This window comes from Zingiber officinale, chromosome 10A (assembly GCF_018446385.1).
Source record: "Zingiber officinale cultivar Zhangliang chromosome 10A, Zo_v1.1, whole genome shotgun sequence".
NCBI lineage: Eukaryota > Viridiplantae > Streptophyta > Magnoliopsida > Zingiberales > Zingiberaceae > Zingiber > Zingiber officinale.
In genome coordinates this window covers 40,207,362-40,279,231 of record NC_056004.1, presented here as the reverse complement: position 1 = coordinate 40,279,231, position 71,870 = coordinate 40,207,362, and the positions used below count along the sequence as shown (strand labels likewise).

Here is a 71,870-nt window from a genome sequence, read left to right as displayed (position 1 = left end):
ATGATAAATGTTATAGAAATGAATTTGAGTTCATATGCTTGTATGATTTCATGTAACCTAAATGAGCCTATGCATGTTTCGGCCACCCTTAGTGGGTTGAGGATTTAAACTAAATTATGACTCATTATGTACTTTCCTTTGCCATGATATGAATTAGGAAAAGTTAACTCGTGATCCATGCATGATTATGTTTTCTTTTTCCTTCCATGATATATTTTATTGCTCGTTTAAGTATGCTTATGAACCATGCATGAGAATGATACCTATAATGGCTATGTGCCCAAGACAAGTATGATGGCTATGTGCCCAAGTATGCATGGCTATGTGCCCATTTATGCATACCTTATGAATGACATGAATGACGTGAACATGATATGCAATGAATGACATGAACATGATATGTTATGAATGACATGAACATGATATGCTATGAATGACATGAACTTGATATGCTATGAATGACATGAACGTAATATGCTATGAATGACATGAACATGATATGCTATGAATGACATGAACATGATATGCTATGAATGACATGAATATGATATGCTAAGAATGAAACGGATATGTTATGAAATGATAAAGATATGATATGACATGTATTTTACTTTGAATGGCTTGTACCAAAAGGGTGGGCTCCTTATGCGCCCCTAGGTCGAATTACGGGCCTAGTAAAGGGTGGGCTCCTTACATGCCCCTAGGCCGAGCTACGGGCCTAGTTTCCTAGTAGGTTCAAGACTAGCTACCTTGGGTCTACTTAGGATGCGCGCATTATGTATGTATGTGGTACTAAGCCGGGCCCTTTTCATGTTGAGATTATTTTCAAGTACTATATGATATTGTTTTAAGACATCTCACCCATGACATAAAACATGTTCTGAAAGGCATATTGCACATGACATTACCCATGTTTTAAAGGACATCTTGCATCCATGCTTACGATATGATGTGAAATAATGCTTACAGTTATGCTATGATATGATGCCTTGCTGTTATGAAAAGAAATGTTATGATGTACACTTATACTATGATGTGATGTATACCATGATATGATGATTTCTTATGTTATGATATGATCTATACCATGATATGATGATTTCTTATGCTATGATATGAATTATACCATGATATGATGATTACTTATGCTATGATATGATTTATGCTATGATATGATGTTACTTATACCATGATAAGATTTATGCCATAATATGTTGTTTACTTTATGTTACGATATTATTGAAATTCATGCCATGATATGATATGTTTTTAATTATATGATGATATGAGCGTCATTTATTTCATGATGTATGATATGATGATTTTACATGATATGTTGGTTTTTGTGAGTAAGAAAGGATCTCACTAAGCCTTGAGTACTTACAGATACTTTTCCTTGTACCACAGATAAAGGTAAAGAATGGATAAACTAGAGGAGCAGCAGGAAGGGGCAAGAGATGTGTGATGGTGACTTGGCTAAAGAAATAAAATGACCTGCTTAAAAGAACTTATGAATAATATGTTATGTTATGTTGATGTCTTTCATGATTCCCTATGCATTTGCTAGAAATGAATAATATGACTATTAAGTTGAACCATGCTATTTCATGTTCATATACTTAGTATGATTTTAAAAAAATATATATATATGCTTTCGCTGTATGTATGTTATGTCTGCTAAGTCTAAGTGAAAGTCAGTAACCCCGCCCCTCTCACTAGGCAGGAGTGGGAAAAAGGGGGCAGGCGTTACACTTGGATACGATTCTAGGCACCTGTATAGGCATTGTGGGGTGCCTAAAAAAGGTCTAGGCACCCCTATCCCAAATCTATGGGCAGTTTCATGAAATCGTGGGCTGATTTTCTTAGGTCAGACAGAGCACCTGGATTAATTCTAGGCACTTAGGATCTGGCAAATATAGTATACTATAAAATAAAAAAAAAGATAAAATTAATGACAAACAATGACAAGCTAGGATAAATTCACCCATGTTAGCGGCCAACACAACCACATATTGACGACCAACATAACCACCAGCATGGCCAACCATGTATTGGCAGCTGATATGCTGCTACCATGGCCAGTCGTGTACTAGAGGCCAGCATAGCCACCAGCACGACCAACCACGTGCTGGTGACAAGCACAACTGCCAGCAATGTGCTAGCGGCCAGCCGCGTGCTGGCAGACTGCACAACAGTCAGTCGTGTGCTAGTAGCTGGCATAGTTGCTAGCACGTCCAAGCATATGCTAGCGACCGACACACGACCAGGCACGTGCTAGTGGCTGGCACAACTGCCAGCCACATGTTGTGCCGACCGTCAATCACTACCAGCATAGGGAAGAGGGAGAGTGGGAGACGGAGATGTTAGTGTAGTTAGCACCAATGATCAAATCTAAGTTCTACTAAATGACAAATGGATAAAGTTAGGTGTGGTGTGATCTAACCTTTCTATCAAGTATGCAGGACTTGATAGGTCTGATATCAGGCTGAAATTCGTTTAGGTCTAGAGGACTTGATAGTTGGTGTAGAAGTCTAAATAGGTCAAGAAGTGACCTAATATATAGCGGAAAGTCTGGTTGGGTCCGCGCGACCTAATAGTTGGTCGAAATCCAGTTGGGTCTGCGAACCTGACAACTGGTGGGAAGACCTGGTGGACTGGTCAAGAGATTCTGCATGATAAGTAAGGTAAGTCACTAGAGGAGAGTGTTCCAGTGAGAACGAGTCCCAATTAGAGACTTTAGGCGTTGATCTAGTTTAGGTCCATTTTGGATACCTAAACTGAGACCATGACTATATCCTAGTTTTGGACAGATAGGATTTAATTAATAGTTCTATTTTATTATTGTTCTAAGTTCATTTTGCAGGTTATACTTTGTTTTCAAACAACGCATTTTGCAGGACGAAAGGAGTAAAAATCAGTCTCAGATGAACAATGTCTAATGTTCCTCAGAGGTGCTCTGAGGCTCTTCGGTTCGGAGCTTGGAGGTGCCATGGAGTAGTCGGAGGTGCCCTCATGGAGATAAGAGTGGTGGATAAAACTTTGTGGCACAGACATGCCCTGGAGGCCCCTCGGAGGTGCATTGGAGGCGCCTCAGAGAACTTGGAGGCGCCCTTAACACTCTTTAAATTTAGTGTTCGAGCAGCATAACATACACGATTCAATTACGAGCTTCAATGACTTTTCTGCTGCTTTGACTACGTTCTTCCCTGCGCTACTACTCCAAGGACATCCTACCGTTTCCAGCAGACTGACTCTGACACACAAGCACGTTCTGATTCTACGGTGTTGCTAACGATTTGATATCGTTGTAAATCTTTTCTTACTTGCAAAAGGAAAGTGTAGGTTATTACTGTTAGGATGTATACTAAAAGTCTAGCTTTTGGTATAAACATTTATCTAGAAATAAGAATCACATTGGTCAAATATCTACATTTATGATAAATGTAGTTGTTCAATTAATTTATATTGTAGATAACATGGTGTGTGGTGTCACACACAGAGGATCATGTTATCAGTACCTTATAAATTATAAACAGTAGCTCACGACCAAAATGGAAAGGAACAACCCATTGGAAGGTCGTAGTGTAATTAGGTATTAGTTTATCTTAACTATATAATTACACTAGTACACTTAGAGTGTATTGAGTAGGACCATTAGAGGTCGTTTCTTTTTATACTGACTTTATAAAGGAATAAAGATCTCAGTTATTATGGAAGTGTGTGCTCTTAATCCTAATATAATAACATGCACATATATTTGATATTTATTTCTTTAATTTATCAATGGGTGAGATTTAGTTCGATAAATCAATAAGCCCGATAAGTTGGGAAATGATATCACTTATAGTGTGTGTTGTTGATTATAGAAGGAAACTGTGTCTTAGTGATCTAGGTTGAGAATATCCCCAAGAGGAGCTCATAAGGATTGTCATGTTAAACCCTGCAGGTGGACTTAGTCCGACATGATAATAAGGTTGAGTGGTATTACTATTGGACTAAGATATTAATTAAGTGAGTTGTCAGTAATTCCTTTAATTAATGGGTATTCATTATCTTAAACACAGGGAGACTAACACACTCATAATAAGAAGGAGCCCAAAATGTAATTTGGGATTGGTGTGGTAGTTCAATAATAGTTCTCTAGTGGAATGAATTATTATTGATAAAATTAAGTTGTGTGTTCGGGGTGAACACGGGATGCTTAATTTTATTGGGAGACCAAAACCATTTCCTCCTCTCGGTCCCTATCGTAGTATCTTAATTATAGAATACTATGCCCACCTATACCCACCTTCTTACCCATCATATAGGGGTCGACCAAGCTAGCTTGGAGACCAAGCTAGGGCCGGCCATGACTTGGTTCATGGGTAAATTCATGTGGCCGACCCTAGCTTGAACTCAAGCTTAGGTGGCTGGCCCTATTAAAATAAAAAGGAATTTTAATTTTTAAAATTTTCTTATGTGGATAACATGATTTAAAAGAGAGTTTAAAAATTCAAATCTTTCCTTTTATAAGATTCTACAAAAGATTAAGAGAAGAGCTAAATCTCTTTCCTTATTTGTAAATTAAAAGGTTGATTTTAATTTTGGTAAAAACTTTCCTTTTAATCATGTTCATGATTTAAAAGAAAGTTTAAAAATTAAAAATTCTCTTTTATTAGTTTCTACAAAAGATTAAGAAAAGATTTGATATCTTTCCTTATTTGTAGATTGAAAAGAGATTTTAATTTTTAGAAATAACTTTCCTTTTTGGAAATTATCCACATATTTAAATGAAAGATTTTAATTTATAAAATTTACTTTTTATTAACCAATCATGAAGGGATAAAAATTATTGGAGAAATTTTTATAATTTCCGGAAACAAATTAGGAAGTTTTAATTTTTGTTTTAATTAAAACTTTCCTTGTTTTGGGGAGAAAGTGGCCGACCAAATAAGTTGGAAAAAGAAATTTGATTTTTAATTAATTAATTTTTTTTTTCATGGCAAAGGAATTAAGGAAGTTTTTATTTAAATTTCCTTATTTGCCAAGGCCAAGGATTATAAAAGAGGGGGTAGAAGTGCCTTCAAAAATAGACAACCACCTCTATTCTTTTTCTCCCTCTTTTCCTTGGTGGTGTGGCCGACCCTTCCTTCTTCTCTTCTTCTTCTCTTTGTGGCCGAACCTCTTCATGCTCTTGGAGTTTTAATTGGTGGCCGGATTCTAGCTTGGAGAAGAAGGAGAGAAAGTTGCATCCCTTGGAGCTTGGTTGGTGGAAAAAGTTCTTCATCCTTTGGAGGTTTTGTGCTTGGCTGAAACTTGAAGGAAGGAGAAGGTGCTAGGTGGTTCTCGTCTCGGAAGATCGTTGCCCACACAACGTCCGAGATTAGAAGAGGAATACGGTAGAAGGTCAAGAGGTCATATTCACAAAGAAAGGTATAACTAATAATTGTTTTCCACATCATGTTAGTTTTGTTTCTTTGTAAAAATACCAAATACAAGAGGCATGCGATTCTAGTTTTTCGAATTAGTTTTTGAAGTTGTGTTCTTTTATTTTTTCTTTTTCTTGTGATTTGATTGTTCTTAGCGGTTAACCTAGGGTTACTATGGGAAGGTTAAATATTTAATTTCCTTAAAAGGCTTTGTCTAGTCGGTGGTGGTTGCTCCCATATCCAAGAAGACCAAGTGCCTCGCCATGCAGTATTGGAAGTCGATTTTGGAAATAGATATTTAATTGTCTTCGTGACCTAGGTGATTTGGATCGAACGTGTTAAGTTCCGCAGGAGATCCAAGTCTAAACCTAAAAGAACAAATAAATTAAACTTAGGATCAAACGTGTTAAGTTCCGCAGGCGATCCAAGTTTAATTTAAAAGAACACATGGTAGCTAGGAAAGGTTCAGATCTTGTACAAAATTTTTGTACAGAGGAACCATTAGGTTTTCCGAGTAGCAACCAACAATTGGTATCAGAGCTAGAGTTTTGACTCTGTGTATTTGGTATTAGTTTAATTATGCACATGTCATACATAATTTATGCAGGATAATAGTAGGATGTACTAACTTTGTGGATGCAGGATCCAACTATTATGGCTTATAGATATTGTGTGTGTGATTGGACCCTTGGACATGTCAAGGGCATTTTATTTTGTGTGCATAAATGTATTATAAAATACAGCAGGAGCTATATTTAGTTTTATTAGGATTTTATTTTTGATCTAGATACACGTACATTCCTTCGAGGAATATAGGATCGAAAAATATAAAATTCTATTTATGTCGCGGATCGAATCTTGCAAGGCGTGGAACCTTTTGAGGACCAGAGGTGCAGCGGAACAAGGAGCAAGATGGATGCGACAACTAGACCCGGTGGCGGTGACCAAAGATGGCAGCAGCTAGGGTTGACGACACATGGAGGACAACAATAGATAAAAGCCATAATAGTTGAAAATTAGTTTTATATTTATTGCTTTTTTATGTTGTGCTGTGTGTGCTTGTTAGTATGCATGTTAAGTAGGCTAGCATAGTCAAAATTCCTCACTTTAAATAACTAAGTGGGAGAGGGATTTATTTTAATAAATTCCACGGTCTCCATTACTGGTTTGTAAGTGATGCAAACAAACTTGCGCGTTGGCTCTGAGTGCCTTCCTCCATATCGGATGAGTTTATTTGCGGATCACTAGATCAAACTTCCATTTAGGATGACTATAGGAAATTAATTAAGAGCGTGTGATCTTCCCCATCGGAAGGGGCATAATCTTATTAATGGACTTAGTGTCAAGTAATGGTATACACTTAGGCACGTCTAATAGTATCATCCCCATTGGAGTCACTACTATTATTTGTGTGACCAAAGAAAACCAACTATTAATTTGTCAAATAAATAGGTTGACAAAATAATAAAATTAAAAACCCCTCTTACAAATGTTTGATTTTGTATACGTCCACACTATCGTGGCATACAAAATTCACGGTGTTTGAGGTAATTTTATTTGTCATAAAGATTTATTGACAAGATAATTAATGGGTAAAACCCTCCTCTTACAAATGTTCAATTTTGTATATGTCCACACTATCGTGGCATGCAAAATTCACGGTGTTTGAGGTGTTGGTGAATTTAAATAATATTGTTTGAGGAATCAATGTTATTTTAAATTCAAAAGTTTTGACCAAATATTTGATCAAAGACAGATCAATTATTAATTTTATTCGTCATAAAGTAAAGTTGACGAGATAATAAAATTAATGGATAAAATCTCCTCTTTGTTTTTGTATATGTCCACACTATCGTGGCATACAAAATTCATGGGAATTTTAAGGAGTTGATCTTGACCAAATATTTTTGTGACTCTTAGGATTTAAAATATTTGTCAATCCCCTAGTTGTTATACTATAGAAAAGACTTAGTAGTCCCAATTGTAATGATTGGAAATAGGACTTGGACATTAAGGTAGACTGTCTTCTTAGAACTAAGAACAATATAGGTGTATTTAATTCATTAGTTGAAACATGTCTAGTGGTGTTATCTACCAGAACCTAGAGTGTAGATACAGATGCCATTAATCATGTCTGCAATTCATTGCAGGGTTCCAGGAAACCCGACAACTAAATGAAAATAAAAAACACCGTCCACATGGGCACTACTGTAAAAGTAGCAGCTGTTGCAGTGGGAGGGGTTTATTCTCTAGTAGGAATAAAATATGGATTACTAGAAATTATCTTTACGTACTAAGTTTAGAAAGAACCTGATTTAAGTTTCTAAACTATTATAGAATAGATATTGTGTCTATTTTGATAACAAAGTTGTTATCAAGAAAAATAGGGAAGTTATCTATTCTGGTATGTTGGTTGACAATTTATAATCCAATAACTCCCACAATGCAATAAATGGAAATGATAACACATCCTCTAACTTTAATAAGAGAAAGAACCTTCAAAATGAACCAAATATATCTTTGGTATCTAAGTCTAAGTTATATTAACTTGAGTAGGATTCAAAGGATAATAATCGATGAACTCTTGGGTTCATTGGTAGAGGAAAATTTTCCAACCTGCGAGTCTTACTTGGAAGGAAAAATAACCAAGAAGCTTTTAAGTCTAAGGGGTTTGGAGCCAAAGATATATAGGAATAGATTCATTCTGATTTGTGAAGACCTTTGACTATCCAGGCAAGAGGTTGTTTCGAATATTTCGTCTATTTTATAGATAACTATTTGAGATACGGATACATTTACTTGATGTGCCGCAAGTCTAAGTGCTTTGATTAGTTCAAAGAGTACGAGGCTGATGCGGAGAAACGTCAAAATAAAAGTATCAAGACACTATGGTGAGATCATGGTGGCAAGTACCTCTTGGGAGAATTTAGGAGTCACTTATCAGAAGTAGAGATTCAATCCCAACTAACTGCACCTAGTACACCCCAACAGAATGGTGTAGTAGAAAGAAGGTATAGGACTCTTATGGAAATAAGTAGATTGATGATGAATTATTTACCAAATTTGTTTTAAGGATATACTCTGGAAATGAAAGTGAACATAGTACCTTCCAAGTCAGAACTCTCTACTCATATAGAATTGCTGAATAGGCGTAAGCCTATTTTGAAGCATATTCGGATTCGGGTAGTCCAACACATATACTGAAGAGAGACAATGATAAGTTGGATAGGAATTCACTTGTTTGGGATTATCCTAGTAAAACGAAAGTAGGTTTATAGTCTTAAAAATAAGAAGGGCATTGTTAGCATCAATGACCGATTTTTAGGACTATGTAACGAACCATAAGCCCATAAGTAAATTTGTTCTTAAGAAAGGACATGTCTAATCTAGTACCAACTGTACAAGATGAAATATCATAAATGATACACAATTATGATATAAATTTATCATAAATGATACACAATTACAGATAGTAGCTCATCGTAATGGGAGGGTTGTCAAGCAAACCTAAAAGATTCATGTTTTGAGAGAGTTTTTGGACTTGATCCCAAATGAATATGAGCCTGATCCCAGACATATGATGAAGCACTCCAAGATAAAGATACAGCATCTTGGTTGTAAAATACCGAAAATAGGCAAATATTGATAAGGGAATTTTCCGAAAATTTTGGATAATTTTCGGGAATTTTTCATAGCTCGTACAAACGAGTTAAGGGGGACAAAAATGGGGCCCGGAAAAGTCTATTTAGGCTACCCAGTTTAAGCGAGGAATTGTTGATTTTATTTTTATTTCCTATTTCTTTTTTCCTTTTCTTTATTTCCGCCGTTTCCTTCTTTTCCCCCTTCACGCATTCCGGGCCGTTCCTCTCCGAGCCATCCACGACGCCAAGCCATGCCCTAACCGCCAGCCACAACGGTTTTTCTTCCTCCCCTTCCACTTCTTCTTCTTCTCCTTTGCCCGAGCCGAACCCTCCTTCCCTCATCTCTCACGACGCCGGTCTTCTCCACACCGACGCCTTTGCCCTAATCTCTTCGCGCCGATCGCCTCTCTCCCCTCCCGGAGTAGTGCCGATCCGACAACGCCGTCTCTGTGCCATAGTCGCCGGCCACCCGAGCAGCACACCGCCGGCCGTTTGTCCTCAGCAAAGGAGCGCCCGCCGCGCACGATCCGTTGGCCGCCATTGAGTCCTGCCGAAGCTGCTACCCTCACCGGACAGGAGCAGCGCTGTCGCCTCTGCCCTAGCACTGTCGTGGGCCATCAGATTCGACCCAACGTCATTGTCGATACCCTGGTTCACCCCTACACAGTGGGTTTCTTCCATCTCCGGTCAAGGGTAAGCTGCTAGCGTGAATTTGGGATCTGATTCTATACATTTTGTTAGGTTTTTGATCACCTCAGTGGAGGGTTTCCAGCAGCACCCCTTTGTTCCAGAAATCAACAAGGCTGAGGAATAAGGTAAGGAGTTAAGCATTTTATACATGCTATGGATCATGGGTTGATTAAATTATGTTAGATAGTTATTCATGTGTAGATGGATTTAGGTTTATGTGTTGATTAGGGTTTTCGCTCTAATTTAGGGTTGGAGAGTTTGTTTAACTAATCATAAGAATTTAGTTAAGTAAAAGTATGTCTATTGGTATTACAGGACTTTGACGCGAGACGAGCATCTCGACGTCGTAATTTGGACCAGATTGGACTATCCTATCGGAGGCGGGTACTTTTACTTATGTCTTTTGATATGCATAATAATGTGTTTAACATATAGCAATAATTGTGTTATCCATTTGTTTCGGTTGGTCACTACATGATCTGTTACATGTTTCCTTGTTTACTTATTATGCACTGCATGTTATTATTTACCCGATCATACATGCTTTAGGTAGTGACCCAACCATATGATACATTATGTTCAGGACCTAGGGTTTATTTAATACCATATCTGTTTGTGTACCTTCCATCTGATACATTGACTTGTGGTACACCTTTTATTTATGTATGGATCTTGCTATGCTATTCATGATATTGCCATGTTTAGTGTCATGCATCATCTTGCATGATTGCATGCTGTGCGATCGTCTGCTCCATTATTGAGAGTGCATCGCCAGTTACATATATCTGTACACACCACCACTCATGGGCTAGTGGTATATCGATGTGTGGCGATTCTCTGTTTGGCCCGCTCCCAGTGACTCGGTGTGGTAGCCGACAAAGATTCGCTCTGTTTAGCTCCGTTGGTTTAGTGTAGCAGCGGCTGGCAGTTGGACTTTGTTTGGCTCCGTTGGTCGCTCATGGGTAGTGTGACTGCGTAGCCGGCGAGTCCTCCCATCATCGTGTCGGAGATGAGAGCATTGTGCTCCCCATTTATTATTTCGAGGTAGGAGTATGTGTACTCGGAGATCCGTCCACTCGGTCACTCATCAGGGGCAGTGATGTCAGAGTGCACGGTTGTCACAGCCCTACCCACTCGGACTCACCATTGTGTGTGAGATGGTTGACTGGCATCAGGGGTAACCATGTCATTGGCATCATATGCATGATGCATTTATTGTTTGTGTTTGTTGCATTTACTTGCTGCATTTATTTGGATGCATATGATTGACATGCATACATGATTATGACACTCTCGGTCTGATGACCCAGTTACCTTTATACCTTGATCCTGGTTAGTACAGTTTTCTTCTGTTTTTGTTCCAGTTGCATTTATTTTTCTCGTATTCAGGAGACTGTACGCATGATTAATGTTGTCTGTTATTTACTTTATTTTGCATATCAGTTGTACCTGCTGAGTGTTGGACTCACCCCGCCTCCATTGTTGTTATATTTTCAGGTTGAGGCTGTCCGGAGCAGTTCCAGTCGCTAGTCCCCATCTGCACGTAGTGCTAGTCCTTTGCTGGTCTTGAGTTGTTATTTTATCTTAGTTTCTCTATCAGACTTTGTTTTTAGACTTATATTGTTTTACTTATGGATATTGTATGGATTCTTATCGTTTGATGGATTTTTGGTATGATTTGGATTTATTCTACTACATGCCTGCCTGGACGGCAGAAGAGGTGAGTTCATCGGATTTGAGCTTTACTAGTGTAGTTGAGTAGGGTTGATTTTGAGTCATGGTATCACTGCTTTGGTTTGCTTATGTTTATATAAACTGCGTGGTGATGGTTTATTTACATGTTATTATTCCAGCCGCATGTGGCTGAGGTATATGAGGATGTAGAAAAGTTTCAGATTGTCCGCCGTACAGGGGAGATGCTGCCGAAATTTTCTCGGACAGGGACTCCTCCGGGGCGTGACAATTTAGTGGTATCAGAGCTTAAGTTTTATGATTTTTGTTTTCGTATTTTGGGATATTTGGGATAACCTGATACCAATTTATTTGGTATTAGAGCACCAAAGTTTGGCGATACTTGTTTGGTTTCCGTGTGTTGGATTTGCGAGATTTATTTGATACCAATTTATTGGTATCAGAGCAGGGTGTGATACCTGTTTTTTGTATTCTGGATATATTATGCTAGCACAAGTTTGTGAGGCAAATTGGGTAGTTATTTTGGTTGTACGGATTTTCCATTACGTATATGTTTTGGACTTTCGTTTTGGATTTATATGGATTTCCGGTGATTTTCTTGTACGGAATTCCGAGGTCAATTTGGGGATTGGACAACGACGGAACATCTCCAGACAGTAATTAGGTATGATATTATTTCGGTAATTGGTTATATTGGTAGTAATATCTGTAATATAATTTAACAGATATGAGGCGATCTACGCGTATTGCTGCGAGACGTGGCGCTGGACGACCACGTACGAGGACCGCGGGATCTCTGGATATGCCAGAGATGCATTCTGTTGATGAGCCTGTCATCCAGGGACAGACTCAGCATGTTGCTGGAGTGTCGGGCTCTCAGACCCCGATGGCTCCCTTAGAGGTACCTACCTCAGATGCACCGACAGTATCTACTCCTACCGTATTTTCGGTACCACCAGGGGTACCATTGGCATTCCCGACACCAGCTCCAGCCCAGCCTATGGTGTATTCGGCACCACCGCCACCTAGACCTACAGTATATTCGGCACCAGCAGCACCTGTGCCCCCAGTACATACGGTGTACCCAGCAACACCTGCATTAGGGATACCAGCTGCTCCACATCCGGTACCATTGCCTACCGTACCTCCAGTTTATGCAGCGGTACCACCTGTAGCACCAGCTCCAGTGGTTCCGTCAGTTCCGACAGCCGTTCTGACACACCTCACTGACTATGTCGCGGCACGAGCCAGGATTCCAGTGTTGGCAGAGTCGATGAAGAGTCGATGAAGAGTCGATTCACACTCTTCCGAGGAGACCGAGATCCGAGTGTGGCCTTGTCTTGGATTGAGATTATGGAGCGGACTTTCTTCTATATGGCTTGCTCTGAGTGGGAGAAAGTAGAGCTGGCTGCTTTTCATTTACGGGACGCGGCCGACACCTGGTGGCTTACCCAACATCCATCATCGGTGAGTAGAACATCACTTGGGCCAAATTCAGAGAGGCTTTCGAGAGCCGTTTCTTTCCACGAGGTTATCAAATGGCTCGCCGGCAGGATTTCCTGAGTTTGCGATAGAATAATCGGACAATGACTGAGTATAATGCAGAGTTTGATAGATTGGCCAGATTTTGTCCAGAGCTTGTTGCTCAGGGCAGTTCGCGTATGCAGCAGTTCATTCAGGGGTTGGATGGACATTTGTAAGTAAAACTTGCCGGTCTTGGTACCACTTCCTATCTGGAGACTTTAGACAGAGCTCTATTGATTGAGTCAGCGCAGCAGAGAGCGTTTCCAGATAGAAAAAGAAAACATCCGGGCCAGACATCTGGGCAGATCCAGCAGCCTCAGGCTACACCACAGCAGAGCAGGCGTAGTCGATCAGATCAGGGTACATCTGGGGTATCACGTAAACCTCCGAAATCAGGGCAGTCTTCTTCAGGACGTTTCCGGTCTCCCCAGCAGAACCGAAAACAACCCGCCAGCGACATTCGCTGTTTCAGATGTGGGTCCAGAGAGCAGAAGACTCAGCATATGACTTCTGGAGGGTCTGATCATGGAGGACAGTCCGATCAGTTCGGAACTTATCGAGGAGGGCGAAGAGCCCAACCTTTGCACGGCCAGCAGCGGAGTGCTTCACCTACAGCAGCGGCATTTGGCATGCTTGGACAGGAGTACTCCAATGCTTCCATAGCACCCCAGGGTACTGTTCCGGGACTTTATTATCCGACGCAAGAGCAGTATCAGATGCAGCCTCAGCCTTTAGGCCAGTACCAGACTCAGTCCCAGCCAGCTGCACCGTATCAGACACCGTCCGCCAGAGATTGGACGTGTTCATGCGATTACCAGGGAGGATGCGTAGCGAGCCGACGGATCCATTTTCCGCAGTATGATTTCCATTTATGCATTTTCCGCTGATATATTGATTGATACTAGTAGTTCGCATTCTTTTATATCCCGTACCTTTATGCGGGAGATTGATAGATTACCTACTTTTAGACTGCAGCGATTGACTGTCTCCCTACCGTCCATGCAGGAGGTCAGAGGTTGCCCGTTAGACTTTGGCAACATGATACTTACGGTAGATCTTCTAGTATTGGAGATGGTCGAGTTTGATATCATTCTTGGCATGGATTGGCTGTCAGTATATCATGCTACCGTTGATTGCCAGACGAGGGTGGTCACCTTCCAGCCTCCGAACCAACCCTCGTGGGATTTCACTGGCATCAGAGATGACGGCATATCGATCATTTCAGCGATTCAGGCTCAGAAGCTGCTGTCACATGGCTGTGGTTTTATTATCTTTGATCGACCTTGAGGATGAGTTTGCGGCCTCAACGTTCGTAGTTGGAGTACCGATGTATTTCGGAGGATGCGGTTTGCCTCCCGTAGGCAAGTCGAGTTCTCTATGATTCCGGACCGCATCAGCTCCTTATCGTATGGCACCAAAAGAGTTGAACGAGTGAAGGTTCAACTCTGGGAGCTTTGGATAGGGATTTATTCGCCTAGTGTTTCTCCATGGGGTTCTCCTATTATTTGTCAAGAAAAGGCGGCACCATGAGGTTATGTATTGACTACAGTGACTATCAGAAATAAATATCCTTTACCACGGATCGAGGATTTGTTTGATCACCGTAGGTACATCATTGTATTCTAAGATTGATCCGATCCGGATATCATCGTTGAGGGTCAAAGACTCTATCCGTAGTCCGCACGAGATACTGGCCATTATGAGTTTTGGTAATGCTATTTGGGCTTACCAATGCTCCGGTGTTTATGGACTTGATGAACCGCATCTTTCTGGAGTATCTTGTTATCGTTTTCATTGATGACATATTGGTCTACTCACATTCCGAGGAGGAGCATGCACAGCATCTTCGCATAGTCTTGGAGATTCTTAGACGACATCAGCTGTACACGAAGTTCAACAAGTGTGCATTCTGGTTATCCTCAGTTGGTTTTCTGGGACACGTGGTCTCTAGCAGAGGTATTTCAGTTGATCCTCAGAAGATCGAGGCTGTCACCATTTGGGAGCAAAGTCGGTGAGATTCGTAGTTTTCGGGATTGGCGGATATTACCGATGTTTTGTCGAGGGTTTCTCGCTATTGCTATCTGAACCGGAAAGGCGTGAAGTTCACATGGTCCGAGGATTGCGAGACCAGCTTCCAAGATTAGTGTTGGCTCCAGTTTTGGTTTTACCTTCGAGAGGACGGATTTGTACTCTACACCGACGCTTCTCTGTGGTTTGGGTGCCTCGATGCAACACGGCGAGTAGTCTCTTATGCTTCGCCAGTCAAGGAGCATGAGAAGTACCTAGTTCATGACTGGAGTTAGCCGCCATCATATATGCTTTGAAGATTTGGCGTCATCATCTGACGACATTACATTTGAGATTCTCACTTATCATAAGAGTCTCAAATACATTTTTTAAGAAGGAGCTTAATCTCCGAGGAGATGGATGGAGTTCCTGAAGAACTACGATTGTACCATTAGCTACCACCCAGGGAAAGCTAATGTGGTTGCCGATGCACTCAGCAGGAAGTCCAGAGGGACTTTGGCTTGCCACCGACTTGAGGTCACGGACTTGATTCGTGGTTTCTCCGAGTTAGAACTTGAGGAGCAGGGACATACAGAGCATGGTATACTTGTTACTATGGTTTCTCAGTCGTCGATCAGGACGAGGATCCGAGAGGCCCAGCCCGGTGATCAACACTTATAGTCCATTGGCAGCCAGATAGTTTCCGGGCAGCAGATAGAGTTCACCCGAGATGACGCGAGTATTATATATTTTCGAGGCGGATTATGCGTACCTCGGTCTCATCCGGTCTTGGAGAGCTACTTCAGGAGGCTCATCACTCTCGATTTACGATCCATCCAGGCGGGACCTGTATGTATCGAGACTTGAGGCGTTCCTACTGGTGGAACAGCATGAAGAACGACATCGCGGATTTCGTAGCTAGATGTCTTGTCTGTCAGCAGGTGAAGGCTGAGCATCAGCGACTTGCTGGGTTACTTCAGTGGATTCCTATTCCTGAGTGGAAGTGAGATCACATTACTATGGACTTTGTGGTAGGATTGCCGAGGACACGACCCGATTTGGGTAATCGTTGATCGATTAACCAAATCCGCGCATTTCTTAGCTTCCCTGGATCGATTGCCGGATCTGTATTGTCGGGAGATCATCGACTACATGGTGTTCCGTTGAGTATCATTTCGATAGAGATCCACACGCCTCGTTTCTAGTAGAGTCTGCAGCTTTGGGCACACGTTTCAAGATCTGACCTTCCATCCAGCAGACGGATGGGCGGTCAGCGGACCATTCAGACTTTAGAGGATCTGTTGAGGTCATGTGTTATGGATTTTGAGGCGCTGGGAGGACCATCCCATTGGTAGAGTTGCTTACAACAAGTTTTCATTCGGCTATCCGGATGGCATCGTTTGGCGTTGTATGGTAGCCGTGTCGGACACCCATCCTCTAGGATGAGGTTGGAGAGGCCCAGTTGTTGGGACCTCAGAGGATGCAGAGTTAGTCCGTACTATCATACCGAGGATGTCGAGGCGCGACCGAGAGTTATCTTGATCGGAGACATGCACACTAGAGTTCTCATCGCGACCATGTATTTCACGAGTTTCACCCACGAAAGGGGTGAAGAGATTTGGCCTCGAGGTAAGCTAGTTCCGCGACATTGTTCCTTCGAGATCTTGGAGAGGATCGGAGCAGTAGCTACCCGGCACTACCACCGGGCATGCACGATGTATTCCCATATCTATGCCGAGGAGATACGTGCCACGGTGCCAGATATTCCAGTCCACCATCCCGACATTACATATGAGGAGGGACGGTTCTGACGGAAAAGAGCGCTCATTATGAACAAGACCGGGTTAAAGTCAGATGGCAGCATCATTCAGATGAGGAGGCTACTTGGGAGCTCGAGGATACTATCCGAGCTCAATATCCCCATCTTTTTACTTGAGGTATGTGATTTATTTACCGTTCAGCATTTATACTCTATATCTGTTGTTAGTACTTGCTGATGGTAGATAACGAAATTTGGGGACCAAATTTTTATTAGTGGGAGAGAATGTAAAATACCGAAAATAGGCAAATATTGATAAGGGAATTTTTGGAAATTTTTCGGGAATTTTTCATAGCTCGTACGAACGAGTTAAGGGGGACAAAAACGGGGCCCGGAAAAGCCTGTTTAGGCTACCCAGTTTAAGCGAGGAATTGTTGATTTTCTTTTTATTTCCTATTTCTTTTTCCTTTTCTTTATTTCCGCCGTTTCCTTCTTTTCCCCCTTCACGCATGCCTGGCCGTTCGACTCCGAGCCATCCCCGACGCCAAGTCGTGCCCTAACCGCCGGCCACGGCGGTTTTTCTTCCTCCCCTTCCACTTCTTCTTCTTCTCCTTTGCCCGAGCCAAACCCCGATCCGGCGACGCCGTCTCTGTGCCCTAGCCGCCGGCCACCCGAGCCGCACACCGCCGGCCGTTTGTCCTCAGCAAAGGAGCGCCGACCACCAGTCGCGGCTGTGCCCTGGCGTTCTTTCCTCGTGCCGCCACCACCACAGAGACGCCCCATCCTCACTGCCGCACCTTCGACAGCCACTCTTCGCCGCCGCGCACGATCCGTTGGCCGCCATTGAGTCCTGCCGAAGCCGCTACCCTCACCGGACAGGAGTAGCGCTGTCGCCTCTGCCCTAGCACTGTCGTGGGCCATCAGATTCGACCCAACGTCGTTGTCGATACCCTGGTTCACCCCTACACAGTGGGTTTCTTCCATCTCCAGTCAAGGGTAAGCTGCTAGCGTGAATTTGGGATCTGATTCTATACATTTTGTCAGGTTTTTGATCACCTCAGTGGAGGGTTTCCAACAGCACCCCTTTGTTCCAGAAATCAACAAGGCTGAGGAATAAGGTAAGGAGTTAAGCATTTTATACATGCTATGGATCATGGGTTGATTCAATTATGTTAGATAGTTGTTCATGTGTAGATGGATTTAGGTTTATGTGTTGATTAGGGTTTTCGCTCTAATTTAGGGTTGGAGAGTTTGTTTAACTAATTATAAGAATTTAGTTAAGTAAAAGTATGTCTATTGGTATTACAGGACTTTGACGCGAGACGAGCATCTCGACGTCGTAATTTGGACCAGATTGGACTATCCTATCGGAGGCGGGTACTTTTACTTATGTCTTTTGATATGCATAATAATGTGTTTAACATATAGCAATAATTGTGTTATCCATTTGTTTCGGTTGGTCACTACATGATCTGTTACATGTTTCCTTGTTTACTTATTATGCACTGCATGTTATTATTTACCTGATCATACATGCTTTAGGTAGTGACCCAACCATATGATACATTATGTTCAGGACCTAGGGTTTATTTGATACCCTATCTGTTTGTGTACCTTCCATCTGATACATTGACTTGTGGTACACCTTTTATTTATGTATGGATCTTGCTATGCTATTCATGATATTGCCATGTTTAGTGTCATGCATCATCTTGCATGATTGCATGTTGTGCGATCGTTTGCTCCATTATTGAGAGCGCATCGTCAGTTACATGTATTTTTACACACCACCACTCATGGGTTAGTGGTATATCAGACAGATGTGTGGCGCTGGCTCCAGGTGACTCCCGAGCCCGCCTGCTTGGCTCGTTTAGTGTAGTTAGCCAGGCGCATGGACTTTGTTTGGCTCCGCTGGTCCGCTCATGGGTTGTGTGACTTAGCGTGGTAGCCGAGTCCTCCTGCTATCGTGTAGGAGATGAGAGCATTGTTCCCCATTTATTATTTCGTAGGAGTATGCGTGTACTCATCCCGTCCACGGTCTATCGAGGCAAGTGATGTCGAGTGCAGTTGTCACATCCCTACCCACTCGGACTCACCATTATGTGTGATAGCGTCAGGTGTGACCATGTCATTGGCATCATATGCATGATGCATTTATTGTTTGTGTTTGTTGCATTTACTTGTTGCATTTATTTGGATGCATATGATTGACATGTATACATGATTGACACTCGATCTGATGACCCAGTTGCATTTATCCTTCTCGTATTCAGGAGACTGTACGCATGATTAGTGTTGTCTGTTATTTACTTTATTTTACATATCAGTTGTACCTGCTGAGTGTTGGACTCACCCTGCCTCCATTGTTGTTATATTTTCAGGTTGAGGCTATCCGGAGCAGTTTCAGTCACTAGTCCCCATCTGCACGTAGTGCTAGTCCTTTGCTGGTCTTGAGTTGTTATTTTATCTTAGTTTCTCTATCAGACTTTGTTTTTAGTCTTATATTGTTTTACTTATGGATATTGTATGGATTCTTATCGTTTGATGGATTTTTGGTATGATTTGGATTTATTCTACTACATGCCTGCCTGGACGGCAGAAGAGGTGAGTTCATCGGATTTGAGCTTTACGAGTGTAGTTGAGTAGGGTTGATTTTGAGTCATGGTATTACTGCTTTGGTTTGCTTATGTTTATATAAACTGTGTGGTGATGGTTTATTTACTTGTTATTATTCCAGCCGCATGTGGCTGAGGTATATGAGGATGTAGAAAAGTTTCAGATTGTCCGCCGTACAGGGGAGATGCTGCCGAAATTTTCTCGGACAAGGACTCCTCTGGGACGTGACATTGGCAAAGAGCAATGAATACAGAATTAGAATATATGTATTCTAATAAAATATGGAAGCTTGTAGAACCACCAGATGGTGTAAAAGCCATTGGGTAAAAATAGGTCTACAATAGGAAAAGATGGATAGACAGGAAGGTGGAAACTTTCAAAACAAGGCTTGATGAAAAAGGAAACTTTTTCACTGGTAGCCATGCTTAAGTGTATCCGGATTCTTTTATCTATTTGGTAAGTGGATGTCAAGACAACATTCCTTAATGGAAGTCTTGAAGAAAGCATCCATATAAAGCAACCAGAAGGGTTCATTGCAAAGGGAAAAGCGCATCTTGTGTGCAAGCTCAATCAGTCTATGGACTGAGGCAAAGCTTAAAGGTCTTGGAACATCCGATTTATCAAAGTAATCCAGACCTATGGATTTATTTAGTAACCGGATAAGTCTTGTGTATACAAAAAGTATGATGGAAATGTGGTGGTATTTCTTGTACTATACGTAGATAACATTTTTGGTAGTTGGAAATAATATTAAAATGTTGTCAGAAGTAAGGGTATAGTTGTCCAAACAATTCGATATGAAGGACTTGGGAGAATGTATATATTCTTGGGATCAAAGTAATAAGGGATCGCAAGAAAAGAATATTTTACTTATCCCAAGCTTCATATATTGAAGAAATCCTTGCTCGTTTTAAGCATGCAAAACTCCAAGAAAGGTTTCTTACCTTTTTAGCATGGAGTAACTTTATCTAAAGAGATGTCTCCGTAGACATCAAAGGAGATAGAGGAAATGAAGGCAGTTCTTTATGCTTCGGCTGTCGGAAGCTATCAGAAATCTGTTTTGCCAAGGGCATAGTTAGCAGATATCAAAGTAACCCTGGAGAAGGACATTAGACTGCAGTAAAGTAAATATTGAAGTACCTTAGAGGCACTAGAGATTATATGCTAGCTTACAAGGCAATTAATTTAGTCCCTGTGGGTTGCACGAATTTTTGACTTCCAATCGGATAGGGACAATAGTAAGTCAACCTCAGGGTTTTGTGTTTACTTTAGGAGGTGAAGTCATAACTATGGAAGAGTGATAAGCATAGGTACTTTTTCGGACTCCACCATAGAAGATGAGTATATGGCAGCCTCTGAGGTAGCCATAAAAGTTGTATGACTCAGATACTTCAAGATAGACTTTGATATGATTTCTGGTTTGCCCAAAATAATTTGGTGGAGTAGCAAACTCGAAGAAACCATAAGTCCATAAGGCAAGTAAATACAATAGAGCGCAAGTACCACCCAATATGAGTAATTATATAAACGAGGAGAAGTTGTTGCTACCTAGATTGCATCAGATGATGATCTATAGATTTTTTCACTAAGGCCCTTAAGGCAAGAGCTTTTGATGGGCATGTTGAAGGGTTGAGAATCAGATGTATGACAGCAGATATAGTAGCTTAGTATTTTAGTATAAGTGGGAGATTGTTAGGATGTATACTAAAAGTCTAGCTTTTGGTATAAACATTTATCTAGAAATAAGAATCACATTGGTCAAATGTCTACATTTATGATAAATGTAGCTGTTCAATTAATTTATATTGTAGATAACATGGTGTGTGGTGTCATACACAAAGGATCATGTTATCAGTACCTTATAAATTATAAATAGTAGCTCACGACCAAGATGGAAAGGAACAACCCATTGGAAGGTCGTAGTGTAATTAAGTATTAGTTTATCTTAACTATATAATTACACTAGTACACTTAGAGTGTATTGAGTAGGACCATTAGAGATCGTTTCTTTTTATACTGACTTTATAAAGGAACAAAGACCTCAGTTATTATGGAAGTGTGTGCTCTTAATTCTAATATAATAACAAGCACATATATTTGATATTTATTTCTTTAATTTATCAATGGGTGAGATTTAGTTCGATAAATCAATAAGCCTGATAAGTTGGGAAATGATATCACTTATAGTGTGTGTTATTGATTATAGAAGGAAACTGTGTCCTAGTGATCTAGGTTGAGAATGCCCCCAAGAGGAGCTCATAAGGATTGTCATGTTAAACCCTGCAGGTGGACTTAGTCCGACATGATAATAAGGTTGAGTGGTACTACTCTTGGACTAAGATATTAATTAAGTGAGTTGTCAGTAATTCCTTTAATTAGTGGACATTCATTATCTTAAACACAGGAGCCCAAAATGTAATTTGGGACTGGTGCGGTAGTTCAATAATAGTTTTCTAGTGGAATGAATTATTATTGATAAAATTAAGTTGTGTGTTCGGGGCGAACACGGGATGCTTAATTTTATCGGGAGACCAAAATCAATTCCTCCTCTCGGTCCCTATCGTAGCCTCTTAATTATAGAGTACTATACCCACCTATACCCACCTTCTTACCCATCATATAGGGGCCGACCAAGCTAGCTTGGAGACCAAGCTAGCTTGGAGACCAAGCTAGGGCCGGCCATGGCTTGGTTCATGGGTAAATTCATGTGGCCGACCCTAGCTTGAACTCAAGCTTAGGTGGCCGGCCCTATTAAAATAAAAAGGAATTTTAATTTTAAAATTTTTCTTATGTGGATAACATGATTTAAAAGAGAGTTTAAAAATTTAAATCTTTCCTTTTATAAGATTCTACAAAAGATTAAGAGAAGAGCTAAATCTCTTTCCTTATTTGTAGATTAAAAGGTTGATTTTAATTTTGGTAAAAACTTTCCTTTTAATTATGTTCATGATTTAAAAGAAAGTTTAAAAATTAAAAATTCTCTTTTATTAGTTTCTACAAAAGATTAAGAAAAGATTTGATATCTTTCCTTATTTGTAGATTGAAAAGAGATTTTAATTTTTAGAAATAACTTTCCTTTTTAGAAATTATCCACATGTTTAAATGAAAGATTTTAATTTATAAAATTTACTTTTTATTAACCAATCATAAAGGGATAAAAATTATTGGAGAAATTTTTATAAATTTCTGGAAACAAATTAGGAAGTTTTAATTCTTGTTTTAATTAAAACTTTCCTTGTTTTGGGGAGAAAGTGGCCGGCCAAATAAGTTGGAAAAAGAAAATTGATTTTTAATTAATTAAATTTTCTTTTTCATGGAAAAGGAATTAAGGAAGTTTTTATTTAAATTTCCTTATTTGCCAAGGCCAAGGATTATAAAAGAGGGGGTAGAGGTGTCTTCAAAAATAGACAGCCACCTCTATTCTTTTTCTCCCTCTTTTCCTTGGTGGTGTGGTCGACCCTTCCTTCTTCTCTTCTTCTTCTCTTTGTGGCTGAACCTTTTCATGCTCTTGGAGTTTTAATTGGTGGCCGGATTCTAGCTTGGAGAAGAAGGAGAGAAAGTTGCATCCCTTGGAGCTTGGTTGGTGGAAAAAGTTCTTCATCCTTTGGAGGTTTTGTGCTTGGCCGAAACTTGAAGGAAGGAGAAGGTGCTAGGTGGTTCTCGTCTCGGAAGATCGTTGCCCACACAACGTCCGAGATTAGAAGAGGAATACGGTAGAAGATCAAGAGGTCATATTCACAAAGAAAGGTATAACTAATAATTGTTTTCCACATCATGTTAGTTTTGTTTCTTTGTAAAAATACCAAATACAAGAGGCATGCGATTCTAGTTTTTCGAATTAGTTTTCGAAGTTGTGTTCTTTTGTTTTTTCTTTTTCTTGTGATTTGATTGTTCTTAGCGGTTAACCTAGGGTTACTATGGGAAGGTTAAATATTTAATTTCCTTAAAAGACTTTGTCTAGTCGGTGGTGGTTGCTCCCATATCCAAGAAGGCCAAGTGCCTCACCATGCAGTACTAGAAGCCGATTTTGGAAATAGATATTTAATTGTCTTCGTGACCTAGGTGATTTGGATCGAACGTGTTAAGTTCCGCAGGAGATCCAAGTCTAAACCTAAAAGAATAAATAAATTAAACTTAGGATCAAACGTGTTAAGTTCCGCAGGCGATCCAAGTTTAATTTAAAAGAACACATGGTAGCTAGGAAAGGTTCAGATCTTGTACAAAATTTTTGTATAGAGGAACCATTAGGTTTTCCGAGTAGCAACCAACAATTACGCTTTCCCATTTTTCATATGCGTATTCGATTCTCTCTTCCGATGGTTCTAAAAGAGATTTTTAATGGATTTTCCATCGATACTGTCCGAGAGATCGTGATTCTTGGAGTAGGAGTCGCCGAAGGTTCCGAACTAAGTAACTCCTCGTGTTGGTCTTATTTGTGTTATTTTCGTTTTCATTTCTATTTTATTCCGTTATGCACTTTGATTTTAAAATGAAAAAAAGAGATTTTTAAAAGACACATGATTCACTCCCCTCTCACGTTTTTACCGATCCTATAGGAGAGAACTTACCAGAGAATCGCCGGAAGCTCAAGATTGGGGAGGAACACGTTTGCATTAGGAAAATCGGGGTTGCGCCCTAGAATTTTAGTCGGACATACCGACAGAATTGTTTGTGTCGGTATTTACCTATGGAACTTGGTATCCATCAATAATCCCATATGATATTACCGACAGAATTTATGTTCCGTTGGTATTTACTGAATGAATAGCCATTCTATCGGCAATGCCTATTTGTTATTACCGATGGAATATGTGTTCCGTCGGTGTTTACCGATAGAAAAAATATTTTGTTGGTAATCTTGTTGATAAGCTTAGGGTTCTCGGGTTATGGCTTGCCTTATCGACGGAATATAATTTTTATTGGTGTTTACCAATAAAATATTATTTCCTAGGTACCGACAGAATTGGTAATTCAGTCACTATTTTGGCATATTTTTGTAGTGTAATTACCTATTCCAATTAATTTAAGTTTGTCGTTGTTTATAAAGACAACCATTCCTAAGCTCTTGAGTTTTAATTTTGTAAATTTGGTGTGATCCTCAGTCATGTGTGTGGAGCATCCACTATCCAGTATCCACTTAAATTCTTACAAAAAGTAAGAGATGTTATTATTTAATCATTCATTAAGTGTTTAATTAAGTTTGATTAAGGTTTTAATTGAGTTTAATTAAAATTGTAATTAAGTTTTTAAATTAAGTTTAATTAAATTTTAATTAAGTTTTTAAGTTAAGTTTAATTAATGTTTTAATTGAGTTTAATTAAATTTTTAATTAAGTTTTTTACTTTAAGTTTAATTGAGGTTTTATTTTTTAGTTTAATTAAATTTAATCTTTTATTCATCTCACCCAGTCTAAATTTTCAACTAAGATAATCTTATAGTTTTGTGAAATGTTTAGGTAATTTTTCTTGATTTTGTAGATTGTTTAACATTGTGTTAGATTTAGGTTTAACCATTAGTTAGTTAAATGTACATTTAAAAATTGACTTCTAGACTATGGTGAGGCATAGAGATCCTCTTGGGTATTAGAGCAACGATCACTTCTACACAAAGCCTTTTTAAGAAATTATTCATTTAACATTTCTATTGAAAAACCTTGGTCTAATTAGTGTAGGATGTGGTGAGATAACTTCGGTTAGTTCCACTTAGCTAAGTAAATCAAGTAGGGTATACCTTACCCTACTTGACTTCCTAGACTAAGCTTTTTTAATGTACTATCATCTTACTCCACCCTGATACTATTTTAGATAAGAATCAAATTATCTTTTTTTGTATCTAGCCCTAATTATCCAAGTTGGTAGTAATGGGGACCATATGGCCGGCTAGAAGGGGGGTTGAATAGACGTTGACCCCAAGTTAATCGCTTCCTATGTATTCGTTAGTGCACAGTGGAAAACAAACAAATATAAATATGAATACGAATACAAATATGAAAGCTAAAGACAAGACAAGAAAGCAAACAAGATACATGATCGTTTACGTGGTTCAGAGATAACTTGCACATATTCCATGACTATCCGTAAGGTAGACGATCCCTCAATCCTTCGGTAGATTAGCCCACGCCAAATTCCGGCTATCTCAAGTCTTCTTGTGGGTGGAGAAACCTCACCATAACTACAACCAAGATCTCATAGACACAAAGAAAACCTTGAGCACTTAGTGACTACTAATTAGGGTTAACCACCTTTAATTTTGTCACCTTGGCCAGCCATCCCAAGCTCCATTATATAGAACTTGGAAAAATTAGAAAGGCCGATTTTACCATTACCAGTCAACTGGTCCTTGCACCAGTCGACTAGTGCCAACCCAACAGTACTCCAACGACTCTTTACCAGTCGACTGATCCCTGTCATTTGGGCATAAAAACTCTCTGTGCTCTGCCCCAGTCGACTAGTCCCAGTACCAGTTGACTGATAAAATCCTAAACATAGGGTTGTTAGAATGTATACTAAAAGCCTAGCTTTTTGTATAAACATTTATAAGAATCACATTGGTCAAAAATCTACATTTATGGTAAGTGTAGTTATCCATTTAATTTATATTGTAGATAACATGGTGTGAGGTGACACACAAAAGATCATGTTATCAGTTCCTTATAAATTATAAATAGTAGCTCACAACCAAGATGGAATGGGACAAATCATTGGAGTGGTTGTAGTGTAAATTGGTGTTTGTTTATCTTGACTATAAAATTACACTAGTACACTATGAGTGTATTAAGCAGGACCATTTAAGGTAGTTTTTTTTTATACTGACTACATAAAAGAACAAAACCTCTGTTATTATGGAAGTGCGTACTCTTAATCATGATATAATAACAAGCACATATACTTAATATTAATTTCTTTAATTTATCAAAGGGTGCGATTTAGTTCGTTAAATCAATAGGTCCGATAAGTTGGAAAATGATATTATTTATATGATGTGTTGTTGATTTTAGAATAAAACTGTGTCCTAGTAATCTAAGTTGATGATGCCCCCTTGAGGAGCTCATAAAGATTGTCATGTAAACCTGGTAGGTGGACTTAGTCCGATATGACAATAAAGTTGAGTGGTACTACTTTTGGGTCTAGATATTAATTAAGTGAGTTGTCAGTAACCCATTTAATTAATGGACATTTGATATCTTAAACACAGGGAGATTAATACACTCATAATAAGAAGGAACCCATAATGTAATTTGGGATTGGTGCAGTAGTTCAATAATAACTCGTTAGTGGTATGAGTTATTATTGATGAACTTGAGTTGGGTGTTCGGGGCGAACACAGAAAGCTCAAGCTCATCGGGAGACCAAAACTAATTTCTCCTCTCGGTCCCTGTTGTAGCCTCTATAAAGTCTTGTATCCACAAAGTTCACTTCTTACCCAAATAATGGGCCGGACACATCCTTACTTGGAGCAAGGGCCGGCCAAGCATTATTTTGGAGCTCATGTAGTGGCCGACCAAGCCATGCTTGGTGACCAAGCATGGGGCCGCCCATAGGTAAAGGAAAAAGGAAGTTTTGTTTAAAATAAAATTTTGTTAAAATCTTTCCTTATTTGTAGTTATCTACAATGGTTAAAAGAGAGATTTTATTTTGTTAAAATCTTTCCTTTTATGGTTAAAAGAAAGATTTTAATTTTCTTTTATAGCCATCCTTATGGTTTTAAAAGAGAGTTTTAAAGTTTTAAAATTTTAAAATCTTTCCTTTTATAGCTATCTATAAAAGATTAAAGAGAGATTTTAATTTTTGATAAAACTTTCTCTTTTTGTAACCATGATTTAAAAAGGAGAAGTTTTAATTAATCTTTCCTTTTTTTTTATAGTTGTCTACATGTTTTAAAAGAGAGATTAATTTTAAAACTTTCCTTTATTGCCATCACAATAGGAAATTTAGATATGAGAGATTTTAATTGTTGTTAAAATTTTCTTTTTAAATGGGAGGCCACAAATAAGGAAGTTTTAATTATGTTTAAAACTTTCCTTTTTTTGCCGTGACCAAGGATTATAAAAGAGAGGTAGAGGGTGCCTTATGGGAGGTGAATTGATCTCTCTTAGCTCCTCTCTTTTCCTTGGTGTGGCCGACCCTTGCTTCTCATCTTCCTCCTTGGTTTCTTTCTCTTGTGATCGGTGTCACCCTTTCTTCATCCTCCCTTTCTTCTCTCTAGGGCTGACACCTCATCTACTTATAGTGGCTAGAGCTTGGAGAAGAAGAAGAAAAGGAGAAGGAGTACATAGGTGGCCGGTTGCTTGGAGGAGAAGAAGAGGAAGAAAATTTCCTATTTTGGCATCCCTTGGTGACTCGAGAGTTTTGGAGGAGAAGAAGTGGTTCTAGTGGATTCCATCTTGGTAGATCATCGCCCACACGACGCCCAAGAGGAGGAGAGGAATACAACAGAAGATCAAGAGGTCTTTAAGCTACAAAGAAAGATATAACTAGTTATTTGTTTCCGCATCATAACTAGATCATGTTCTTTGTATAGATCTTGAAAAACCAAACACAAGAGATTATCGATTTTAAGTTATCATTTTTGTTATCGATTTTATTTTTTGATTTCATGTTTCGATAATGTGTTTCTATTGAGGTCTCTATAGTTAAACCTAGTTTATTGTAAGAAGTTAAATATCCAATTTCTTTGTGAGGTTTTATCTAGGAAGTGGTGGATGATCCCATACCCAAGAAGGCCTAGTGCCTCACCATGTTTAACCTGGAAGCCGATATTTGAAATAAATATTTGATAATTTCTTTAATATGGTTTAACTTAGGAAGATCATATCAGTTAAACTTGGAGTAAAAATGTTAAGTATTATTTCCAATCCAAGTTTAACTTCTGAAGGACAATTTGGATTAATAATGTTAATCATCGTTTGCAATCCAAATTTAACTTCAGTAGAGCACATGGGTAGCTAGGATAGTTCTATGCTTGTACAAAATTTTTGTACAGGGGAACTAGAACGGTATTTCGAGTAGCATCCAACAAGGGTTTCCCTTTCCGAGTACATTTCTCCCGTACTCGAACCCTCACGACTTACTTGACTCTTCTTTATAGTTTTGATCTCTTGCCTTCAAGCGTACTTCCTTTGGCTCTCGCCCCTCAGATACATTCAAGCCCGCGGCTTGTCCCCAATGCCATCCTTCGCGTATGCCTTGAAGTCACTTCCCTCAACCCTTGTCCTTGCTGCCTTGTCCACAGTCCCTCGGACGCTCCATCCTTCACCGAACCCAAAGCCATCAAGTTGAGTCATATATATCCTGCAAATCTACACACTCACATACACATATCAAATACAAGGATGAACCTAACTCAAATCCTTTGTCCAAATATCAAAACACATGGTCGCATGAACCATTGGGATTGCTCCAATAGGTAGGTTATGTTCTTAAGGTTCCAACTACTTTGGTGTCTCCCATTGAATCATAAAACCTTTGTTTTATATTTATATAATGAATTTCATTTTTAGATACATAATATTTATTTTTTCTCTTGCTTGGTTAGATAAGCTTTTGGAACCCATGCTTTGGTTTGTTTTTTGTTTTGACTTACAAGTGAAATGAATGTTTTGTTAGTTGAGCTGGATTTGTATCCAAATCTAGATTTATTGTATACAACTCTTTGGGATCCAAGTATTATATCTAAATATTTGGATTTTGTGGTGAATTTTTCTAGAAATTCTCTAAACTTCTCAACTTCATATTTCAAGATGGAATTTTCTTCCTTAAGTTTTGCAACTTGAGTTAAGTTTTCATTTTAATTTTTTATAGTTGAGGAATTTAGGTTAAGTTGTTCCTTAAGGTCTTGATTTTCCTTAAGGAGCAATTTAACTTGTTCTTAAGCTTTAGTTAAATTTCTATTTAGGCATGCAATTACTTTTCAAAACTTTATATTTAAATTAAAATTTACCTAGTTGGAACCTTCGGAAACGGATACAGATCCATGACTTGATTCATATTTGGACTCATCTTCTTGATCTAAATTGCTTTCTGACTCAGGTTCGGTTGCCATCAGTGTGAGGTAGCTTGCTTATTTTTATTTTTTAGCATTTGATTCTTCTGAAGAAGACTCATCCTAGGTCGCTTGAAACACCTTCTTCCTTTTTGTCTTTTTAGGCTTGTCTTCTTTCAAATTTGGATACTTGTACTTGAAGTGACCCTTCTTGTTGCATCTGAAATAGGTGATGTTTACCTTTGGGTTGTTGGAAGTTTACTTGATCATCTTCTATAGGCCCTTCTTGATGAAACCCTTCTTAATTTTTTCTAATAAACATTTTTTTTTACCATGTTCACTAGATATTTTTCTTCATCTGATTCTGAATCAGACTTAGATTCTGGCTTGAGTTTGTTTCAGGTTTCATCTTCACCTCCTTGGAAGAACCTACTAGGAAAGATATACCATTCTCAACCTGTTTTGAGTTAATCTATTCATGTAGTTCCAATTCACAAAATAACTTATCTTATTTTAATTTTGACAAGTTCCTCTAAACTTTATAGGCATCTATTATAGATGCCCATAGTACATTTTGAGAAAATGAATTTAGGGTATACCTTATTACGCCCCTATTTTCCAACTGGTGGTCGATTAGCTGAAGTCCATTGAGGATATCCTTGATCCTCGCATGCAGTTGGATTTGTCATTTCTCCATCCTACATTTTTATATTAGGTAAATTGTTTAATAATAAGTCATGCTTCGTTATCTTAGTGTCATTTGTTACTTCATGTAACTCAACCAACTTGTCCTAGAGCTTCTTTGGATTTTTGAACAGTCCTATTCAGTTGAATTCTTCCTTTGTCAATCCACATTAGAAGGTGTTAAGTGCTTTTGAGTCAACTTAGACCTACTTCTTCATTTTTAAATTCCATTTTTCTGGATTTTGTTCAAATATTCGATTCTGCAAGACTAATAAGCCATGTTTACTCTCTGTTTGCCGGATTTATGATGCCCTACTAAGTGTACATTTTTTCCATGAAGAAAAGAAATGAGAAGAAAGAAGCCAATGAAAAGAAGTATTATGAGAACAAGAGCTATGTCTTTAAAGACTGTCTCGAATAAACAAAGTTTACTAGAATTGTCGCATTACTAACTCCTGCACAGGCAACTATTGCAATATCGAGCAGGCCAAACATCAGCCCGAGCAGAATATTCAACAGTTTTCTAAATGATGATCTTTAAGGCATCCACCAACATTTTCATAATCAAGTAATTGACTATTATTATCCCCTTATTGATATCTTTTCATTTCCTGAATACCTTAAGTTTTGTAATGGTTTTTGTATGAAAATTTCTCGTAAATATAGAGTATTGATGAAGTTATTTATTAACATGGACGTTGATCGTGTGGGATTGAAACCCTTTCGTGAAATATTAATTGCAAGAGCTGCAAAATTTATTTCATGTGCCATGAGAAAAAAATACAATACTAATGTTTATGTTGTTCTAGTGGTTTTTTCACAGAGTTTGGAAAATAATCGGAGATAAATACAGTGGAAATAAAGATAGACGAATACAAGTGCCAACACGTGTTACTTTTACTTACGAAGTCTGTGATGACTCCTACTCCAAGACCTATATTCGTTGAGTGTTTATTTTGGATAATTCACTATCAATCCGTAAATTACAAGTATAGAGATGAAGAACAAGTATAATTAAAGTACAATAATCAAAATTATATCGACGACTTTGAAATTCGGAGAGGCGTGCTTTCGGTCATCGGAGTAGCATTACGATTTCGTTGGATCGTCTTTGGAGCAGTGCATAAGAGAAGGATTTGTTGGTACCTCGTGATAGTTTTGATGTGATCAACTAAGTCAGATCAGGTCCTGTTGGCATTTAACGCCTGTGTCTAAGTGTGCAGGAGCTTATGAGCATAGGAAATTGAGCGAGAGACGCAGCTAGCAAGAAGGACGGCACGGGTGAGAGTCGACGAGCTTGGTGCGTCCGAGGGATGAGGTATTGCAGAAGAGTACACCTGCGGATGAGAAGGACGCGTGTGGCAGTCCGAGGGACTAGAAGCCGGGAGGATGACTACTCGAGAAGAAGTCTAGAAATTGGGTTCGGGTGAGTCTTATTCTGGTTGACCGAAATCACCCAAGCAAGCGGAGAAGTGGAAGAGCCAAAGGAGACGTTTGGAGTTCGATAGTAGCTATTGAAGGCTCCTTCAATGGATTGAAGGCGCCCTCACAACCTTCTGGTGGAAGGCGCCTTCAAGCACTTGAAGGCGCCTTCAAGCCTTCATGGAAGACGCCTTCAGTCGCTTGAAGGCGCCTTCGACTGGGCAAATTTTGCCATTGGCAAAGGATAAAGCCCTATCCTTTGGTGCCTCGCTGGAGGCACCTTCTAGCCTATTGGAGGCGCCTTCTAGACCAGGATAAGATTTTCCAGGGGCTATAAAAAGACTCCTAGACCTACGAAATATAACACAACACTTATAACTAAATCCTCTTGAGTTTTATTTTGTAATTGAGTGTGTTAACTACTATAAAGAGGTTTCTCCGCTTGAAGGAGAATTTCGTGTGCTTCCAACTTCCTTGAATTAACAACCTCTCCGGTTGTAACTAAGTAACCCTTTCGTGCCTCTTATTTTTTTAGTTGTTTATTTTGTTTATGCAAGTGTTGATTGTTTTTAAGCTATAAAGATTGAGAAAGGTTCGTTTAAATTTTATAGGGCTATTCACCCTCCTCTAGCCAACCGCCCAAGGATCCAATAGGATCTCGAAGATTAGTTGTGTAAAAGCACATGCTCGAAGAAGACTTTTATAGAGTGCTGAAGGCGCCTTTAACACCATGGAAGGGGCCTCCAGCACCATATTTTATCTCCAAGACCTCGGACTAGATTACCTCCCCATTCTGAAAAGTTCATCCATCTGAAGACACCTTCAAGGCACTCGAAGGTGCCTTCAATTAAGGTGTCAGAGGCTCCTTCAGAACCATGGACGGCGCCTCGAACAATGTTCACCTCAGGCTCTTTTATGCATTTCACTTCCTACAAGACATGTTAGTCCAAAATACTAAATATACCTTGCAAAACAAAGTTAACACAAATAAAATAATATGAAAATAAAATATTTGACAGTCTCTGGACTGTCCAGTTCTAACTTTTGAATTTCTCGGAAACTGTAGGTCAAACTGATGCCTACTGTTCCTTCAACGAGGAACACACTCTCACCTACTTCTCTTAGGAGAGTTTACTTGTTGTCAAATCAGTCCTCCAGACTGTTTGAACTTTTGCTCAGCGTCCGAGATATCAGGACTTTCCATTGGACGTTCGCTCCCGAACCATCCAGTTTTTCACCTGGTGTCTACGATTCCTAGGATTTCCACCTAGCGTCCTTGACCCTAAGATTTTGCCCAAGGTCCTCAACTCGCCAAGACTTTGCCTAGTCTCGTGGACTAGGACTTTGTTGCCTAGCTGCAGCTAGGACTTTCCACTTACCTAATATTCACTATAACTTTCTTTGTCTAATCTCAACTATGACTTTCATCTAATCTAAGATTACACTCCGTCCAATTTATTAGAACAATAATAATATTTAACCTAGAACTCTTTATTATTATCAAAAATTTAGATTCGATTATCTGATGCTCTTTACATCTACATGCATTTATTCAAGTTTATGTATTTTGGTGATTAATCTTAAGACAGGAAAAATTTATTTTATAAATATTTCATCAAAATTTCAGTAATCTTTTATTAATAATTGTGCTAAGATATTGAAGTTAGTGTTTCCACTTCTATCTTTTGTTTGGTTCTGTAATTATCTATTGCGAGTTTGAGCCTCGACGATTACTAGACTAGAAACACGGATCTTGGAACAGTAGTGCTTTTGTGGCCTTTTCAATTCATGATGTATTTTGTTTTCCACTCGGTCAGTTGAATCATTTGTTGCTTAAAAATGTCTAAGGTGTGGATCTTTCTTGATCATCCTCATTGAGTTCAGCTCAATATGAATCATTATTTCAAGTTCAATACGCCATTTGTAACAACTCAAATAAAATAACTTAGATAAAATTATTATTTCAAATTCAACACACTACTTGTACCAATTCAGATAAAACAACTTAGATAAAATAATTATTTCAACTTTAACACAACACTTGCAACAACTCAAATTCTCCCTGAATTTAAACTTTAATAATGAACTTGAAGTTGCACATAAACTTTTGCTTCCACTAGATATAAAGAAAGTGAGTATAGATTTTTTATCTAAGTGTGTCTAAAATACACTTGGGAGACATCTCACGACGAGAGATGACGACTCTCCGCGAAGGACGACGTCATATATGAAAATCATATCTCTTTAAATCCACTTAAAAATTAGTCTACTCTCATGAACTCATCTAGATAAAATTGAATTGGTCCTCTTTTGTAGGGGTGTCAATTCGGGTGGATCGGGTCGGGTTGAGTCGGGTTGAGTTTTTTTTTTTTTTTTAACCCAACCCGAACCCGACCCGAACCCGAGTTCAACCCAAAACACCTCAACTCGAACCCGAACCCGACCAACCCGATCAACCCGAACCCGACCCATATAATCCGAAAATCCGATTCAAAACGATTTTTTTGGGCTATTTTCCCTATAATTCTTCACTTTTATCTCAATACTCCATCATTATCATACAAATATGATATTAATATACATAAAAACATCTATATTTTTAAAATAAAATTTGATTTAACCCCAAAAAGACCCAAAAAACTCTATATTTAAGCCAATCCGGGTCAACCCGGGTCAACCCGAACCCAACCCGACCCAACCCGAAATTTTTTTACTCTTCAACCCTCCAACCCGAACCCGACCCGAACCCGAAAATGCCCAACCCGAACCTGATTTTTTTCGGATTGACTCGAATTAGGTCGTCAGGTCAGGTTCATTTTTGACACCCCTATTCTTTTGGTATACGTCCCACTCAATTCAGCAAAGCATACACTAACATTGCAATAGTGTAGTTCCACTACATTAGTGCACCTTTTTATCTCTCTGACAATTTTTTTAAAAAAATTTATTATTTGATCTAAATTATTATTCTCTTCACTTTTTTTAAAAAATTTTTTCTTCTATTTTTATGTATATATTATGAAGCTATTGTCCATTGAAAAATACTTTCTTCTTCTTATTATTTCTTTAGAACTAGGTGGCATAATAGCTCAAGTGCTATATGTTTCTTTAGGACCATAGCACTATAAATTTTAAATTGAAAAAGAAATAAATATTGACTTCGTTCAAAGAATATATAAAAGTGCTTATTCATAAATTTAGAGTACTTTTAAGATCATGTACCCTTAAAATGCTTTAAATTATAAAAGAAAAAAATATAACAACTCTAGAAGATTTAAGAAACACATAGTGGTGCTCCTTTTTCAATTTAAAAGATTTTAAGGTCATATAATAATTTTAGACAAAACTATTATTTGATCTTAAATTGCTTCAAATTAGAAAAGACATATGACTAAAGGATTTAGGAAATGTATAAGTGTGTTGGTTTGTGAATTCACACTATTTAGAGTTTATATAGTAGCGTTGTTTAAATTGATTTATAGACATAAATTAGTCAAAATTGAAAAGAAATGTATAATACCTCTTTAAGATTTAGGAAACTCATACGAAGTGTTTATTTATAAATTTAAAATAATTTAAGGATATATAGCACTTAAGTGTATTTATGAATTTCAAGGTTGATGTATGAACTTTGTCCGAAAATGTTATATAGATATAAAATATTCAAAATTTTAAAAATAGGAATAACTATTTAGACCAGCTTGTGAATTTAGACCACTTTAGTTTCATATAATAATGTTTATGAATCCCAATTCCCAAATGCTTAAGTTTCAAATATATGATCCTTTCTTATTACACTCAGACAGACAGACAGACAGACAGACAGACAGACAGATAGACAAACATATAGATAGATAGATAGAAGAGGTGTTCATGGTAATTTTTTTTTTTTTTAAGATTTTGGTTATATCAATAAATTTGTATCTTTAGGGTTTAGGGTTGGGTTATAATATTAAGCATAAAAAAATTTAAATCAAAATTTTTTTAGGTATACCTATATAATTTTGATACCTAGATACCTTTATATGGGCAATCGTGGGTGACAATATACACGGGCTGGTGACGCGACGTAAATTTGATTTTTTTTATTCTCTCTCTTCCTTCGCGTAAACTTATTTTTGCTATTTGTCTTCCTTCACTTCCCTCTCTTCCTTCGCGTAAACTTATTTTTGCTATTTGTCTTCCTTCACTTCCCTCTCTTCCCTAAAACGAAAGTGCTAACCCTCTTCGTTGCTCAACCGCTCTTCTCTTCCTTAAAATGAAAGCCCTAAACCCTCTTCACCACTCATCTGCTGCTCTCTTCCTTAGCTTCCAACCCTAGATACAGGTCATCTTATTCAACTCTCAGCTCGCACCAAGTGAATTAGGATTTTCGTTCACACCTATATATTGGTGCAATTTACACTAACGGTCTAACTCAAATTTTAATGAATGACAAGTGAGTTAAGTTAGGTGTTATCGTAATCTAACCTTGTTACCGAGTGTGTAGGGTTAACTAACTTGACGGGTCAAAAGGACCTGACACTAGGCAGGAAGTCCAATCGGGATATTTGATTCTCGAGTGGTGAAGTCCGGATGTGCGATTCTAGCAGGAGATCAAGAAGTGTGATTCCCGAGTAGCAAAGTCCAGATGTACGATTCTGACAGGAAGACCGGGTGGGTCAGATTGACGTCAAAGAGGTAATTTGACACACAGTAAGTGGAGGTAAGTCACTGGAGGAGAGTGACTAAATGAGGACACGTCCCGATTGAGGGGACAATAGGCCTCAGTCTAATTTAGGTCCATTTTAGAAACTTAAATTGAGACCCTGACTAGATCCTGGTTTGGAAGACAGGGTCTAAGTCACAAATTAATCTTATTATTAATGTGCTAAAGTTGTTTTGCAGGTTAGATATTATCATATTAGACTAACCTAACTTGCAGGGTAAAAGGAGCAAAAAGGCCTCGGGTGAACAGTACCTAAGGCACCTTCAAGCATTGGAAGGCGCTTTCGTACTGTTCATGAAAGGTGCTTTCGGTGCTATGGAAGGCGCCTTCCAAGGGATAAAATTCAGACTTCATCACAGATAAGGAGCAATGAGTTTGGGATCAGATTTGACACGTTAGAGGCACCTTCAAGGCTATAGAAGGTGTCTTCCACACTCTTTATAAGGGTGTCTTGAGGAGCCTTCAAAGTACAACTTCCATACGAACTTCTACGCATCCGATTAGCTTTCCGACTGCTCCAACTTCTTGCTTCTGCCCTGCTATAACTCTACTATGCCCGACTACTGTCGAGAAGTGTCTAAACACCAAGATCAAGCCGACCATCTACAAAAGTGTTTGGTAACACAATCTAATTCCTGTAAACGAAAAGTGTAGCTTGTTACACTCTTTCGATTCTTATGTATTCAATCCCCTCTTCTATGATTTCGGAAGAGGTTTTTAGTGGATTACCTATCGATAGGTCTGCGGGACCTGGGTCTTGGAGTAGGAGTCGCCGAACCAAGTAAAAATCAAATCGTGTCTTTTACTTACTTTTTCTTTTGTATTTTCTTTCTGCTGCATACTTTGATTTCAAAACCAAAAAGAAAAGATTTTTGAAAACCACATGATTCCCCCCCCCCCCCCCCCCCTCTCTCACGTGCATCTCGATCCAACAAGTGGTATTAGAGCAGATTCTGCTTTGAATTGGTGCAACTACCAATCAAGCTGGGGGAACGATTTCAATTTTTTTCAGATTTAAGTTTTTAATGTATCTTATTTGAATTGATAAAATTTACCTTTTTGGATAATTATTTTTTATTCGATTTTTACTCGAAAGTGGTGCGACACCACTCGAGTCATTGACATATTTTTCCTCTCTCTCAAGCAATACTAATCTAAGACCAAGTTTTGGTACCTTCTTTTAGCTTTTCATTTTTAGTGATCAATGGCCGAGCTTGAGGGATTCAGTACCGCTCATCCTCCTCTCTTCAACGGAAATAATTTTTCGTATTGGAAGAAGAGGATGGAGTTCTACTTAAAGATGGACATCGAGCAATGGTTCACTATCCAACGAGGGTACCGGGCGCCTGTAGATGAAGGCAATAAAAAAAGATGTCCAAGTCTGGATCCAAGAACTCAAAGGCAAATGTCACATGATACAGTGTGGAACAAGAAAGGAACTTCAAACAAGAATGCTTGAATGAAAACAAGATTAAGAAGCAAAAGAAAGCACTAAAAGGGACTACATCTCCAGACGAATAAGAGCAGACAAACCGAAGCAAGCAAGTTACGTCACACTGATGGCAACCGGAGGTGAAACGGATTAAGAAGACGAGTTAGAATACGAGTCGAGCAATGGATCCGCATCCGGTTGAGATGAACCGACTGGGGTAAAATTTAATTGCACTGTAAATTTCTTTAAAATTATTTCATGCCTAAACAAAAAGTTAACTAAAACTGAGGAACAAGTTAAACTCCTCCTTATGGAAAATAATATCCTTAAGGAAAAATTGAGCTTGATCTCTTTAATTGAACAAGTTCAAAATAGAAATTTAGCTCAAGTTGTAAATCTTGAGGAAGAAAATTCTATTTTGAAAAATCAAGTTAAAGAGTTAAAAGAACATTTGAAAAAGTTTACCTCAGGATCCAATTATCTAAATATGATACTCGGATCCCAAAGAGCTGTGTATAATAAATCTGGACTCGGATACAATTCTAACTCAACATTTAAATTATTTTTAACTCTAACTCAAAGTAAGAAATTAACCAAAGCTTGGGTTCTGAAAGTGTACCTAACCATGCAAGTAGGACTCAATCAATACTATATACCAAAAAATAAAATTCACTACATAAATTAAAATAAATCAAATAACTCCCTCTTAAAATCAAAACTAAATCTTCAAAAATAAACTTAAACCTAAAGAATAAAATCAAATCAAATTAATCAAAAATTAAACCTAAAATAAACAAAAAGGAAATTAATCTAAACTCAAATTATAACCAAGTCTATTACTACTATAAAGTAAATCGACACAAATTTAAAACCTAAAAAGTTTAGTAATTTAGGGGAGACTCCAAATTAGTTGGCACCTCCAAAAATAATAAGTTATCCGACTGGATAATTATGACTAGAATAAATAGGGACATAAGTTTAACCTGATAAACGGTACTAGAGAAATTTTATATGATAGTAGATTAGGGAAGCTCTGTCTATGCATGTTTAGGAAGATATGACTTTAACCTGGTGCATTTTGTTGGATCGAGAAGCGCTAGAGGGGGGGGGGGTGAATAGCGCTCGTGGCTTTCACTCGATTCGGATTTGTAAAACAATCGAGAGTTTAAGCAGCGGAAATAATAACCGAAGAACAATCACACAGAATGACCCAAGGATTTACTTGGTTCGGAGCCTAGGGCGACTCATACTCCAAGGCCCACGCTCGTTGAGAGTTTACGTTGGGCAACAACTATAATATCGTAAAATTCAGTACAAGTATAGAATGAGTACACAAGAAATTTAAAGTAATACCGACAACTAAATTATAGAAAGCGGAGCGGGTCATCATGGAACTTGTCGAGCTTAGACCTTTGAGCTTAGCGTTACACGCGAGATGGATCGCTTTGTTGTTCTTGGTCGGTGCCCAATCCTTTTCTCAGCGAGGCGCCCTAAGCTGTCAAGGCGCCCAGTCGCACGAGTCGGTGCAGACGACTGGTCACACCTTATCCGTTTAAGCCTGCTCTTCTGCGCCTTCAAGCCTTGGTCAAGGCCGCCCAATCAAGGCGGCGCCCAGCTCCGACAACGGCGGGGCGCTCTAAGCTCCATGGGGTGCATCGGACACGCTCATCCGAGGCTTAACTTGTTCCTTTGCACTGCAATATGTTAGTCCCAAAACAATACGGTACCTGCAAGACAAAGTTAGAACTGATATAAACATGATAAATTAAGAGTTTGATGACCGTTCGCCATCGACTGGGATTGGATTTTCCGACCGAAATCTAGGTCGACTCAGACAGCTTCCCTCCCCACGGGAACGATCCTCACCTACTCCTCTCGGAGATTTACCTATCTGCCAGGATCCTCCAAATCGAACTTTTGCTGCCAAGACCGTCTTCATGTCGGATGTCCTCCTCGACTCATCCGCACTTCTACCCGGTCATCGCGACCAAGATTTTAACCTAGGTTACCACCCGAGGATTTTTGCCAAAAGTTTTGGACCAAGAATGATAGGGTTACCATCCCCTATGACCTAGGCTTACCACCCCCTAGGGTTTTCCCCTTACCTAACCACAGCTAGGACTTTCCTGAAACACTCAATCATACACATTAGATAACAATTAAACTTAACTTTGAATCCCTTTGCCATTATCAAAACTTGAGTTCGATAATGCTTCCTGCACCAACACATTTGGCTTAGTGGAACTAACTGAAGACACCCCTTACTAATCCTAACTAGTTAGACCAAAGTTTTGTATTAAGTTCAATGGATATGGCTATTTGAAAAATTTCGAAGACGTGGTTACTCTAATGATGTCCAGGTGACTCACCACAACTTAGAAGTTTATCCAAAAAATATCTATTTGTTAAACCCAAAGTTAAACTTGAATTTAACACAAGTTAAACCAAACCCTAAAATTTAACTTAATTCATCTCACAAAATTATATGATTCTCTGATTGAAAATATAGATCAGGTGAGATGACTAAGGATTAAATTTAAATTTAATTTAAATCAAATTAATTAAAATTTAAATTTAAATCAAATTAATTTAAATTTTAATTTTAATTAAATTCAAATTAAGTTAAACTAAGTTCACACTTAAGCTAAATTTTTTCTCTCTTCAACTCTTTGTAGGAATCTAAATAGATATTGGGCAGTGGTTGCTCCCAACATATGACCGGGGATCAAGCAATATTCACTAAATTAACATTCAAAAGACTAGGAACACTTGCCTTTTAAAACAACGGTAGACTAAAGGTAATTGGAATAGGTAACATTGAACTAGAATATAATTTTATTATTCATAAAGTACTACTTATTGAAAATTTTAAATTTAACCTACTCAGTGTTAGTCAATTGTGTGATTCAGAGTATAAGGTTAGGTTTACATCCAATGAATGTTTAATTAAACATATGAAAGATCCTACAGTAAAATTAAAAGGACTTAGGAACAATAATATTTACACAATTAACCTAGCTAACTCCTCACTTAAGTGTCACCTAACACAAAAAGAGGAAACCTTGTTGTGGAATAGGAGAATGCCCCACACTAACTTTAAAAACCTCACCAAACTAAATGACTTAGTTAGAGAATCACCAAAACTACCCAACTTAAACTCAATAATTTGTAATGTCTGTCAACAAGGAAAATAAACCAAATCAACCCACAAAACAACTAATCAAACTTAAACCAATTCAATACTTAAATTATTACACTTAGATTTATTTGACTCACATGGGATTAAATCTATAAATAGAAACTTATACTGTCTAGTAATAATTGATGATTACTCAAGATTCACTTGGATAAACTTTTTTAAAAATAAAGATCAAATATTAGAAATATTTATTAATTTTTTAAACAAACTGAAAATAAAAAAGATTCAAAAATTAAAAGAATAAGAAGAGATAATAGAGGGAGTTTAAAAATTATAGGTTTACTAAATTATGCTTAGAATATTGTTACCATCAAGAATTCTCATGTCCTAATACACCTTAATAAAATGGAATAGTCAAAAGGAAAAATAAAACTCTCCAAGAAGTCACTAGGACAATGCTAAATGAATATCAACTATTAAAATATTTCTGGCTAAAAGTTGTTAGTACAATATGCTATGTATAAAATAGAATAATAATTAATAAAAAAATAAAATAAAATTCCATTTGAAACTTACTATAATAAATTACCAAATATTAAATACTTTAAGGTATTTGGATGTCCTGTATACATATTAAATACAAGAGAAGACTTAGAAAAATTTTCTTCAAAAGTAGAAAATGGAATCTTTATAGAGTATTCCCTAAACAGCAGAGGATATAGAGTTTAAAATAAAACCACTCTAAGAATTGAGGAGACAACCAATGTAAAATTTGATGAAATTACCAAAGACTCTTATTCAACTCAACCTCAATATCAACTAATTGATTTTGTTCCAGGGGGAGCAAGTGAAAACCCAATAAACGAATATGAAGATGAACAAAATCAATCATAGGAAAATGAACAAATACAAATTGTGCCTAAAACAATAGAGTAAGTTCAAATCACCCAATTAACTAAATAATATATGATCCATAACTAAGGGTTTAAACTAGATTCTCATTTAGAAACCTAAGTCAAATATCCTTAATTTTTAAGGTTGAACCCAAAATAGTAGAAGAATCCTTTGTTGATCTAGACTGGATTATTGCCATGCAAAAAGAACTAGCCTAATTTGAAAGAAATCAAGTCTGGAACTTAGTTCATCTACCCAAGAATAAGAAATTCATAGAGACTAAGTGGGTATTTAGGAATAAGTTGTTGGACCCCCGTGGTGGTTTTGTTGTGATCAACCAAGTTAGGTTGGGTCCTATTTAGTTTTGATCCCTATGTCTATGTGCAGGAGCTTAGGAGCGCAGGAAGTCAAGCGGAAGACGCAGCTAGCGAGAAGGACGGCACAGGAAGGGAGTCGATGGGCTCGATGCGTCTGAATGATGAAAGAGCTGCGGAAGAGTACACCAGTGGACAAGAAGAACGTGCGCGACGTTTGAGGGATGAGAAACTGGGACGAAAGCCTGCTTGAGGAGAATGCCGAAAATTAGGTTTAGGTGAGCCCTATTTCAGTTGGCCGCAATCACCCAATCAAACAGAACCTCGAAAGTTGAAAAGGAGAGGAAGAAGTGCTGAAAAAATAGTTGGAGGCGCCCTCAACAGTCGTTGGAGGCGCCTCTGACTTCAGCACACTGAAGGCGCCCTCAATGGCATTGAGGGTGCCCTCAATGGCATTGAGGGTGCCCTCAACAACCTTGGATGCGCCCTCAATGCCTTTGAGGGCGCCCTCGACATAGCCAACTTGGCCGTTGACGAGCGGATAAAGTTTTATCCGCTCATCCCCTTGGAGGCACCCTCAACCCCTTTGGAGGCGCCCTCAAGACTCAAGATAGGATTTCCATGAGCTATATAAAGGCTCCTGGAGCTAGGAATTAATCATTCAACACAGTACTCAATTTCTAGCAACTCCTAGAGCTTTCTTAGTGTGTAAAAGTCTTATCCGCCTTCAGTGAAGGAGACATTTCTTGTGGTGTTTTTCAACTACCTTAGATTAACAAACACCTAGGTTGTAACCAAGTTAAATTTCTTGTCTCTTCTTTTCTATTATTTTATTTTATTATTGTTGCTATTTTAGAGTTGAAAGCATGAGGAGGGTATTTTCTTTTTGCAGACAATTCACCCCTCCCCTCTTGCTGGCCCCGCTACACCAACAAGTGGTATCACAACCCAACAACCTCAGAAGGACTAACCGCCATTTGAAGCAACAAAGATCAAGATGATGGCCGGTGCAAGTATTCATCCACCGAAATTCGACGGAGACTTCGCTACATGGAAACGCCGAATGGAGGTATTCTTCAAAATAGAATTTGATATTCTTTTAGTTATGAAATATGGTTTTGCAGTCCCTAAAGACAAGGAAGAATACAACTGGATGAAAAAGGAACAAGCTGATTTCGTGGCCAACGGGAAGACAGAGTTTCATCTGCTCAGCGTTTTGCCACCCCAGGAGGTAAGTTGGATCGGAAGCTATGACTCCACCAAAGACCTTTAGGAAAAATTCCTGGAGCTCCACGAAGGCACCTCAGAAGCGAAGTTAGCAAGGCGCGACATCCTCCAGACTCAGCTTACAAATCTCCGGATGAACAATGGCGAGAAGGTAGCGCAACTCCAAGCAAGAATCAAAGAGCTAATAACTCAACTGAATAACCTCGGAGAATCGGTAACAAATAGAGACTCGATTCGGTATGCACTCAACACCTTCCCAAGAACTCCAGAATGTGCGTCCTTAGTAGATGCATACTACATCTCTAAGGACTTTGAGGTAAGTACGCTAGAAAATTTATTTTCTACATTTGAACTTCACAAATCTAGAATTGTAGAACCTAAACAAATAAAGAAGTCAAATCTCAATGTTGCCCTACAAGCTGAGATGGACATCGATCGATGAAACTGAAGCAACGCTATTGGTAAGAAAGTTAAATAAGTTTATTAAGACTAATAAATTTAGATCACAGTCGAGAAAGCATCAACGCAATAGAAGGACGGTCCGATGCTACAACTGCAATGAGGAAGGGTGCATCAAGGATGACTGCCCAAAATTAAAGAGAAGGGACAAGGAGAAGTCTTAAAGACCGACATCCTCTAAACGCAAGAGTCTGAAGACTACATGGGATGAATCATCATCCTTCGAATCAGAAGTCGAAGCCTTCTCAGGAGTAGCACTGATGACAAACCATCAAATTAAAGAAGAAACCAGCTCAGAGATGAGCATAGATGAAGGGGGATGATCATCAGAAGAAGAAAGCTGCGATGAAGGGGGAGCATCAGAAATTGAGGTAAGTAAGGTACGTGCTCTAACTCCCAAGCAGTCATTTCAGTTCATTAAAGTGCTTACTAAAGATTTAGTTAAATTAGAAAAGGAAAATGACGAGTTAAAATTAAACTTAGCAAAGGTATGCCCTCTAGAAATGTACGATAATCTAAAATTAGAGAATGAAAAATTAAAAATTGAAATTGAAAAATTAAAAAATGATCATGCATGTTTAAATAAATTTCAAAAATCAAAACTTAAGTTGTATGAAAAATTAAACTGATACATTAGAAAACATCAGGGACAACTCAGAAAAATTCCCAGAAATTATGTACCCCCTAAGTTTTTGATTAATCCTGTAAGAAGGAATCTATACTGGGTTACAAAATCTTTTCTAGATTAAATTTTTGTAAGTTAGCACTTTCAGCAAGAAAAATTAAACAGTTAATTTCTTTATGAGGCTTTGTCTAAGAAAATGGTTGTTGCTCCAATAATCAAGAAGGCCTAGTGACTCGCCACTACCTGGAAGCCAAAATATTGAAATAAAATATTTAATTAACTTACTGATAAAGCATGAAAATAGAAATTAGATAATGCTTTAACAAGTTTTTTTAACATTTTTTTTTGGAAATTTCTCAAAAATTCCTACCCCGTTTTTTGCTGTGATCAAAGGGGGAGAGACAAGAACAATTTTAGGGGGAGTTAATATTTTTAAAAAATTAGTACTTAAAAAAAATTTTGTAGGATAAGAACAAGTTAATATTTTCTTACTTAGTGTTGCAAATTCTATCATTGCAATCTTTATGCTTAAAATGTTAGTTTAGTAATTTCTTTAAATAAGTAATCTATTTTTACCCTACCTTGAACTTGGGTTGATGCACATCAAAAAGGGGAGATTATTGGACCCCGTGGTGATTTTGATGTGATCAACCAAGTTAGGTTGGGTCCTGTTTAGTTTTGATCTCTGTGTCTAAGTGTGCAGGAGCTTAGGAGCACAGGAAGTCGAGCGGAAGATGCAGCTAGCAAGAAGGACGACACGGGAAGGGAGCCGACGGGCTCGATGCGTTCGAAGGATGAAAGAGCTGCGGAAGAGTACACTGGTGGACAAGAAGAACGTGCACGACGTTCGAGGGATGAGAAGCCAGGGCGGAAGCCTGCTCGAGGAGAATGCTAGAAATTAAGTTCAGGTGAGCCCTATTTCAATTGGCCGCAATCACCCAATCAAACAGAACCTCGAAAGTTGAAAAGGAGAGGAAGAAGTGCTGGAAAAATAGCTGAAGGCGCCCTCAACAGTCGTTGGAGGCGCCTCCAACTTCAACACACTGAAGGCGCCCTCAATGGCATTGAGGGTGCCCTCAACAGCCTTAGAGGAGCCCTCAATGCCTTTGAGGGCGCCCTCGACCTGGCCAACTTGGTCGTTGATGAGCGGATAATGTTTTATCCGCTCATCCCCTTGGAGGCGCCCTCAACCCTTTTGAAGGCTCCCTCAAGACTCGAGATAAGATTTTCATGAGATATATAAAGGCCCCTGGAGCTAGGAATTAATCATTCAACACAGTACTCAATTTCTAGCAACTCCTAGAGCTTTCTTAGTGTGTAAAAGGCTTCTCCGCCTTCAGTGAAGGAGATATTTCTTGTGATGTTTTTCAACTACCTTGGATTAACAACCACCTAGGTTGTAACCAAGTTAAATTTTTTATCTCTTATTTTTTGTTATTTTATTTTATTATTATTGTTGTTTTAGAGTTGAAAGCACGAGGAGGATATTATCTTTTTGCAGGCAATTCACCCCTCCCCTCTTGTCGGCCCCGCTGCATCAACATAAGTTAAATGAAAAAGGGGAAATTATAAGGAATAAAGCTAGACTAGTAGCTAAAAGATTTAGTCAAGTAGAGGGCCTTAACTATGTTGAAAGATATACCCTAGAAGTCAAACTTGAGTCCATTAGAATGCTATTAAGTTATGCAATCCATAAAGGATTTAAGCTCTACCAGATGGACTGTAAGTACCCCATGGTAGTTTTTATGTGATCAACCAAGTTAAGTTAGGTCCTGTTATATTTTAACCCTTGTGTTTAAGTGTGCAAGAACTTAAGAGCGCAGGAAGTCAAGCGAAAGACGCAGCTAGTGAGAAGGACGACACGGGAGAGAGTTGACGGGCTCGGTGCGTTAGAGGGATGAGGCGCACGATGCTTCCGAGGGATGAGAAGCCGGAGTGGAAGGTTGCTCGAGAAGGCCAGAAAATGAGTTCAGGTGAGCCATATTCTGAATGGCCAAAATCACCCAAACGAGCAAAGTCATAGTGGAAGACCCGGACCCAAGCGAGCAGAACCAGAGTAGAAGACCCATACCAAAAAGTTAACCGAGGGTTGACTTTTGGGCCCGGACCAGAAACTTTATCGAAACATAATGTGGCATGATCTGTTGCAATGGGGATAAAATTTCATCCCCCTCCAGACGCCTGAAACCCTTCTAGGCACCCCGATCATGGTTATAATTGTAGAATCGAAAAGAATTTTAGATATCTCCACAATTGCATGATATTGTCCACTTTGGGCCTAGACCCTCATGGTTTTGCTCTTGGGCTCTACCCAAAAGGCCTCATGCCAATGGATATATCTTTCTCTTATAAACTCATAATCTTTCCCATATGTTTTCAATGTGGGACTATGTTTGGAACCTTGCAACCCCAACAATCCCCCCTCAAATAAAGGACCATAGACTTCCCATGTCTGATCCTCGACCCACCAGGTCTTCCTGCCCTTCGGTCCACCCGACCTACTAGGACTTCCTGCCTGGTGTCTGGTCCTCTTGGTCAATATTGTACCCACATGTCTCAATCAGACCATAGCTCTTGTGCACAGTCGGTGGTTAAACCTTCTGGCAATCCAGACTCTGATACCAATTATAGGATCGAAAAGAATTTTAGATATCTCCACAATTGCATGATATTGTCCACTTTGGGCCTAGGCCCTCATGGTTTTGCTCTTGGGCTCTACCCAAAAGGCCTCATGCCAATGGAGATATCTTTCTCTTATAAACTCATGATCTTTCCCATATGTTTTCAATGTGGGACTATGTTTGCAACCTTGCAACCCCAACAATAAATATAGCCCTAATCCAAGTAGCTTAGAATAATCACTTGTAATCAATTCCTTGCCTGAAGAAGACTTTGATAATGAGCTTTAACTACCTTGGATTAGCAATTATTTGATTGCAAATCAAGTAACCTCTCCGTGACTCTTATTTCTTTCTAATCAGTTTGTTAATTACTTTTTATGCAAGTGTTAATTTAATTAAGTTGTAAAGTTCGAGAAGGGTTTTTGTTTCTTTTATTTTTGTGCAAGGTTATTCATCCCCCTCTAACCGGCCTCCAGGGGTCAAACATGGATGTCAAATCGACCTTCTTAAATAGGCTGATAAAAAAAGAAACATATGTAGGTCAACCACCTGGATTTGAAAACCTAGAACACCTTAATTGTGCTTTCAAATTTAAAAAGGCACTATATGGTCTAAAACAAGCACCTAGGGCTTGGTATGAGTGATTATCTATCCATCTGATTTCAAAAGAATTCAAACAAGGTCGAATTAATCCAACCTTGTTTGTAAAAACCTTTAAATCCGATATTTTTGTCGCCTAAATTTACGTTGATGATATAATCTTTGGATCTACAAACTCAAACTTTCTACAAGAGTTTATTGACTTAATGGAATAAGAATTTAAAATGAGCCTAGTAGATAAGTTAACCTTCTTTTTAGGCTTACAAATTAAACAAATTAATAAAGGTAAAGGTAATTACGTCTATCAAGAAAAATATACAAAAGAATTACTTAAAAAATTTAGAGTGGATAATGCTAAAGAAATAAAAACACTAATGGTAATAAATGAAAATATAGATAGTGATCCTACTGGAGCACTAGTAGACCTAAAGTATTATAGAAGTGACATAGGTAGTCTGTTATGCCTAACTGCAACCTAACCTGATATACTATTTGTAGTTAGTATGTGTGCTAGATATCAGACCTGTACTAAGGAGTCTCATATCAAACTTGTTAAATGAATTTTCATATATCTAAAAGGTACACAAAATATAGGAATATGGTGTTGGGGTTGCAAGGTTGTAAACATAGTCCCATATTGAAAACACATGGAAAAGATCATGGGTTTATAAGATAAAGATATCTCCATTGGCATGAGGCCTTTTGGGTAGAGCCTAAGAGCAAAACCATGAGGGTTTAGGCTCAAAGTGGACAATATCATGCAATTGTGGAAATATCTAAATTCTTTTCGATCCAATAATTGGTATTAGAGCCTGAACTGCCAGAAGGTTTAATCGACGACTATGCACAAGACCTATGGTCTGATTGTATGTGGGTACAATATTGACCTCGAACAAAGAAAGTGGGGGCTCTATGTTCGAATCAAGACCAAACACAGGAAGTTCTAGTTGCGGCTAGGCAAGAAAGTTCTAGTAAGTCGGGTGGAGGAAGACACAGTGGGTCGAGGATCGGGCGTGGAAGCCTGTGGTCCTTTGTTTGAGGGAGGATTTGGATCAAGATGACCAAACACCAAGCAGGAAGTTCTAGTTGCGGCTAGGCAAGAAAGTCCTAGTAAGTTGGGTGGACCGAGGGGCAGGAACACCTGGTGGGTCGAGGATCGGGCGTGGGAAGCCTGTGGTCCTTTGTTTGAGGGGGGGGATTGTTGGGGTTGAAAGGTTGCAAACATAGTCCCACATTGAAAACACATGGGAAAAATCATAGGTTTATAAGAGAAAGATACCTCCATTGACATGAGACCTTTTAGGTAGAGCCCAAGAGTAAAATCATGAGGGCTTTGGCCCAAAGTGGACAATATTATGTAATTGTGGAGATATCTAAATTCTTTTCAATCCAACATATGGTACCCCAGGATAACTAATTTTCATGTTTTAGGATATTTACGCTGACTCCAAATTAGATAAAAAAAAAGTACAAGTGGATGTCAATTACTTAGACCATCACTTGTCAGCTGGTTATTATGGACGATGCACACATTACAAGACTTTAACTTAAATTATAAACATACAAAAATCTTTATTGATAACATAAGTTCAATAAACTTAAAAAAAAATCTAGTGCATCATTCAAGAACCAAACATATAGAAGTAAGAGATCATATAGCTAAAGGAAATATTGAACTCAACTATGTTGAGTCAAAATTAAATTTGTTTGACATATTTACTAAACCATTATCAGAATTCGAATTTAGCAACTTACGCCGAAAATTAGGAATGTGTACAATATACTAGGAATGCTATTTTTAAAATAATTTTTCAAATGATTTGCAAATTCTAGGAAAAATTCTTTACTTATATTTTCAAAAATTCTCATGTCCTTAGTATTTTAAAATTAATTTTGGCCTTAGTCTAGATTAAATTCATAGAAAGCATATTCCTATATATCTAGGTATTGAGCATCTCACAAACACATTAGGCCTACATTGATTGTGTATTCTAAAACTTAGAACAACATGAGATGTATAAGCCTATTATCTAGACTTCAGATGCTTATATCAGTATATCAACACAAGTCTGAGTGAAAAATATCAAAATTACAATAATCAGGTTAAGTAATCCATTTTAATCAAACACTAAATGGATACATTTACTTAACTTGAGTAACCAAATGAACACTGCTATCTTCTGATAGTCGGTTAGTAAATAACGGTTAGACATTTAAGACCAAATTTTTAGATGAATATTTTTAAATATATTAGGTTTAGGAGGAGGACAATTGAAAATAATTTTAAATTAGTATTTCTTTCCTAATACTTGTTACAAAAATCACTTTTAAAATTACTTTCAAAATTCTTTTTACAAAATACTTTCAAAAATACTTTTAAAATACTTATTTTGCAAAAATTCTTGTACTTTTTCAAACAATCTATTTTGAAAAATAAAATGCAAGTGTTTTAAAATTATATTTTGAAAAATATTTTGAAAGATATGTTTGAAAAACATCATGGAAAATATTTGAAAAGATTTATTCAAAAGTTATTTATTCCCAAAAACATCCTGAAACCATAAACATGATTATTTGCCACCTTTGCAACTAAAATTTTTTTTACATCACTACCGTATTTTACAGTAATAAATCTATACATACATCACTAAATCTTTAACTGTATTCTTCTACTAATTTCACTCTTGCTAGAAGTTTGTCTTTCAACGCTGACGTTCTTAACTGTTGTTATCCTTTGGACTCCTCTTGAAACTCTTACGGATCACTAAACCCTAACTGGTCTTTTGCAATCCCGCCAACTAGCACGAGAAGGAATGACAAGTGAAGGAGGTTCATATTTCTTTCGTATTTATAAAACTAGACAGAGAGATGGAGGGAGAGAGATGTTGAGAGGACGTGCATCCAAACTACAAATTAATTTTCAATTCAATTTGTAGCTTGGATGCTTGAAAAATGATGATTGAAAACACAAGATTGACAAGTTGCTAGAGGGGTGAATTGAGAATTAATTTTTTTTCTACCTCTGTTAGTATAAATCAAACTATCCTACACCTTTTAATAAATACAATATACAAATTACGTCTTTTTACCTTTATTCATTTCACTATTACTTTTTAAAACTCTACTTAGATATATATTTTTAATTGACACGTTATATTTAAGTTTTTAAATTTTAAATAATCTATTCGATTTCATACAATTTTTATATGGATTACTAAGATAAGTACTATTCATCGTAACATCTGCTCACATCGCTATATGTCTAATCTATCGGGTCAGTCTGACCACGACATGGTTGCTCTGGCCAACTTTACTTGCATATTATGCACACACTTAGTTGCACTAATAATTTAGTAAAATGCCTTACATGTTAACTTTGTTTGTAATTGCGATATGTATTTAATTAGAGTCAATGTCCTACTTTTGCTTTATTATTTTAAAAATTTTATAAATTATATAGTAATTTTGATTATAATAACTAGATGGTTTTACATATCGAGGCGGCAACGAGACGGGATGGCGTCGCTTCAGCGATTGCCACCTCGGCTCGGATTTCTTCTAGCCATCCTGCGGTCACCGAGCCACCTGACAGCTGGTGATGGTCTGTCATCAACCAACAAACCCCAACTGGCCAGCTGCTTCATCTCTGTGGCTTTGCTGTGTCGCTCGTGTTCGTCGTCCTTGCTGTCTCTCACGCTCCATCTCTCTGCTGTCGCCGTCCGTGAGAGTTTTCATTCTGCTTCCTCTGTCCATCTTCCCCTCCATTTCACGCCAGATCGGGCTTCTTCGCAGTCCTCTGCCCATCTAGACCCCGGGTCACCGGACTTGGTTCCGTCCTTGGTCACGGCGGTGCTCGAGGTTTGGGGTTCTTCGCTGCCGCTCGGAACTCTCTTTGCTCGCGATCCAGGTTCGTCGTGTCTCTTCACAGCACTGTTCTTAACTTTTTGTTAATTTGTTGTGCGATTTAAATGCTTTCAATACTATCCTTCGCCTGCTTAGTTTGAAGCTCATGTGTAAGTTTATTCTTTTGCTTTAGATCTCCTTCCTTTTTTGTTATTAGTTCTCAAGTTAAAGCAGTCTGCTGTTATCAATTGGAGTATGCAGAAGTCCTCAACATGCATTAGACGTTTTCCTTTCATTTTAAAGATATGTGATATGGTGTAGGCAGATATTGGAATTTGTATGAACCGAAGAGGTGGCTTTTTTTCTTCTTCTCATGTAATGTGAAAATGTTATGCATCTACGATGGGCGATGAGGTTTACTTTAAAATGACTGTAAGTTGTAGCATTCGTTTGTTCTTATAGGAGAGAATTTCTTTATCCAAAATCACATATAATATTTAGAAGAGGAAATAATACATAAATAAAACCATACCTTTTTCTATGATTTGTGTGTTTCTGATCCTTGAGTTCTCTCCATGACTTGTCTTTCTTTTGCTTCTCCCTCTTTTAATGGCCTTGTATGGGTTGAACATACAACAAACTGAGCGGGAAGACAGGACCTAACCTTTATATTATATACAAAGTACTAAACAACCTCTCACAGAGGGTTGCAGGAACGATGAAATGATTTATCCTGATCTAATCATACTGTATGGGTTAAGACTTTGAGTCAACTTGTTATTGTCTGATTTTAATTAAAAACTCAAAATTAATTATTAGTCAACGTTGCCATTAATAGAGAGAAAAATTCAACACTTCTCTCTTGTCAAATTATGTAGGCAGATACTACCTAATTTTTCACTCAATATATTGCTATTTCCTATCACTGTTCAAACATTGTGATAGAGTTATTGCTGTTTTTTTTTATTATTATTTTTCTCTAGTGAGCTTACTGGACGCTTTGCTAGTATAAGCATCTCCATCAGGTTAATTTTTTTCAAATTGCTGTATATCCACACAACCCAGTATGGAAAACAGTGGAAACCACATACTATCTAGCTATTCCTTAGTGTTTGAAGTTTTTTTATCATTAATGCATTAAGTATATAATCTTGAAGGGGATGCAAAGCCATAATTATACCGATTATTTGGTACTTAGATTGTATTCTACATTGAGTTCTATCTAATACTATATTAGAAATATTCTACCAATTAAATGCATTTTATTACCTTAACTAAAGTTTTCTTTTAGCTTCGCTCTATGTTCAGTCTAATTGTTTTAATTCGTCTTGTTGTAGTACTTATTGGCCTCTTTGAACTTGTTCATATTTTCTCACATTTTATCCTCTTATGGAGCTGTCTATCTCTCTTGAATAAAATATTTCTGTAATTTTTAATTCTCTATTTAGCAATCTCACACATTGGTTAATTCATATTTATTTTCTGTTCTTCTTTAGTAAATCAACATTCTGTATGTATGGAGGACCTTACCACAATCTTATAAATTCTTTCCTTTAAATCTATAAGGCACGCAATGCTCACAAAATGCTTCTGAAACTTAAATCTAACAACTAAACTATAGTGTATTTTTATTCATATTCTTAATGGCATTTATTTATTTAATATTCTACATAAATTCTCCTGAAATTTTAACTAAAACCGTAAACTAGAATTTTGTTTTTCTATTCATATTTTTAAAGACGTTTACTTATCTGATGTTCTACTTACCTAAAGAACTTAAACCTTCCTAAGTGCCATGACCTTGAGGATTTAAAACTTTCCTAGGTGCCATGTCCTTGGATATTTATGTAATGGATTGAATAATTGGGCCTCTTAGTTGTCTGTATGCCCAACTAATTGCAAATATTCTTTTGTCCACTTATGTGCTCTCTAAATTCTTACTTATTTCAGTTGTATTTATTTTGTGACTTTTTCTAGAAGACTCAAGCATGCATTTTTTTCCTTCATTGAGACACTTAATTATGTTAACTTACTTGACATTCTACTTACCTAGAAGCTTAAACTTTCCTAGGTGATGTGACCCTGGACATGGATGCCATGAATTGATCGATTAGCCTCCTCTTAGCTGTCCTTTATTGGCAAGCCTTTGAATGTGCCATGGAGATTCTCATGTGTTCAAGTCATATTACCTCCTGAAGTTTCTAGGACTCAAGTTTTGATAATAGACCTTAGACCAGTTTTGGCCATCTTGAAGATTGCAGGCAGTACTGGTCCTGGTCCTTTGTGGGAGCATCTTATTGTGGTTTTGTTGGGCTCTCAAGTATTGATGCCAGGAGAGAGTATGCGTGGAATTGGTGTTCCATGTGATGCTCCTGACCGGTTTCAGTGTCGATGCATTTGGCACATTGACCATATCTCTTGTGATCTTGTTCCATATTTTGGCTATACCATGCATCTTCCTAGTTGTCCGCTTGCGTTCACAGATTCGGCAAAGGGATTTTCTCAAGCTTGGTTTCTTTAATGGGCCCTACACCACCCGCATTTTTCTCGTTATAATTGCAATTTGTTGGAGCTTAAGTGAAATTGCTAGGCTAAGTTTTTTGAAAAGAAGTTTGGGCTTCAGTTTGACATGGCAGAGGACTTTGTGCAAGCTTTACATCCTCTTCAATCTTGGCTTTTCAGAGCCTTCTGTCCTCCTTACAATTTTGTTCCTTCTACGTGCCTCTTTGCAGAAGAGGGAATCAGGCGCTTTGTCCTGGGGATGGAACAAAAAAACCATTGGGTATATTTTCATTTTCTCCCTTCCAATTTTTCTTATGCAACTTACCCTGGGTTTTGCTGGGCCCAGGCTTTTTCGCATCACAAAGGGTAGTGGAAAGAAGGACAAATACTTCACAAAAGCTAGTGTCTTGGTCGGAGAGAATTGCATATGTATTTATCCTCTGTTTAGCACTATTCTTCTGGGGATTTTTCATGCAGTCCTCATCAGTTATATCACGTGCATTGGCATGCGGGTGTACTCTTCAGTGATCAACAAACAGCTTCTCCGACGGATCTTTTGGCTGGTATCCTCTGTTATTTTTTCTCTTCCAGCGAGGGTACTTCTCCTAGGTTTCTCTGTCCTACCTCAATCAGGCAACTTGACATGCGAGCTGATTGTATTCTTGGCCTTTTTGAACATGTTGTTTTGCACAGTGGTCGGCATTATTGTATTGGTCTACTTGCCAGTGGCAGATTCTATGGCTCTGCGAAGAAATCTAGAGGGTAGAGGGATAATAGACATTCCATATGATGATTATTACAACGACAGTGCAGCCCTTGTAGCCAACCAGAGCTGCAGTCGGGACACCAGGAGGAGCTCTGATGTATCTACAAAGCCTGGCTCGATATCTTTTAGGACGATGATCATGGATGACCTTCCTGGCTCAGATGAGATAAGCTTGTCGGTCCCTCTGCATATCGGTTCTCCTTCAGGTTCTTCAACACCGGTAAGGCACATTCTTCCACTTAGAGAAATCCCTAGATACTAAGAAGAACTTCAAATGTGCTGTCATATTAATGACATTTATGTTTTTTTTTTGTCGCATCTAAACGCAGTTGTACAATATTCAAATTTTTGTAGGCATGGTTGTTCCATTCGTTATCTTATTTACTTGGTTGCAATGAAGCTTACTCAAGGCTTACTTTAACCAACGAGTTTATTGTAGGAAAAGTTAACCAATCATCATGACATTCAACGTTTATTGTTTTTAATATCAATTAATTTAGATGATTAGAAAATATTAAATAAGGCATATCAATTAGAAGACTAGATGAACAATTTAATATTATTAATTACTCTATTAGTTACACAATTTTATTGTTTAACCAAATGAAGATTATTATAATCAAATAAAGAAATAGGATACTCTATTTTTTAATTTTGTTACTAATTGAACTATAATTTAAATGTAATTTCGGAAATATTAATTTTACGTGTAAGATAGATTAATTAAGGTTAACACATAATTACGTAACTGGGGGTACGCAAATGTCGCGAGAAATCGAGAACCTTCGAGGGCCTCTCCAGTTCCGTAGGCGTGGCATCTTCGAGCCAAATGACCAAAATATCCCTCTCCCGGTATGACGATCAATTTCCCGGTCAGCCGACAATTTAGACAGTTGGAGGAACGCTTTTATAAGAACCCCATTGCCGTGGAGAACGGATCTTCTGCGCCCGCGTCTCCTGCGCCCTCTGCGCCCGTCGCTACACGACAAACAAAAAAACACGTGCTTAGCGCAAAAAAAAAAAAAAAAAAAAAGAGTAATAATATTTGCCTCGACAATTCGCCGCTTGCCGCGACAACGCACTGATCGGTCTGTAGACCGATCAGGAGGCAACCTGATCGGTCTACAGACCGATCAGTAAAAGGGAGCTGAACTCACTTGTTAATGGCTTTCAGAATATATGTCAATAAGCCACTTATAGATTTTCTGCATTCTGCAAAATTCTATGTAGATAATACCCAAAGTCCAAAGACATATGAAATATATCATTGAAATTCCATCTTCACCTTCTTTTTCAGTTGATAGTATTTTCCTGCATTTATCAAGGTTATTCATATTGATACTCATCACTGTTCCATGATACGTAGATACTAGAACTTAAGCATAATTTGAAGTCAATCTCCAAGTCATTACATGGAATCCTGTTCTACTAAACATGACATTACTGATGTATATCGTATGCTCCCAAATCAGTGCTGCTAAATGCCCCCAAGGCACATTAACTGGTCAGGTTTGGTATCTTATTTTGGGACTCTAAAGAGCATTATCATAAAGTGAGCCTGGATCCTGTAGTGTTTGCAGATCAAATGATGCAGTTTATGAACAATGACAAGAGTTTGTCAGCTGAAAGCCTCCTAATTATTCAAAGTATAGCTCAGAAACAATTTAGGCATGTTCCTATATTCAGGCATGTTCCTATATTTTTAAGAGTATTTCCTATATTTCACGAGAAAGCCATTACTGATCGGTCTGTAGACCGATCAGGTTTCCTCCTGATCGGTCTACAGACCGATCAGTGCGTTGTCGCGGCAAGTTGTCGCGGCGAATTGTCGCGGCAAATATCATTACTCAAAAAAAAAAAAAGCCCAATTTTTTTTTTCGAACTCACCGAGAATTACTGATCGGTCTGTAGACCGATCAGGAGCAACGCATTGGATCGGTCTGTTGACCGATCCATTTACAGTTGGATCGGTCTGTTGACCGATCCAGTTACAGACTGATCAGGAGCAACGCATTGGATCGGTCTATTAACCGATCCAGTGATACTATGGTTATCTGATCGGTCACCAGACCGATCAGTAACCAATCAGTAACTTTCTGTGAACTCGCCGAGAATTACTGATCGGTCTGTAGACCGATCAGGAGAGTTGCTCGGGAGAAAGGATAGGGGATCGGTCTGTGGACCGATCCACCTATAGCTTGATCGGTCCACAGACCGATCAGAACCCTCATGGACCGATTCTGATCAGTCCAAAAAGGATGTGGATCGGTCTGCTGACCGATCCACAATAATGTCTGTAGTTGTCTTTATTGTCTTTATAATGCTTGAGGGTGAATGCTCGAGTTAGGAACTAATATGTGTTAACTTTGACCCCGAGGCTAGATAGGAGTCGTTAGATGAGTGATATAAGAGTTGTTTTCTCCCTTATACAGATATCATCGAGGAATTGATCAACAATGGACATCAGCTAGATGTAATAAGCTTTGCTCATGAAGCTGGTTTGCAGGAGAAGTTCCCTCTAGTTCAATTGCTAAAATCCTTCCAATATGGATCACAGATAGCAACTTCAACTGCAGAAGACAGCAACAACAGTGGGCAAACTGTAGTATGTCAACTCATTCTGGATTTCATTTTTCTATAAAGCTTTAACTTATTGAAAATGCATAAAGTAAATACTAATAGTTCTGTAATACTCAAGTATTGCTAGCATTTGTTACAGAATACCACAATCCGCTAGCATTTGTTACAGAATACAACAAGCCGCTAGCATTTGTTACAGAATATCACAAGCCGCTAGCATTTGTTACAGAATACCACAAATGTATTCAAGAATACCACAAATGTATTCGGCCCGCTATCAAATGTATTCAAGAATACAGAATGTACTCAAGTTTCTGAGCTATTTAGCTCAAGAGGTACCATGTTTTTCCTTTTGATGCCCGTGATGTCCGCCTGTATCTAGAATATGCCCACATGTAAACATCATGTCACCTATAAACTTGATATGTGAATATTGGTAATAAAAAATGAGACTCACCGTGGTGTGGAGCTGATGTACCAGGATACTCAAAGAGTGGATATCCAGAAGATGGATAACCAGCTAGGGGATATCCCGAAGGTGGATAACCAATTGGAGGATATCCGAAAGGTGGATGTCCTGGAGGAAAAAATCTGGCAGGCGGTATCCAACAGGTGGTATCCAGCGAGTGGTATCCAGTAGGTGGATATCTTCGCTGCAAAGGGGGGGGGGGAATATAACTATGTGAGAAGTAGAGAGTAGGCAAAGCAATAATAAGCAGATTAGGCAAGACAATAATACTCATGATGTATTGTAATAAACACATAATGTAAATGTCAAACTATCATAATAAAATATGATAGCAGGCGGTATTCATCTTACTTGTTCTTCGTTTAATCTGTTGTCCAAAGCTGAGATAGCAGTCTGAAATTTTGAAGTTGAGGAAGTCACCTGATAATAATCACTAACAAAGTTAGTCTAGATAGTTGTCTGAATTTATTAATAAATATTTAATTTTGGAATGTTAAAAAATAAGTAAACCTGAGATAGTTGTGTTGGCAAAAGTGGTGGAAATTGATCTTCTATATTAGGATCTTCTATACCCTATTAAAAAAATAAAATTATTTAATTCTATATGCTTTTTAAATGTAACATCAAACAAAAAAAATCTAATATTAGTAAGAATAAAACCTGAACAATTGTTGAAGTTTGGTTAGTTTTGCTTGCCCCTTTCTTTTTTCTAGAAATTTGTTCTATGCCTCTTTTCAACCTCTTGCCTGAAACTATTTTCTTCTTAGGTTTAATTCCTTTGACTGTAAGATTGTTTTCTTCGTCAATTTGATAGTCTGTTTCATTCAAATTCCTTGTTGTGTCATCTAGAGATTGAACCAACTGACTAGCTTCTTGGCTAAGATTTGATTGATGCACAATTGATTCATTAACTTGTAATTTTTCATCAACCATCTTACATAAGCTCAACATAACATTTTTAACAACCATGTGGGTGTCATCCCTTTCTGCTGCTTTGGTAACCAATTGAACAGATAACCCACACAAATCTCTATATCGCATATTGTGAAGAATTTTTGGATCCAAACTATCTTTGTTCACAATTGTATCATTACCTTCAAAGTATCCACCTTTTGCATTTCTTGTCCATCTTTTCAAAATATACTCATTTGGGATCTTCATAATATTTTTCATAGAAAATATTCTCAAAATATGAGAACATAAAATCCCAGCAAATTCATATTTTCTACAACTACAACTGCACTGAATTTTTTCAGAAGATGAATAGAGTGTAACTATATGATGGTGTTTCTTTTTGTGCGAAGTAACTTTGTATGTTGCATGTGATCCAACAATCTCACAAATTTCTACAATAGAATCATGAGATTTATACCATTCTTTTTCAAAACACTTGAATGCCTCAGGAGTATAAGTATAACTAGCATGTTTTAATATTTCAACCGGATACAATAAACATGGAACACTTGAATTGGATCTAAAATCTGCTTTTAACTCTTCATATCGACGATCCTGAAGCAATCTTTCGAAGTGATTGAAAAACTCTAAAAACTTATGCTGATAAGTGACATACCTTTTCAAAATGCTATTCATGCTCTCACTTCTTTGGGTTGTAGTCATATCCGCACAAAATATTTGTCTTCCATATACTAACGCCCATTTTTCCTTTATGCTAAACAAACGTCTCAACCAATCATTATCTTCAAGTGCATACTTAGTCAACATCAAGTTCCAAGTAGAAAGAAAGTCTTCCTCTTCATCAAAATCATATATACAAGAGGCAAAATCTTTAGCAAACTCTTTGAATTGAGAAAAAACTCCACTCAAATGTATTGCGGCATTTTGATAAATGTGCCAAATGCATAAACGATGATGTGTTTCAGGCCATCTAGAAGCTAAAGCCTTTGTCATTGCAGCATCTTGATCTGTAAGAATAGTTGTTGGTTTTTTCTCAAACATAGCTTTAGTGAAGGTATCAAACAACCATTCAAATGACAAAGTAGTTTCATCATATAATAAAGCTGCACCAAAAATTATGGATTGCTTATGATGATTAACACCTACGAACAATGCAATTGGACGACCTTCATTGTTCTTCCTATAGGTTGTGTCAAAACAAACAACATCTCCAAAATTGCCATAATCAGCTCTCATCTTAGCATCAGACCAAAAAATGTTTGTGATCAAATCATCTTCATCAACTTGAATAGCATTAAAAAAATTTGGATCATCACATTGCATTTTCTGCAAATATTCTAGAACACCTCCTGTATCCCCCACTCTCATATTTCTTGTTCTTTTAGATCGCAAGTAGTTCTTATAGTCTTCAGGAATAAACCCTAAATTCTCCCTCCCACCTGCTTGTCTCATCATAAGATCATGAGATGCTTTTGGGGGGATTCCCACCTCACTTGCCATCTCAATTTGTATCGCTGCAGAAGAAGATATGTTCCTATGACATCTGTAGAGATGTGTTTTGTTTGGGCTTGAAAGATAATGATTATGCTCTTTAATGAAGTTCACCACACAAAACTTGTCATTATTTCGACAACTAATCCTCAGTTTAGCATCACAACCAAATCTTGTCTCAGCACGACTTTGCTTCACATAAATATCTCGTTTGTCCTTTCCCTTTTTCCTTGTGCACTACAACAAAACGTCCTGTCAATTAATCTGCCAGAATTATCATTATGGGTTCTTGTCCTTCGTATGCCAAATCCAACTTGTTTAGCATATTTCAAATAAAAGTCATACGCTTCCTCTTCTGTTTGAAATTTCATACCAATTTTTGGCACCAATTCATCTGTGCTTAATGGGGGGGAAATCTCTATATCATCTTCATTGCCTTTAAAATTAATCAATTAATGCAAACAAATCAATTAACAATGCACATAGTTAATCAAATTATGTAAAAATCGAAGTATATAAAGTTCAATATAACGCACTATGACTCTTATTACCTTCATCAGCCTTTTTTTCTACATTAACTTCATAATCACCGCAGCCTTGGTTTGCTTCAGAATACTCTTCAATTGACTCATCAAAATTCAGCCTACGACTACTCGTAGATTCGCCCTCCATGATAATAACTTTAAACCTGAAAAAAGTGCGCCACAATAAAAGATTAATATATAAATTTAAGTACATTGTCAAAATCTAGCAACATCATTGTCAGAATTCAGCTCCTACCTAAAATTTTATAGTATTACCTAAATGTTTGTCTAGCTCTTACCAACAATAGTGACAGATAATTTTTGAAGATAGTATGACAAGTTATTATCTAGTTAAGACATTTCTTTTAAAGCTAAGAAACAAGATAGAAAACAGTTGTACATGGAAACATGGCGTCAAATTAATAGATGAACATATACAGAAGTAACATAACACAACAAAATGCAGGTTTTTGAATTAATAGGTTGCAGTTTGCATGAGCAAGTAAGATAAACAGAGAAATATTGAGGTTTCCTACTCCAACATAAGGATCAAGCATGTCCTGAGATACAAAACCAATATCTAGGATTTTAGTAACATGGTTGAGCAATAGATTGCACAGGGCATTGTTGTAGATGCAGCTTGATCTAATAAAAATTAAGAAATGCACAAATAAATATGCTATCCCTCGTAAAATCATATGTTAATAATGATTCATTATGATACAATCTTGACTGTTTTGTTACCTCCTGGCGAAGAGGAGGAGACACTTCGACGGGCGAAGAGGGCACGCGGGCGCAGGGGGCACAGAGGGAATCGGCGGGGAGCTAGGGATCGCGAGGTAAGCACGTGAAGAAGAAGCGGAGAAGGAGGAGGGTTGGCGTCGGCTGGAGAAGCGAAGAGGAGCTCTGCGTCGTCGGCTGGAGAAGAAGCGGAGAGGAGAAGAGGGCTTTTTCGGCGGGAGAAGAGGGCTTCTTTTTTTTTGCGCTAAGCACGTGTTTTTTTTGTCGTGTAGCGACGGGCGCAGAGGGCGCAGGGGACGCGGGCGCAGAAGATCCGTTCTCATTGCCGTGTGGGAGGAAAGGATCGGAAAAGTGGAAAAGGGAAAACGAAAGGGGAGCATCAACCTAGATCGATCGATGGCGTCGTTTGGGGAAGCTCCGCCGGGCGATCTCAAGGCCGGGGAGAAGATCTTTAAGACCAAATGCGCGCAGTGCCACACCGTGGAAAAGGGCGCCGGCCACAAGCAAGGTTTGTCAAAATAACTCTTGTCGTTCCTTTCCTTGTTTGATACCGGGTTATCTATTGTTCTATATATGTTGTGGATCACGCTTTGTTTCTTGTTTTCACCTCTCTTTTTTTCGTTTGTGAAATTGTCGGTACGTGATTATGCATAATAAGTGCATGATTGTGATCTCGGATTCTCGTCGCGAGGACTTCATTCCTTTTTGGGCTATTCTATGATCGTTTTTTCTTTTGTTCTAGTATTGAATCCTTTTTTTTTTTTTTCTGGTGCCTTTTCTCTTATGTTTACAGGGCCGAATTTGAACGGACTTTTCGGGAGACAATCTGGGACGACTGCAGGTTACTCTTACTCCGCTGCTAACAAGAACATGGCTGTGATATGGGAGGAGAAGACATTATACGATTACTTGCTTAACCCTAAGAAAGTATGCTCCTTTGAATATTTGCCTATGAATTTGGTGGTAATTACATCATTAGAAAAAAAAAATAAAGGAATAATATTTAGTAGCCATTTTTATTAATGGCCTGACTACCTCTGGAGAAATGGGAGTAAGAAAATTTGTTCCTTCTAGTTCTGTTCAAGTAAACAGGGCATTCTGATACACACACACACATACATACCATTTCAACATTAAACCATTTTACCAACATGAATTATTAGTCATGATCTATGTAAAGCTAAGCAAATGAGGCATCATGTTGCTAACAGTATCGTGGATGCCAATTTCTGTCCCTTGATGTATAAAACAAACTTCATATATAGCTTTTAAAATTGTGCTTAATCATGTGACATTACAAAATTATCGTGCTAAATGTAATATTTTTTTCGTACAAAAACTGTTTAGAGTTAGTATTAGAATTAACAGGTTGTCTAGGATGAGTCCTCTCTCTCTCCATACACACACACGTAATGGTAATATGCCAAATTGCATGCCAAATATTGTCTAGATCTTTTAATACAGATTTAATTTTATTAGATGGTTATTTATTTATTTATTTATCTCTGGTTGTTACACTATAGATTTTAGTTTATTCAAGTTCTTTGATCACACCTCCTGCTTTTTATTATATACCATCTTAGTTCGTTTTTTTACCCATTTTATCACCATCTCTTTTTACTATCCTCATCTGTTAACACTACTTAAATAAATGTTGGTCATTACTATAATCATTATCTTAATTTTATTTATAACTCTTATTATTGACATATAGACAAAATTGGAATATGAATTTTGTTTGAAATTTCAACCCCACCATTGCCTTAACTACTTGGATTCAACATATGTGCAAGATCTTCCTAATAATTGGATTTGCAAAGTGTGGTAGTGATTTAGCTTTCATTTTTTAGTTTGATAGTTAGAGTGCTAACCTAGTATCATTTAGCATTGTAAAGATTTACAGTAAGTTTTGTGTATCACTCTACTCGTGCTAGATTTGTGTCTGATTCAAAGAAGTTTGTATCATTGTATACATATGCTAGTTTAGTAGTTTGTATCATTTTCTGTCTTTCTAGTCTGTTTGTTTACAGACATATTCATACTAAGTTGAGAGACCTTTTTCATGATAGACTTGGGCACATGATTCTTCCGTCGTCAAAACAACTTGATAACTGATATTATTTCCATTATAGATGGAGTTGATTATGTAATATTAACCAACGCCACTGTTTCGCTTTGCAGTATATTCCTGGTACTAAGATGGTTTTTCCTGGTTTGAAGAAGCCGCAAGAGCGTGCGGATCTAATTGCTTATCTCAAACAGGCAACTGCCTAAGGTTTTTGTTTGCCCTACTAGACACTTTTTTTTTCTCATTAAATAAGAATAACATGCTATGATGATTGTGATCAGGCAGTTGAGTTACAAAACATTCTTTACAAAGTTTACTATTGAATTTCCGATGGAGTGAATCTGTGTTTGTCTTCTGTAGAAGCTTCCAAGGCCTAAATTCCCTTAAATTTATCTATACTCAGGTCGATAATACTTCAAAAGTGTTATATATTATTCGTATTTTGCCAATTAAGTTTTTCTAATTTTTTGTTTTGTTTTGTTTTGTTTTGTTTTGCAAATTTAGCTATATAATCATCAATCGATTTACTATATTAATAACTAATCCCACGCAAATATTAATCAACAGTGTGATGAAGAGGAAAATTAATGCATGCGAAAAGATTATTAATATGAAATCATACAGTCGTTCGAGAGACTTCCGAAGTGACGCATTCGTCCTTTTCCTTTATTTTTTCCGTAAATTTCTAAATTTTAATTTTCATATTATCAATAACTTTAAAAAAACCAAATATATAATTAATTTTTAAAAAAAATAATTTAAAAGTTTTATTTGTCGAGGGTATAAATGTAATTAACAGAATTAGATGAGTACATACAATTTTGTTCTATGTCATTTTGAACTGTATTAATTTTTGTAAAATAAATTAAATTTTTTAACCCATTACTAAAGTACAGAGTGGTAATTTTTTAAATATAAATTGAATATTTTAATTAATTACTAAAGTGGAGCAATCAATCTATAAAATTATATAATCATGAATAATAAATTATAATGTAGGAATTGATTATTTTTTTTTAAAATAATTAAAGTCTTTAATATAGTGTAGTATCGAATTGATATTTGAAAATATGAATATAATTAAGAGAAATAGATAAGCACATGAAACTTTATTTCATATCATTCTAAATTTTTTAAATTCATCCGTCACTTTCGATCAAAAATTTTAATCGATATTTATATTTAAAAAATTATTACTTTTAATACAATATATCGAATTAATATTTGAGAATATGAATATAATCAGAAAAATTAGATTAGCACACATGACCTTATTCCATTTCTAAGCTCTTTAGATCCATCAACCATTTTCGAGTCACTTTTGATAGACCTAGAGAGCTCAGAATAACATGGAACTATTCATACCCTCAAACATCAATCCTATAAACCGTATTGAGAGCAATACATTTTTTTATCATAGAAAACTTTTTAAATTATTTTTTTTAAAAAAAATAATCGATTGCTACACATCAATATATTAAAAAGTTCGTTTATGTTTAAAAAATTATTACTCTCAACATGACGTATAAAAATAATGTTTGAGGACATAGATATTATAGGAGAACTAGACGGACACAAAGGACATGATTCCATGTTATTCATAGCTTTCTAGGTCCATTCCAACTTATGGATCTAGAGAACTCAGAATGACATGGAATTAGATCATCTATGTTCATCTAGTTCTCTTTATTATATCTATGCCTTCAAATATTTCCATATGGCATATTGAGAGCTGTAATTTTTGGAACACGATGTATGTCCAGGTAGGCCAGCTAGGGGGTGAATATCCCTGAAAAGAAAGTTGCTTTGAACTAAACATAAAATAAGTAAGAGAACAATAAGATTTACTTAGAATTGGGATGATTGTTAATCCAAGGTAATAAAAAAGCTCCACTAGAAAAGACTCCTTCGTTGAAGGCGGAGTTGTCTCTTATAGGCTTTAAAAGTATAGAAATAGCTAGGAAAAGTAATACAATAATTGATATTTAATTCCTAGCTCTAGGGAGCTTGTTTTAGCCTCCTAGAAAAAAGTTACCATTGGTTCACATCAGTTGGAGGTGCCTCTAAAGGGATCTAGGATGCCTCTAAGAGGATAAAGATTATCCTCTTTTCAACGGTAGCCTAACGGTTACTTTTCATTGGAAGTACCTCTATTGAAGCTCCAAAGCACCTCCATGAGAGGCGCGAGGGTGCCTCCAGCTTCCATCAAGAGGCGCGAGGGTGCCTCCACAAGGACGAAGCTATGTTCAAGCCTACGCTAGGTATAGCCCGGGGGTTGATAGCAATCAAAGAGGAAAAAAAACCCAGATTTACCATGGGAGAAAGAAAAAAAAAACATGAGAGAAAGAGGAAATAGCTCAAGTGACAGTGTCAACATCAACACTCATAGCCCACAATCCGAGTAGGACATCCCGATTTGGCTCCTTCGTTGCGCCTCCAGCTTCCATCAGTGCGCCTCCAACCTCCATCCAGGTGCCTCGTCGAGGTGAGAGAGCACCTCCAACCATCTTAGAGGTCAACAACCAGCTTGGAGCTACCTCCCCGTCTAATTAACCTCTAAATGGTTAACTTTTCCTCGCGCTTCTTTGGGTTTCTTTGGGTGATGCTCCAACCGTCAGGAATTGAGCTCACCCGAACCAACTCCGATCTTCTCCTCAAATAGATTTCCTCCCCGACTTCTCATCCCTTGAATGCTTTGCTGCATCCTTCTCGTCCATCGGTGTACTTTTCCACAGCTTTTCATCTCTCGGATGCACCAAGCTCCTCGTCGACTTGTTTCCCGTGCCATGCTTCTCGCTCACCATGTCTTCCACTCAACTTCTTATATTCCTAAGTTTTTGTACACTTAGACACAAGGTATCAAAAGACACATGACCTAATTTAATTCGGTTGATCACATCAAAACCAACTTGAGGTACTTACACATGAATGTGTTCAAAAAATCCAATTCATGTTAAAAATTTGTTGCTCTCAATACAGTATCGAATTAATGTTTGAAGGCATAGATATAATCAGGATAACTAGACGAGCACTTAGGACCTTGTTTCATGTTAATTTTAGCCAAAATCTACTGATGGTCTTAGAGAGCTCAGAATGACATGGAACAAGGTCTTATGTGCTCATCTAGTTCTGCTGATTATATTTATACTCTCAAATATCAATTTGATACACTATATTGAGAGTAGAGAATTTTTTATCATAGAAGGCTTTTTAATTTTTTTTAAAAAAAAATTAATTGAAATCGATTAATGTTAATGTCCATGATTATAGAACTTTACCGAATCGATTATTACACTATAATAATTGATTCAGCGAGCGAAAGGGAATGGCTGAAGGGGCTTAATTGATATCAATTATGCGATTTGGTTATTTTCAAAGTTGCCTGTAGTATGAAACTTAAACTACTAGGTTCAATAATGTATCATTTTTTTATGGGTCAATCTCAAATTTTTTATTAGAATTCAAACTTCCCTAGTGATTGTTGTTTTTTTTATTGTTAATAATGTTACATACACATTTTTTTTTCTTTTCAAATTTATCACACTTTTTTTTAATATTAGGTATCTAGATTTTACCATTTGACTAGTTCTGAGATAGATAGTTCGATCTCATATTTCACCTAATGAAAGATATAGAATTTTAAACTTTGGTGGGGAGGGAGCCATATAATAAGTAATGAAAATAATTATTAGACGTGGTATATAGTTTTGAATAATAAAATATAATAATTAAAAAGATAAATAGAATACTCAAAGTTAATATTAATATATTATAAATAAAAAAAAACTAAAGTTATTTTAAAGATATATTCAATTAAATATTAAATATAATTTTCTAATCAGAAGGAATTTAGCCTTCTTTAAAAATTTTAAAGTGTTCAGTGACAGTTTCTATATTCACATTTTTAGTAATTTCTCTCTCAATATATATTATTAACATATTTGAAAAAAAAAAATCCTTCATTTCACTCTGAAGCCTCGTTATCCCTCATCTATTGAAGCAAATTTTTAGTAGATAATACAAGCTTTATTTCTTCCTAAATAGATATTGCATATTGAGGAGGTGAGCCTGTTGGCGCAAGGTAGGCCGGAGGGAGGGGAGGTGAACTGGCTGTAAAAAAAACTTTTCTCGACTTTTAACTCAGATTAGTAAAAAGAGATAGAATAAATAAACAAAAAAAAATGAGGCCAAAAGAGTTACTTGGTTACAACCGGGGAGGTTGTTAATCTAAGGCAAGTAAACACATTAAAGATCTCTTTGTTTGAAGGTGGAGCAGTCTCTTACACTCATTGGAAGCTCAGAAACTAGCTAGGAAATGAATATAACAGTTGTTACCTATTTTCTAGGTCGAGGGGTTTTTTTATAGCCCCTAAAAAATCTTATCCGTGGTTGGAAGGAACCTTCCACAGAACTGGAAGGCGCCTCCAGTGAGGCGCAGTGGATAAAAGTCTATCCACTGCCAACGGAAAAATCTGCCTGGTCGAAGGCGCCTTCCATTGCTGGTTGAAGGTGCCTTCTGCCTGAAGGTCACAGAGACGCCTTCAACTCCTGTTTTGACTCCGTAGCTCCATTTCGAGATCACTTTGGTGAGTTTGACCTTCTGATAACCATGATTTTATTGTATTATTTTGATTCATATATGCATGGTTTGATGTTGATTTCATAGGTTTAAATCATGGTTACATCGTATTCTATGCATTGTATCAATTTTGGACTTAATTACAAATTATTTTATTTTGTATTATTTGATGCTAATAATTGATTCTTATTTTGTAGGCATCAAAGGATATTGGATTTGGATCTATTTGGACCGAATTTGTGCTCGAATCGGAGTTGAAACGAGAAGATCAAGCTGCGGAGCATTATGGACCGTTCATCGAAGATTGGACAGATCTGAATCATCCAGTGAAGATCTGGTCGATCCGACCTAAGGGAGACTAGATCCAGACCCTTGAGAAAGATCAGCACCTTCGGATCAGATTTTTAGAGATTTTTCAACGTAGATCAAGCTCCAAATCACTCACAGTCGTCCGTTCAGATCTGGGTCAGATTTAAACCCAGAAGCTATAGTACACTTCTCTTCGTCGATCTCCTCTGCTGTTCTTGGTGTCGCGCGTTCTTCTTCCGGTGGATTCCGAGCCCGATTCTTTCTCCGATCATCCTCTCAAGTTTCAACCTCGGTGGATAATCTCTACAATAACTCATCCCGATCTTCTGGAGCCATCGGAGGGTGTTCCCTCCGATGGAATTTGTCTCTCGGCAATCCTCTGTTCCATCTCAGATTTGGAGGTGTTCCTCCAATCTGAGACTCTGATTCCCATCAGCAACGCTTGGAGGTGGTCCTCCGGTGTTCCTGAGCTCCATCCGACAGCATACCATCATCCATAGCTTCCATTCAGATTCAGAGATCAGATTTGCAGATTTCAAGTCATTCTTGGGTTTAGGGTTGTTCTAGCTCGCCGAAGGTGGTCCGCCGGCGTTGTTGAGTATACCTTGAATTGAGACGCAGCTGAGGTTCTTCATTGAGGTCCGGAGTTGGGTGTTCTCGACTTTGACATTCTTGTGTGACGGCAAGAGTGTGAAGTTTGTATGGATTGGTTGTGAGTTGGATCGGTTAGGGTTTATTTCCTTTTATTACTGTTTTGTAGTTTGGCACAGATTTATTTTAATGTTTGTTATGTTTTTAGCAAGTAATTTAGCATTTCATTTCATTGTTGAAGCTCTACTTGTGTTTAATTTGTGCTTGGTTAATTGTTAAGTGGATAGGTTTTAAATTAGGGTTTTAAATAGTGCTTTAGATTAGGTTTTTCTGATGTCTTGCTACTTATTTCTAAGCTTAGATTAGATTCACTTGTGTTTTGTATTTCATTTTTTTGTTTAAGTGTGTTAGCGATTTAATCAAAACGTAGGGTGACAATGCGTTATGGTTTGATTGTTGGCACCTAGTTAGATTTCTTTTATGCATTAGAGTAATTTCTTTATTGTTGTGCTTTACTTTTGTTAGATTTAAATTCAAGTTAAACCCCCCATTTTCATATTAAAAATCTCAAAAATAGGAATAACGTACAATCCTAGGTTATCATCCTACCCGCTAATTCCTCAAGGTTCGATCACAGGCTCGTTATTACAACATTATTGTGTAGTTAAGGGGTTCGGTAGAAATACATTGTTAATTTGTTTCTGAGTGTGACAAACTTGTTATCACTTATTCGAACCTAATTTCCGACCTTCTCCTCGAGCAGGCTTCCACTCCGGCTTCTCATCCCTTGAATGTCACACACGTCATTCTCGTCCACCGGTGTACTCTTTCGTAATGCCTCATCCCTCGGATGCACTGAGCCCGTCGGCTCCCTTCCCGTGTCATCCTTCTCGGTAGCTGCATCTTTCGCTCGACTTCTTGTGTTCCTAAGCTCCTGTACACTTAGACACAAGTGTTAAACACTAATAGCACCTAACATGACTTGGTTGATCACATCAAAATTACCACGGGGTACCAACAATCTCCCCCCTTTTTGATGTGATCAAACCTAAGTTAAGTTAGGGTAAACCATAAATAAAAAATAGTTATAAAAATTTTGCAAGTAAAAATTTTACAAATACAAAAATTAAAATTTGTAATTTGTTGTACTACTCTCCCCTAGACTTAATCTCTTTTACTACTCCCCCTTTAGATCACATTAAAAATAGGGTACTTTCAAAAGTCTAAGAGTAAAAAAAATTCTAACTGATAAAAGATAAGAATTAATTAAAAAATATATTTTTAATTAATTTTTTAACAGAAAATTAAGGTATTTTTATAACTTCTAAAGGTGCGTTTGATTGGGGGTTATCCCTGATAACCAAGGTTATCAACAAAAACCCTGTTTGGTTTAGGTAATCGATGATTCCTGAGTAATGTTCTATGCCCGATACGTCAGCAAAAGGGGCATGCAACCAGGAATCGGAAAACCTTGGAAAACTGAGGTTTTTCTTGATTCCGGGGTTATCGAATTTTTTTTACCCAAAATATCCTCGGATAAAAGAAAAATGTGAAAAAAAAAGTAAAATGTAAAGAAAAAAATGAAAAATACAAAAAAAACAAAATTTAAAAAAAAATGTAATTTTTTTTTAAAAAAATATTAAAAAATAATAAAAAAATTAAAAATGGTAAAAAAAACTTTAAAAAATAGAAAAAAACATTAAAAAATTTAAAAACTACAAAAAAAAACATAAAAAATAGAAAAAAAACATAAAAATTTTAAAAAAGTAAAAAATAATAAAAAATGTTTTAAAACATTAAAAAATAAAAAAAATAGAAAAATGTAACAAACCCTAAAAAAAATTAAAAAAATTAAAAAATATAAAAAATTAAAAATTAAAAAAACATAAAAAAATAAAAAATATATAAAAATATATATATAAATAAATAAAATGTGAAATTATAGTAAAATATAATAAAGTTTAAATAATAATAATAATAATAATATTATTATTATTATGTATAGTTGGTTTTGTAACTAAGGGTAATTTAGTAAAATATTAAAGTAGGTTATTCATTAAAACCTTCAAACAAACATGTTTTTGTTGCATTACTTAGATTGAACCAAACAACATTTGGTTATATTTTATTCCCCATAACATTGGTTATGTGATTACTTGGTAATCACATAACCAAGGTTATATATGATAACTTGAACCAAACGCACCCTAAATGTTTAACAGTTAGTCAATTAAATACTTATTTCAATAATTAGCTTCCAGGTTGTGGCGAGGTACTAGGCCTTCTTGAATATTGGAACAACAACCACTTTCTAAACAAGCCTCTTAAAGAAATTCAATATTTAATTTTTCTCTGAAAGCTTTAAGTCAAAAAGCAATTAATCTAAATATGATTTTGGAATCTAAAATAAACTCCTTCTAACTAAGTAAACTAGGAATCTCTTAGGTACGTATTTCTTTAAAATTTTTCTATTTTGACCCTTATTGTTTTTAATGAACCAATTTAATCCACTATATTTTCTAATATGTTGAATATTAGAGCATGTGTGATTTTTTAAAGTTTCTATCTCTTTTTGTAATTTTTCATTCTCAATTTTAACTTTATCAAAGTCTTCTAATTGACTAAATTCAGCTAGTATTGATTTTAATTCCTTAACTTCTTTTCCTAATTTATAGTAATTTTTTGTTAATAATTTAATAAATTGAAATAATTTGTCAAGAGGAAGAGATCGTACCTGACTTACCTTGTCGATCCCTTGATCCGAAGCTCCCCCTAAAGTATTGCTTCCTTTCGATGTCGCTCCCCCTTCATCGATGACTTTGATGCTCATTTCAGAAGAGCTTGCATCGTCTCCTTCTTCTTGGTGACTTGCCACTAGCGCAAATCCGGCGATGGCTTTAATTTTTGATTCGGATGACATTTCATCCCATGTCGCCTTCATATTCTTGTACTTGTTCACATGGGTTAGCTTCTTGTTTTGCTCTTGTCCTTGTCTTTCAATTTAGGCGAGTTATCTTTCACATGCCCTTCTTCATTCAATGGTAGC

The 71,870-nt window shown here is 37.4% G+C and overlaps 5 protein-coding genes across 8 annotated transcripts; 3 read left to right on the top strand and 2 right to left on the bottom strand.

Annotated features, from left to right (window-relative positions):
- Positions 1-50,954: 50,954 nt before the first annotated feature.
- On the top strand, positions 50,955-53,500 carry LOC122027432. Of its 3 annotated transcripts, none has more exons than XM_042586389.1 (2): positions 50,955-51,353; positions 53,361-53,500. In XM_042586389.1, exons 1-2 carry the CDS (start codon positions 50,963-50,965, stop codon positions 53,393-53,395), a joined length of 426 nt encoding a protein of 141 aa, XP_042442323.1. In that variant the 5' UTR covers positions 50,955-50,962; the 3' UTR covers positions 53,396-53,500. The 3 variants fall into 3 exon arrangements, with proteins under 3 accessions (XP_042442323.1, XP_042442322.1, XP_042442321.1); XM_042586388.1 differs by lacking the exon at positions 53,361-53,500 and adding an exon at positions 51,611-53,354; XM_042586387.1 differs by lacking the exon at positions 53,361-53,500 and adding an exon at positions 51,507-53,354.
- Positions 53,501-53,514: 14 nt separating this feature from the next.
- On the top strand, positions 53,515-54,976 carry LOC122027431. The gene is made up of 2 exons (XM_042586386.1): positions 53,515-54,071; positions 54,138-54,976. Exons 1-2 carry the CDS (start codon positions 53,656-53,658, stop codon positions 54,817-54,819), a joined length of 1,098 nt encoding a protein of 365 aa, XP_042442320.1. The 5' UTR covers positions 53,515-53,655; the 3' UTR covers positions 54,820-54,976.
- A 2,234-nt stretch (positions 54,977-57,210) lies between these two features.
- On the bottom strand, positions 57,211-60,223 carry LOC122026191 (protein FAR1-RELATED SEQUENCE 9-like). Of its 2 annotated transcripts, none has more exons than XM_042584837.1 (5): positions 58,267-60,223; positions 58,117-58,179; positions 57,958-58,026; positions 57,595-57,790; positions 57,211-57,515 (listed from the first exon to the last, which is right to left on the bottom strand). In XM_042584837.1, exons 1-5 carry the CDS (start codon positions 60,019-60,021, stop codon positions 57,466-57,468), a joined length of 2,133 nt encoding a protein of 710 aa, XP_042440771.1. In that variant the 5' UTR covers positions 60,022-60,223; the 3' UTR covers positions 57,211-57,465. The 2 variants fall into 2 exon arrangements, with proteins under 2 accessions (XP_042440771.1, XP_042440772.1); XM_042584838.1 differs by having other exon boundaries at positions 57,211-57,509.
- Positions 60,207-61,600, bottom strand: LOC122026615. The gene is made up of 3 exons (XM_042585349.1): positions 61,281-61,600; positions 60,564-60,700; positions 60,207-60,448 (listed from the first exon to the last, which is right to left on the bottom strand). Exons 1-3 carry the CDS (start codon positions 61,598-61,600, stop codon positions 60,207-60,209), a joined length of 699 nt encoding a protein of 232 aa, XP_042441283.1.
- LOC122026195 (cytochrome c-like) lies at positions 61,592-63,673 on the top strand. The gene is made up of 3 exons (XM_042584844.1): positions 61,592-61,785; positions 62,071-62,204; positions 63,459-63,673. The coding sequence occupies exons 1-3, from the start codon at positions 61,674-61,676 to the stop codon at positions 63,549-63,551; spliced, it is 339 nt and encodes a 112-aa protein (XP_042440778.1). The 5' UTR covers positions 61,592-61,673; the 3' UTR covers positions 63,552-63,673.
- Positions 63,674-71,870: the final 8,197 nt, after the last annotated feature.

Coding starts and splice junctions, on each gene's coding strand:
- LOC122026195 (XM_042584844.1), top strand. CDS start 61,674: ATGGCGTCGTTTGGGGAAGCTCCGCCGGGCGATCTCAAGGCCGGGGAG. Junction 61,786..62,070: donor GGGCGCCGGCCACAAGCAAG/GTTTGTCAAAAT, acceptor TTATGTTTACAG/GGCCGAATTTGAACGGACTT. Junction 62,205..63,458: donor ACTTGCTTAACCCTAAGAAA/GTATGCTCCTTT, acceptor TTCGCTTTGCAG/TATATTCCTGGTACTAAGAT.
- LOC122027432 (XM_042586387.1), top strand. CDS start 50,963: ATGGCGTCGCTTCAGCGATTGCCACCTCGGCTCGGATTTCTTCTAGCC. Junction 51,354..51,506: donor TCTCTTTGCTCGCGATCCAG/GTTCGTCGTGTC, acceptor TTTTGTTATTAG/TTCTCAAGTTAAAGCAGTCT.
- LOC122026615 (XM_042585349.1), bottom strand. CDS start 61,600: ATGAGAACGGATCTTCTGCGCCCGCGTCCCCTGCGCCCTCTGCGCCCG. Junction 60,701..61,280: donor CTCCTCCTCTTCGCCAGGAG/GTAACAAAACAG, acceptor CACTTTTTTCAG/GTTTAAAGTTATTATCATGG. Junction 60,449..60,563: donor AGAAAAAAAGGCTGATGAAG/GTAATAAGAGTC, acceptor TTAATTTTAAAG/GCAATGAAGATGATATAGAG.
- LOC122026191 (XM_042584837.1), bottom strand. CDS start 60,021: ATGGCAAGTGAGGTGGGAATCCCCCCAAAAGCATCTCATGATCTTATG. Junction 58,180..58,266: donor AAACTTCAACAATTGTTCAG/GTTTTATTCTTA, acceptor TTTTTTTAATAG/GGTATAGAAGATCCTAATAT. Junction 58,027..58,116: donor TGCCAACACAACTATCTCAG/GTTTACTTATTT, acceptor GATTATTATCAG/GTGACTTCCTCAACTTCAAA.
- LOC122027431 (XM_042586386.1), top strand. CDS start 53,656: ATGCTCCTGACCGGTTTCAGTGTCGATGCATTTGGCACATTGACCATA. Junction 54,072..54,137: donor TGGAACAAAAAAACCATTGG/GTATATTTTCAT, acceptor TGCTGGGCCCAG/GCTTTTTCGCATCACAAAGG.